Genomic DNA, 72,089 nt, shown 5'->3' with positions numbered 1-72,089 from the left:
ACAATCCTCAATTCAGGAAATTTACAAATCTTTATTATAAACACTTACAGCTACAATAAAAATGGTTGCAAATCTCCATAATTATTTTGATATAAATTGCTGCAAGAAACAATTATGAATGAATAAATGAACTCGTTTTTATCGTATATGGGTGATACCACAGAAATATGCTTAGTTTCGTTCATTTTTGTTACTTTATTACCGCCTTAAATTTCTTCGAATGTTTATTACAATTACAAAAGGAAATCTGCACTCTGATAATAAGTTTTATATTCATCTGTTAAAAACAATAAAACAATAGTAAATGCTTAATTAGGTCTGAAAATATGTCTTTTCTCTTACATAAATATAAATTCATATTTCATTTATTAGCCCAACTTCTGTATTGTTGTTAATGCAAATTGCATTTGTTTTTGTTGTCCCTATAAAATATTTCCTCTTAGTCCACAGTAGCGAAAAATTAATGTCAAAAGATTAGAATAGAATGAATTCATTCTCTTTTAGCTCAAAGAAACAATCAAAATCTTTTGTACAGTATAACTTAACTTGGAATTCTATGAATAACTCCACCAACCATAAAATAACCATAAAGTTTTATTAACATAAGAAAAGCTACACTAAAATTGTGCATATTGAAATTCATTGGATTGCCAACAAGAAGGTTAAGATAGTAGTTTTTATTACTATTTAATATCTCTACATTTTTGTTTCTTTATGCTTTGTTATCTGGAATCGAAACGTAAGACAATTATTAGAGACTTTCAATGATGAATTCAGAAATGGAACTACTTTGGAAATATATTGCCAGGAATAAAATTGAAATTTCATTTGTGGCTGCAACTTTAAAGCATCAAAAGGGAAGCAAAATATTTCATTAATTTCCCTGATCTAAAGCAAATGAAGTATGTCAGGTAATTTTCAACACTGGAAAGAATTCGATGATTGATTTATTGCTATTCCGTTGCTATGCAGTAAATCAGTTTTCGAGAGTTAAATGAAACGCATGTTGCAATTAGGAATGGAATATATTACATATCTATGTTTTCGAATTTTCGCTAAGGTAGAAAATTCTCCCTTTGAAGTTTTCCCCATCGTGCATTTGATGTGTCTTTCCGTTTGCTAATGGAATCTCAATAAATGCATATCGTGCAAGTTCCTTTGAAAATGGAAAATATATTTTACATATGTTCGAATGTAGAGTGAAATTCTGTTTCTATTCAAGTAAATTTCGGCTCGAATGAATTCTTTGGAGATGAAGAAAAATATGAAAATGCATTTTCCTATCATGGAAACAATTTATTGTAGCAACTGTTTTCAGTATTTAGAATTTGTTGTAAAAGTATTACATTTTAAAAATTTTATTATATATAATAAATTTTAATTTTATTAAAATTTAAGTTGAGATATCAAAACTTTTTTTTTGCATAATGACTTATACTTTCATTATAACAAACACTTTTTTTAATATAGCCCATAAAATAATACGATTGGTTGATATATTGTATCATAACTTGTTTAACGATATCAAAAGACGGTTTTGTTTATCAATTAAGAATAAATTTGAGCAGTTATAAAAGCTTAAATCCCGGGACAATAAAATCAATTAGAAATAAAAACCTTTACAATAGCATGTATTACCAAAATAAAAGCAAAAAAATCATTTTATTGTTTAGGAAAAAATTAACTCAAGACCCACATTGATATTTAGTACAGTAATATATTCATAAAACAATTTTATTTGATACGAGATACGTAAATTGTACAAGCATTTTCTTTATTTTATAAATATTTACAAACTTCATCATCATATCGGATAAAAAGATGATATTCCAATTTCGAGAAATTCCTTTCTATAAAATTTGGAAGAGGATTCTCCATTATTTCAACATTCAACATATAAAATACTTTTTTCTAATGGGTAACATTGATTTATTATTATTTAAATGAAAAATCTACTTGACGCAACATGCAAAAAAAGTATCATTATGATAAATCTTCATCAATTTCAAGAAAGTTACTTCATGATTTTATCAAATGAAAACCCTAACGTTTAATAAATAGCAATATATAGAAAATATATCTATATATTTTATATAAAAGAAAACAAGTTTAATTTATGAAATTTATGCTAGATCTTTTATATAAAAGATCTAGAATAAATTTACTAAATTCCATGACTATAGCATTTATCATTACTATCAACAAAGGAACTAGGAACAAAGTAAAGGAATCTAGGAATAACAGATACTAATACTGAATGTTTAGGAACTTTCTCCATGTTGTAACTCATTTGTGGTTTGTAACATATGACCAATTTGTAATTATAGATTAAGATTACTATAAAACTGAAAAGGTATCAAATTGTTCGGCTTTAGATTCAAAATTAAACTTAAAGTTATTAGCGTCAAATAACTCTCAAAAGTTTGAAAAAGATAAGAAAAAAACAATTTTTTTCTGAAATCATTACAAGTACTTCTTCTATGCCAAGTCATATTCTTGTTAATGATGATAATAGCGCTCCTTATAAATTGAAATGGATGTGAGCGAAAAGATAATATATAAAACGATTTATTTATTTATTTTCATTTTCTTCCAAACCGTAAAATAACTTTAGTCGAGTGAAACCCAAAATTTTATCAACTGTGTACTATGAGTAAATTCACCTTAAAATTGAATAAAATATTAAAGAAAAATGAAGCCTTCGATCTTAATAAAATTCTTAAAGCTTATTTTATTGTTCATTGTTAAGAATTTACACTAATGTGAAAATGAAGACAGTAGATGAGATAAACAAAACTGATAGTTGGGTTAGAATTGTTGATGGTATCAGAAGACTCTTCAAAACACCTAGCAAGATAAATAATTCCTCATCTAATTGCAAAGATTTCTTAAATTACGCCATATTATCGAAACTCTACAATATACAGCAACGAATACATAAACTTTTACTAAAAGGTTAAAGCCATATTCTTTTATTAAATAAAATTTTACTAAAAAATTTAAGACATATTCTTTTATTAAATAAAAATTTAATAAAATATTTAAGCCATATTCTTTTATTAAATAAAATTTTAATAAAATATTTAAGACATATTCTTTTATTAAATAAAAATTTAATAAAATGTTTAAGACATATTCTTTTATTAAATAAAATTTTACTAAAAGATTTAAGCCATATTCTTTTATTAGATAAAATTTTAATAAAATATTTAAGACATTTTTTTATTAAATAAAATTTTACTAAAAGATTTAAGACATATTCTTTTATTAAATAAAATTTTAATAAAAGGTTTAAGACATATTCTTTTATTAAATAAAATTTTAATAAAATATTTAAGAAATAATTCCTCATTTTATTGAGAAAATTTTTTAAACAGATTGAATGGTCGAAGATCTACAATATACAGTTAAGAGTATAAAAACTTTTAATAAAATAAATAAGAATTTACTGCATCATACTTCTTAGTTTGAATAGAAAGAGGAAGTTATTTCTAAATATCTAATTCAGCAAGCTTCCTGTTTTATCAAGAGAACTGGGAAGTTCTGAAAGGAATAGAATTTTGAAATTCAGCTTGTTTTTATTCAACCGGAAATCGAAAGGTTTACCATTTTCATCAAAATGGAACGAAAACTAGTAACTAGACCAAACTGCACAAAACAGCATTGTGAGAAAATCTTTTTGTTACAAACAGATACAAAAATATCTTAGACAGTATAGAAAAATAATCAATTTGCCAGAAAAAGGAAAAGTAACCTTTTTTTCAATAATTTCTTTTGAAGACACTATATCTAAAAATAAATAATTCATTTGCTCTATCTACAACTAAAAAGATCAAAGATTAGAGATTAAAGATCAATCATACCTGTAGGATATGATTTGAAATTCTATGGATATGATTGATCGGTATCATACTCATTTTATGAAAGGAAACTGCATAATGCAATTCCGAATAACAATACAGCTTTGAACTTAAAGCTGACCCCGACAATCAAAATAACAAAAACTAAAAAAAAGAAAGAAACGAAATAAAAAAAAACCAGTCAAAAGGTTTTTTTTTTTTTACTACATAATGTAATTTCGAATAAAAATACATATTTCAACTTAAAGCTGACTCCGACAGTCAAAGGACCGCGGTGGCCCAATACAACTGAATACAATTAGTTTAAAAACAAAACTGAACTGAATACAATTAGTTTAAAAACAAAATGAATATGCTAATTCATTGAAATACTTTTCATCAAGCAAGTATTCTTAATTAATTGATAAATCAAAAAAAGAAGAAGAAGAAGAATTAGATAAATTTCCTTCTATACTGAAGTCATAGCTTTATAAAAGGTAAAAGGCCGGCACGATGTCAGGGCATCCTATAAAAATGGAACAAGCTTTTATTTCTCAATATTGCAGTTAGAGGTATATCATTTGCAATATTTGGTCAAATAAGCACCCAATTGTATGAAAATATTTTTACTGCAATAGAGACAGGTAATAAAAAAGAAACATTGTGATTGAGTTCATCATATATGACTTAAAAACATTTTGAATTTATTGGCAATCATCTATAGTGCGGGTACAGCCGAAGACAATTCATCCTTAAGTTCATATATAATGAAAATCAAAACAAACTGAATACATTTGTCATCAATCAGTTTACTGGTGTACAAAATGAAATCAATCAGAGAATTTCTGAAAATGCTACATTACACATTTATAGAAAATTAAGAATAATGATGAACTTTTTTTTTCGAAGTATGCATTTTGTCCTTCTCAAAAGTGATAATTTTGAAGATTAATATTTCCATCTCGATTTAAGCAACATTCATTAGTCCAATTTCCATTTCCCAAAAAAAAAAAATATTTACGGTAGAGTATACTTGAAAAATTTAAGGTGTTGATCATGTAGATGTCCATGCAGCTGTTGTAGCAGTCCATAAACTCTGATGATGATGAAGTGCCCGCGTTACCACGGAAAGGGGGTGCAGTGGCTTCTGAGGGTAAAGATCCCCGCCCACCCGAGGGCAGAAGTCTGACTTCTGGCTCATTTGAAGATGACACACACACATTTGCTTGCACAACCCCTTTTTGCAGGGGAGCACATTCACACACCTCACAGAAAGAACACAGATGAAGAACAACCATGCCCGAACCCGGATTCGACCCCGAGAAGCCCAGATCACGTGGAAGATGCGCTACCACTATACCCCTCCGGCAGTCCACAAACTCTACAAATATTGCATAGATGCCACTTATTAACGCTCAAAGGCAGCTGTTGTAACGCTATTTACACTCTCGGGTTTGGAATATTGAGTTCTGAACTGACTATTGGTACATCAGGATGAGAGTAACTCTTAAAATAGACCAAAATAAAAATTTCTGCATCACACGTATAATGTCTCATCCTCAGCTTCTTTCCGGAAAAGTAAGAACTATGTGTTTGTAATCGCTAAACCGTTTAGCAATTATAGTTCCCGCAAGAATGTTGGCAATTTTGAAAACAATGTTTATATTCTTCTATAATCAGATCGGCTTAACGATAGATTGTATAAATCGTCAGCTTATCCAAACATTTTTTGTAACTGAAAAATATTATTAGCTTAGAAACCACACGAAACGAGTAAGAAAATAAGTTTATTTTCTTACCCACCAGTATAGCACCTTTTCGAAATATTTCAATTGTTCAGTTAATGATGTTTCTTTTCCCTTTTTTTATAGTCGAAGTTGCATTATTGACCAATCAATGTAAACAAAGTGAAATCGTAATAAGTAAATTTCTGTAATATCATGATATTCAGATGACGTACTAAAAGACAAATCATTGACATTTTTTTCTATATTGAATAAATTGGCATTTATGAAATAAATATTTTTATCTAATTTAGTCCTTCTAAATTTAGAAATAAATATATATTTGAAAAAATTTTAGACATAAATATGGAATTTTGTTTGTACATAGATGAATATGAGATAAACATTTTATTATCTAGCAACTTTCCATCATGGGTATGAAAATGTAATTTTTAAAACTTTTACTATGAATCTTTTCCTATAACTGCCCACTTTCTTTAATGAAATTTCGTAATTGGTAGTATATTTTAAGGTGCAATATTTAGGGAAGTCAATGTTTATACCAGATTTTTGTCTCAACTTGTAAATATGAATAAGGTATAAAATATATGGTGTAAATATTAACTGTCCTCAAATTGTTTCAGCTTTTGATTAATTCTCAGAATTGCAAATTTCCCAGAGACTCTATAAATCTGAAGGTTTTAGTGATTACATTTGAACTGAATCAGCTTGGAGGAAATATATTTGAAATGAAAATTAATACTAATCAGCTATAGATATACAGAAAAAAATCTTATTTTCTCTTTAATATAAAGATTCTGCTTCGAATAGTTTGTAGTTGACTCAGATTTTCTTAATTCTGGGCAATAAATGTTTTACGAATAATTGATAATTAGGTAAAATGCTACAATATTCCCCAAGGTTTAATATTTCATTTTTATAAGATGCCACACACTATAAATCCTTACATAACCATATCTTTCATACGTTTTAAATATTTTAGATGTTTAAGCCTAATTATTTATAGGTTTATTTGATTTATCGATTTGTTGCATTTAATTTTATTCCTGGATTTTTCTACAATCTCATAAAAGATTGCAAAATTAATTTCTCGTCTTCAGATTTTCAGTATCCTAGAATAAATTAATTAATATTTTTTTAGAAAGTCGATCTATGATCTCAAAAATGTTATTTTATTTCTAAATTATTTTAACTCATAACAAGACTTCAAAACAATGCATTAATCTAATAAGTAAGTTAACTGGAATTCTAATGTTTCAAATTGAGGTACTGAATTATTTTAGTTTTAAAAAGTAGTTAGTCGAAAACTACCATTTAATATAATTGCATTTAGACATGTAATTTTAGTGTTTTTATTAATTAGCTATAAGTAATATTATTTTCACCAAACAGAATACGACACTTTCTGATTAAACTGCAAATTCGTTGATTGCTATTTATAAGATTAATAATCTTTTGAATTCTCTAGACTAAATTAAAGCAATATCTTTAGATATGCTGGTAGCTTAAAACCTTATTACCCTAAACATCAGCATTTCGCTTCCGTTAATTGTACTGATTAGATTTGATTTCCACATACTTTCGTCTATTTCTTTTTAACTGCTTTCTTCATTCAGGTGAGTTAGTGCTTAAGAATAATTTATTTGGTAATTAGATCGATATGGATTGATTAATACAGATAATTGAATCTACATGGATTAATTAAGTCCTTTAATTTAATGTACTTTTCTAGTACTGTACTTATGGAATTTCATTAAGGTATTTTTAAAAGGTCGAGAATGATTATTAGCAATTTAACTACTATCAGAAGAAAAATAAAACTTGGCTCTTTATTTGATGGGATATTAGATCCATTAGCCATCGTTCCATTGATTTCATTTAATCTTAGGTTAAAAAAGTTAAACATTAAAATGTTATCGAGGAATATTTTCTGCTGTTTAATTAAACATGCATTACTTTTATCTATTTATGACTACACATTTACACATTTTTTCCTTATATATATATAGTAAATATTTCATATTAAATTTAAGACCTGGACATTTCTTTTTAATCAGTTCTATCTAATATAAATAAATATACATGAAATTAGATACTTTTCGAAAATTTAAAACCCAGACGCATGTCTATTAGCAATTGTAATTAAAATTATTTATCTTTCATATTTTAACTTTTTTTCAAGAGAGATGCCGAGTAAGTTAAATTCAAAATTAACTTATATAATTTAGAATTGGAAAAAGTTGTTCGCAGCGATATTGTAGAACTTTATATAGTTTCATTTTTCTTTTGTATCTAATTATGCAAAAAGTGGATTTTCAAATTTCAGAATATTTTAATTAGTTTTCTGGCAATCAGAAATACCATTTGAAAAAAATTGCCAATTAATTTATTTATTTTATTTTTTACCAATGCGTATTTATCTGCAAATGTGTATTTTGTCAATGTGTATTTTTTTAGATAAAGAATGTTTGCAATCCTATCATAGATTATATTTTTTGTAGATATTTAAGATTGTTTGCAAGTGTTTGTTTTTAACTTTTTATGTCAGATTTTAAATACGGCTATATTGTACTGAATGTGTAATATAGAGGATTTAAAATATTTTCTATAAACTTATTTTAAGAAAAAAATTTATAATTATACAAAATAATATAAGTAAAATAAATATGTTTTTTTAAAGCTAACCGTTGTCGCAATTTTTAAAAATCATCCGGTTCAAATTCCATCAAAATAAGACAAACAGATTACCATTAAAATATTTGAACATGAAAATATCAGACAAGAAATTGATTCTTACGAAAATACTTATATTTTTGGACAATATTCTTCCTATTCATTACTGACTTCACAAAATATATGAAAAATAAGAATTGCTTTTAGATATGGTTTTGCTGCATTAGAAAAAATCGATGATGAATTTTTGAAATACATTATTATCAAACTTACATTTTCCATGTCTACTTTATATATTATTTTATTATTGACTTCATTTATACTGCTTTGAATAAAAGTTTTAAGTTCGGTTCCAATCATTTAAAGTTTTTTTCAATCCGTGTGTTTTTTACTTAAAACTTTAAAATCTCAGAACTGAATTTTCATTCTATTATATACCATGAAAAATAATTCACACATTAAATCTACTCCAAAAATTTACGAACAGCATTAGTTGTTGTATTTGTTATAAGAAGGAATTATTTTTCTATCATAATTATATAGCACAGCTAAGTAAAATTTATATTTTATATCATTTTATCAAATAACAGTCGTTCAAATATAACTCAAACAATAATTCAAAATTATAAAGTACTTATTAATTTCTTCAGAAATTTTAAAATGTGGACATTTATTTTGCTTTTGATTTTAAATATCTAATCAATTCTAAAACGATTCATTTTACTTAATACTACACGTAAAATTTTTATTCTAACTGTAGTGTAACATGCAAGTAAACAAATAGCAAAGCATTTGAAAGCTTACAATATCATTAAAAAACAAATAATGGCCTAAAACTAATTTTTCAAGTCATAAAATGTTTTGCATCAAATATAAAAAGAGAAAATATCTCATTGTCTTAATGATAAATCTAATTAAATTCATTTATGAGGTTTCGAAATGTCCTTAATCTGTTTTTGAGATGTTCCACATTATGAAGTAGATTATTTCTAGTCAAGTATTTCTGGAAGATTACCAACACAGTAAAGATTATTTCCAACGCCGAAACATAAATACATTGCCTTACAAAAAAAAAAAAATTATGACAAAAAAAATCAGTAATGAACATGAAATGTACTATATGTTTTCAATACTATGCCCCCCATTTATGGACAACAAAGGCGCTTTCAGTACACCATTACTTATTTTTCTCATATTCAATATTTTTCTTTTCTATTCACCATAAATAAGGCTTCATATCTTCATTTCCTTTTCATATATAGACGTTCAAAATTCATTGAGGCAACCTCAAGTTGGGCTTCGTCTCCATAGCAACTAAGTACTCCAACAAACCCTCTTCCCACTGGCATCCGGTCAGGGACCACAAATGACTCCGCAGAAGAAAAAAGTCTTCTTTTCTTTTCTGGCCCTTTTCCTTTAAAAAAAATAAGGTTGGAGGTCAAGCGAGGCTCTTCATCAAGTTAAAAAGCTTTTCTAAGAATCCGCTGAAACAGAAGTTCCTTCTGGCGGACGTTTCAAACATTAAACTCTCTCGTCTGTCTGATATCTTCCAAGCGTATGTAATGTGTCATCCAGATGGAGGACGAACCATTACGTTTGGCTTCCACATAGTCAATTTCGGTTTAAAGTTAGAAAATGAAATCTGGACTAGAAATATAAAGCTTTAGAATTTTTAGGAATTGAAGAAAAAGAGAATAAATCACAAAAAAATATTGGAAACAAAAGTATTCACAATATTTCTTTTTGTTTGGGGAATTACTCATTAAACTTTTATGAGGAAATATTTGGGTTGTTTTAAAATACTTTTATTTGACTTGATTTATTCTATATTTATAAAGTAAAGTTTTATTAGCGGTTTTGTACTCATTACTTTATTTTCGATTTTGAATACTTGTGTATCTTCAATAAAAATTCACTATTTTAGTATTTAGTAAACTTATTTATAAGTCCATAGATAATTAATATAATTAACATTTGATTCCATGACAGTAGCGGCACCTCATAAAGTATTTTTGAAAAAAATGCTTTATTCTGCTCTACGCTAAGAATGATTTGTTAGGCAAAAACGCGTTATCGTATTCCGATTTTTCTGTTATTTAGTTTTTTCTTTCCAATATATTTAGACTCCCGTAATTAATTTAGGCGAATTTTGGTTATTTAGAAGCAAAGACAATGATTTTTTTCAAATAATTTATTATCCTAAATTGCTCGTTTCATTAGATGCAACTGTAAGTAGGTGATTTATTACGATAGGTTCTATTTTTATTTTATGTCATGTACTAATCCCAAATCTTACCTTGTTTAATCAAAAATTTGATATTACAGTAGTTTCTGGGAAATTCATTATTAATTAAAATTTTAATGAAGTTTATTGATGCTTCAATATAAGAATTTATATATATATATATATATATATACTGAAGAAATCATAATCATTTACTCAAAATAAGTTTTCTTCATATATATGATGGATCAATATTTAAAAAAAAATAATTAATTTTATTTATAAATTGATTGTTTTTACATGCTTAGTAATGATAATATTCAATATCACATAAAATTATCATATTGATATTAATATTATATTAAAATGAATTTTATAATATAATGAGGTATTTAATATTAATAGCATTGAACTGAATAAAGAAAGAGTTCAAATGCAAATCATAAACTTTTTTGTGAAGCATATATCAATCGAAGATTTTTAATTATGGATTGTATACATTTGTATGCATCAAAATTTTTATTTACAGTATTTTAAATTTTATAGTTTACATAAAATTCATGTGGTTTTTCTTTAATATGTTGATTAGCGGCAGTATCTAATGTTCCAAAAATTATATTTCCTTACAATGTTGGAAAGGAGTAGACATGACAGAAAATATTATATTAATGTTTTTTAAACTTAAAACCTGCATTTTAAGTGTGTCAATTATTTAATCCTAAACAAATAATTAAAATAAATCTGTGATTTGTATATCAGTTAAAAATTTAATTAACATGTATTTAGCTGTAAAGTAATTTATATACTAATATATAATTATAATTAGTTTAAATGTTGTTATAAATCTTTTATGTAATGGTAACATTTGAACATGTTCTGCAAAATTAACCCGTTAACGGGTTGATAGATATAAATAATTATGCAAGTGATAGACAGAAACGCAATAGAATTTAGAATATTTTATTTTAGCATGCAAGAGGAATTTTTCAATAATATGATAATATACCACTTTCGTAACTGTTTTTAATTTTTTAAACGCTTGATTTCAAATAAATGGCATTAAACATTTTTAATATTTAAGCTCAGAATCGTTCCAAACAAGCATTTTTATCATTTCGAACATTTGAGCTGTTTATAAAAAAATTATTTTTCCCAAATTATACAATTTTAAGCACTTTTCAATTTACAGCATAAGGTTTAATGATTCGAACGCCTGTAAAATACTTTAAGCGTTCTGAACCACTAAGGTAAAAAGAAAAATGAATAACTATTTTTTTTTTAAATTAAGGAAAATATTTCCTGCTATTGTGCATGTTAATCGATTAATCCTGTAAATCCCTGATATATGAAAATGTTGATTTATTTCTGCATATTTCAAAAACAATATTTTCATATCAACTCTTACAATATATGTTGCAATTTTTGAATCAAAGTTTTAAATTTTGTGAATTTAAGTTATAAATTCTTTAACATATTTACTAATACATCCTTTGAAATAAAGTTCAACATTTTGAATAACCCATATCAAATTATTTTTTTTTATTTCTTATATTTAACTATCTATTATTAAATACGTCTTTTTATTTGTTTTCTTAGAATAAATATGTCCTCTAGTTTAGGAATTCCTACTTCAATTTATCTAAAAACTTTCTATAATTTATCTATTTTCTATAATTTATCTAAAAACTATCTTAAAATTTTCACTTAGCGTATTAGCGATGTTGTGTTAGAAATTCTTCATAAAATGTTTAATGTTTCTTTCTTTTGATAAAAACATTATTTTAACATTAACATTTCCTTTAAGCTTTCAGGTTAACTTTTCGTAAAGATGTTATTTTCCTAAATATTTTGAAACATTTAATATTAACTTTTCCTTACATATTTCAAACATTTTATTGGTGAATTATCCTTGCGATTGCAAATAGAACCGAATGTTTAAATACAGTTCTCCCTACACAAATACTAGGGCTTCTTCAACAAAGCCCCATCTAAATGTTAATATACCCTTGTACTTCTTCCTCAATCACTCCCATTCGTTAGGAGAATCCATTGTAAAGGAAAAACCAATCGAACAGAATAAAAGATGCAATATCAATTTATCAGTCCCTATTGTTGTACTTATCCAGCTTCCTCAGTATAGCCAGGACGGTTAACACGACAGGCATTTCCTCTCACGGCGCTCTTCTTCTAAGAATTCGATTAACAGCGAACAAAAACCAAAGAAAGGAATAAATCTTTTCTGGGCAATAAAAGAATCAGCATCTGTTACGAACCCAACAATGCAATCAGCGTCGAAAAAAAACAAATATCTTGCCAATCGGTTATCTTAGAAGCTGGAGACCTAATCGCGCTTCCTCGTCATTCAGAACAACATCCTATTTTCGCGGAAGATGTTCTAGAATCGGAAGTTGATATCCCCATGCTTCCCGTGTTCATGCTTAATGCATGCAGCAGCAGCAGCAGCTTTGCTGTGGAAGGGACTAAATGATCTAATGCTATCGTTAGACGCTTCCATCACGCCAACTGGTTATTTAGATGAAACATGAAAGGACTCGTAAGTTGAATTTAATTTCTGAAACTCAGATAAAGGGTTTTTGTAGAGTAGATTTCTAGAAGCGTGTTGATAAGAAGTATGATTAGATGTGAGTTCTTGAATACGTTAGTACATGAGGTGAATTTTTCTGCATTCTCTTTTAACTACCATGCAGCTGAGGAATAAAGAAATTAACCATCCTCCTATATGCTATTGATATCTTTTGCATTGCCTTTTAACTATACTAAATTTTCTTTTCAACAGGTGGTTAGATAATTTTCTCTAAATATTAAAATTAAAATATTTAATTTCCAACTCCTAACGTTTTTTTAAATTGTTTAGTTAATGATTTATTTAATAAATTATTTATTTAATTAACTAATTATGCCATAATTTAAAACTGGTTTTAAAAGTTGGAAATTTGTCTGCAAATGAAAAGTACACGGCTAATTTCTTCAAAACATTGAATTTTTTTAAATGAATTTTTATAATAACTTTTGAAAAATTAAATACTTGCATTTTGAGAAGGAAAGATTTTGGAAATGTGTTATGTTTTTTTAAAGTTTTATTTTTATCAATTGTTTAGAATTGTTAATGAATTTCAATAAATAAATATTGAGAACTTTCAATAGGTGGTTAGATAATTTTCTCTAAATATTAAAATTAAAATATTTAATTTCGAACTCCTAACATTTTATTAAATTCTTTAGTTAATGATTTATTTAATAAATTGTTTATTTAATTAACTAATTATTCTATAATTTAAAACTGGTTTTAAAAGCTTGAAATTCGCATGCAAATGAAAAGTACAGGACTAATTTCTTCAAAATATTGAATTTGAGAAAATTTTTGAAATGAATTTTTATAATAACTTTTGAAAAATTAAATAATTGCATTCTGAGAAGCAAAGAGTTTGGAAATGCGTTAGGTCTTTTAAAGTTTTATTTTTATAAATTGTTTAGAATTGTTAATGAATTTCAATAAATAAATATAGAGAACTTCCAAGAAATAACTCGCTATTATAATTCATTAAATAATAGTTCGGGATAATATTAAAACATATTGTTTGCTTGAAAAACGAAATAAAAATTGTATTCTAATATTATAAGCTAAAAATTATTTTGATTATTGACAGTGGCAAAATATGAATTTGACGCTATTTGTGTTAATTACTGTGCCTTCGGAACAAAATTTAACTGAAAGTTTGAATGCAAAAAATAATAAAACATTGGTATCTGAATTTTGATAAGAAAAAAAAATTAATTTAAATAAATATTTATTCCAAGATGATAGCAGTTTATAGCATTAGGCCTTCAAAAATAATTGTTTTCCTTAAATCACTTATCAAACAATTTTACTTATAAGGATTAAACCGTCTGTATGTCTTTAAGGCGAAAGTCAATTTCAAACTGATGATCAATATTTTACCATTTCTATTTCGAATTAAGAAAATTTTCTTTTAAATGATTTTTTAATGAAAATAAACTATCTATTTGAAGAGTATGCTGACATTTTCCGTTACTGAAGATCTAACTGAAGAAGAATTTCCAGTCATTCTAGAAAAATGGTACTTAAAAAGCTATGTAATTTCTTCGTCATGATGAAATCTCTACTATTAAATGATGAAATTCATTACAGCTTTATTTTTAAAAATAATAATAATAACCAATTCAAAACTTAAATTCGAACTCGCCAGTTTGAATTAGCTCGAATACAAAATTCCAAGAATTATAAATTATTGACAAATGAAACTTTCTCACAATATCCCCTGTTAAATGAAGGTTACATGTTGTAAACATTAATTTGCGCTGAAGAAATCGATGGTAATTATTCCCCGCCTTCATTAAACTCTATTTAAAGGAAATATAAACTGTGATTTTTTTTCAAATACATTTTCTAATTTTAGTTTGAATTCAATTAATAAAATTGGATTCAATTTTCAATTTTTATTTGTTTAAAAATTGCAGAATATAAACAAAAAAAATGATGAAATTCTAAAATACAAGAATTATAAATAAGGAAAATTGAAAGAAAATAACTACTGTTGTGCAAAACTTCATACCATTCTGACACAGTAATTTTGAAGAATATGAATTCAAAAACGCACAGCTTGTCGGACAGTCATTTAATGTATATATTGTTGAATAACTAAGATGAAAATATCATTAAAATGAAATAGAAAATAAATCAGAAATTTGTATATTATTTTAAGTTTAATTTAGCTAGTAATACAACAAATTTTAAAGAATAAAAAAAGTAATGAAAAAATGCAGAGAAACACCAAAGAATATAATCAGCAAACAAGTTAGATTTATCTGACTTTCGAAGGTAATTGTTATTATTCATAATATATATATATATTATGAATCCTTGTTATATATATATATATAACAAGGATTTTAAATACCATGATTGTGGTATATTTGAGGATATTCTTAATTTATAAAATAACAGTAAAAAAAACGATACAAAAATAGTGATAAAAATGTTTTCTATAAGTTAGTTCAACGATATAGAGTCGATTCAATTCTAAAAATATATTTGAGCAAAACTTTGAATGGACAAAGCATAAATATAAAATTGCAAATGCAATAATTTCCAGGGGCAAAATTTTAATATATTGTTAGTTTTAAAAATAAAATGGAAATTAAAAAATTACTAAGCGATCTAAATATATTTTCGATTCTGTCAACTGAAATGTAGCAAATGTTTAACAGTTAATAATTTTCTTCGGGAAAAGTTGATCAATGGAAATTATATCAAAAATGATGTTTCAAAAATGTTTTTTTTTTATTTTCTATTATTCTATTATTTAATTTTTTAGGATAGCCAGATATTTTTCAATCTAAGCAACATATAAAGAAACTTATAATAAAATATTTCTGTACTTCAAAAATAGTTTTGTTTTACGGAATGAATATAAAAATTGGTTTTTTGTTTACGGAAACAAATTTATAAAGAAATGAACATAAAAATATATTCTTCTATATTATCATACAGTTTTTCTAGCTAAGCAAAGGCAAAGTAAAGTTTAAATAATGAAAAAAATAAACAAAAATAAAAAATCTGAAAATTTCATCTAGTGATATTGGAGAATTCCTTTTCAGGCCACAGAAAGTTCGCCGTAATAATTGCGAATTTCTTCGCTAATTTTATAGATAACTTCATAAGCCTTTTCCACAATGTTTTCATTAGCGTACATTCTCCCCTAATTTTGTTTTTGTAATTTCTGCCTTCTTCAGCTGGATGCACTGTAATTCGTCTCACTAAGTTCAGCATTATCCCTTTACTATAGGTACACGTTACTTCCTTGGTTATATGAGATACCGTTTTGAATTTAAAGGGCTCCAAAGGACTTTACCAATCACCCTATATTCATTACACATATTTTGTTAACAATTTCATACTTTTTTTTATTGATTTTGTTATGATTCGCATTTAAATGAATTATACAGAAGACTAATTAAATTTATTTATTACATAATTATTGAGAGAATTAATATGATTTTTAGCAACAATAAAATATCCTGAAAACAGCAAATTTGGTGTTTTAATTTTTCATTAGCTTTAATGATCAAATTAAATAGTATTTGTCATTCCCAGATGGTACTAAATGTTGCCAATTTACGATATTGTATTCTTGTGTTGTGATTATTGTTAATAATTTTCAATGTAAAGATAGAATTTTGTTTTAAAGTATCTATGCTTGAACATAACTGCAGCGATCAGCATTTTAAAACAATTTTATCCATTTAAAATCATGAAATCATAAGATTATTAATCTTTTCATTCTGCAAACAATTCTGATTCAGATAACAATTCATTTACTATAAATTATTTGAATGGCTTTCACTGAGATTCTACGCTTGTCTTAAAAATTAAAAAAATATATATCAAACGATAACTAATATGTAGCTAGAAAACAAATTAAAATAATTCCAAAATTGTTTATTAAATGCTATTATTGACCTGAAATATTTCCTGCAGACAGATGAAAAGGTCACTTTAGCTTTATGCATTTCAACTCAGAAGATTCTATGGCTTTCACTGGAATGTTAACCAAACATCAATCTTCCGGAATGATTACAGCATTTCGAAAATCTGAGCTGACCGTCTAGACACTTTTATAGATTCTCACAATGACGCCGTAAGTTAAATAGGACCATATAATGGATATCAAACACGGCTGCTTCCCTACATTAGAAGTTTTCTGATAACATATCTTTTACATCTGCTATAAATGAACGGTAAAAATAATCTTTCCATTCTTATTAGGGAAACATTTATTTCTGTTTCAAATGTGTTTAAATGTTTAGTTAAAAGTCATAGTATTTATTTGAGAACTGATGGATTTTTTAAGGTTAGGTTTGGCTTGGTATTATGGTACAAGGACCAAATTTTGTTCTCCTGCGCCACACTTTTGATAAACATGATTTCCGTGTTAAAATTAAAGGCATTCTTAAAAATATACAATTAAATTTGATATAAACTTTGAATATCTTTTATAAAAGCAAAAATATTTGAACGAGGATATTCACCTAAAATGCCATTAAAGTTCAAAACAGTTGGGCCGAAATTTACTTAACCGTTTACTATGCTTACCTGTTTAAACACAATTGCATTTATACAAAGAATGCAGATCAGAAAGATCAGAATGCAAAAGATGTTTTGGGGTTAAATAAGTGTGACCTATTTAACCCCGTGAATTAACCATAATGAAATTTTTCTTTTTGGTTAGAGTTTTAATTTTGAAGCTTTTGACAGATAGAAGCATTTGAAATAGTTTATTCGTAGATATATTTTCCTACATAGATTGCCAAAATTTATTATTTAAATTATTTTTATTGGATCGAGCAATGGAACAAAATTCTTTCATTCAAATTTTTGCTGCCTGGATTTTTATCAAACCTTGTATGAAATAATACTTTAAATCTCTATTTAATTGCTTTCAGTTTATTATTTATTCTCTTTTCTTGAATTTAACAAACATAGTAAATTCCAGTTCCTGGGGAATCAATCAAATACTAGAAGAGTAATTGATTTCCCTGGAATATTTTTAATAACCATAAATAAAATTTCATATAAATAATAGGGAAATGTGAAATTTAAAATTGCTTAATTTAAAAAGAAGGAGCAGTTTTCTAAGAGATAAATGAATTGGCAAAAATAAAATTTTATTTCTGTCGAATATCACTATGCAATTATTCTACTCAAATTATTTTCTTCACGTTTTCAAAATTTACTTTTTACTAGCAGATGAATTATTTTTTTTCTTTATTTAAAGCGCTGTTCTGTAAAATCCTAAGAAATAAACTGAAGATTTTAATTAGTTTTTGAAAGTAGAATAAATAATGTTTATCAAAAGAATGGATATCTAAATAAAATGAAAAATATATGATATGCTGATATCATATATTTTCCATTAAGATGCTGATAGCATGAATTCTTCTTTTTCCAATATATCTTCTATTTTTCCCTTTATCGAAATAAATTATAATTTATCTTTAAAACTTATTTATGTTTTTAATTTTCACAGAAGGTTATGTATTTTCTTCTTATGTAATTCATCATCGCTTTATTATTATTTTTTTTTCAAAATACAATCTTTCGCACTCATCCTTTACTATTTTATTTTCATGTCCATATTTTTAACGAAAAGGAAATTTTGTTGTTTCAAAACATTAATAAAAGCATGTTATTAAAAAATACTTTTAATTGTTGCTATTTTTTTTCTTCGGCATATTTCATAATTCACTGTTTCAAATATTACAGAATAAATTCTTAATATTTATAGCAGTAAAACGTGAAATTTATCTCAGTTGCCTCTAATCAAAAATTTAAAAAAAATGTCTAAAAGTTCATACTGTTGATCATCATTAAGCTTAAGATCAATCGATTAATTGATAAAATATTTTTAAAAAACATCGCATCGTTGTACTTTTATCATAGACGCGCTTATCCACAAATTTGCAAAACCGAAATTTACATTTGAAATGGAAACAAGATGTCTTCATTTACAGAAATTTGAAATTAAGTTAAAAAGGCTTAAGAAATTTTATATTTTAAATGCATGTACTAAAATTGCCTATGACCTATTTCCACACAATCATTGAAATTTTATAATTTAAAGGGTATTTATTTGAACTAACTTCATTTTGTTAAATTCAAATCAAAATCAGAAATTATTTTCAAAATAAAATATTTAAGAACTGATTGGAGTTTATTTATAACCCATAGAAATTAAAATCCCTATAAATTCTTAATAAATATATTGATGGAAAAACAATCCGAACACCAAAAAAAATTAGTACAGAGTAATGAAATTTCGGCGATACATTTGTCTAAGAAAAATTAAATAATTAAAGTTCCGCAATCACAGGTTAATGCTAGCGTCAGAAGTGGCGTTTCACATGAATTGCTGGTACAATAATAACTGTTGTAACAGCTAGAATTTGAAATGCAAACATGCAATGCACATTCATTCTGTTGTGCAGGTGCTTACAGCAGTTTGTAGGAAGGAGTACCATGCCAGTTGGACTTGATCGGTCAGCACAGAAACGTTCAATATTGGTTGTAAATGCCGCTGGAGTTGTCGTCAAATGATATCCCATATGTGCTCAATAGGAGAAAGATCTGATGATCGAGCAGTCCAAGGCAACATCTCGACACTCTGTAGACGTGCCTCATACCTCGTGTAGATGCCCTCATACTGCTGTTGTGTTACAACAGCAGTATGAGGGCATAATAGGTTAAACCAACATTTCAATATAATAGGTTAAACCAACAGAATGATGTACAAATTTGCATTCAGGATGAGTGGGAAAACTGCGAGAGTATCCCTGCTATCATAAGAATTTGCTCCTCAAACCATAACACCAAGCGTATGTAGAGTCTATACCGCAAACAGGTAGGATGCAGGCCCTCATTTGGCTTCCTTCTAACCAATGCACACCCTTCAATGGCAACAAAGCAGAACTGGCTTTCATCAGAAAACACAACAAATCGCCAATCTATCCTCCAATGAGCTCTAGCTTGATACCACTCAAGCCGCAAATGGTGGTGTCAGTGGAATATGAGATATAGGGTGTCTAGCTCAGAGTTATTCCTGAAGGAATATATTGTAACAGTTCAATCTGTAACTCTGGCGCCAACTGCAACCTGAATTTCTACTGCAAATACGCTGAACACTTCTATTTTTACTCTCAATAGTGTCAAACGGCCATTCGGAACCTAGTCTTCTTGAGGCAGTACCCTCCTTTGACCATTGCTGCTAACGGCCATGTATAGTGCATACAATCCTGCCACGTCTTACAGCTGTATCGCTGAAAGAAAGTCCGTCTTCTTATAGCCCTGCATCACAACCTTGTACAAACTCAGTCAGTTGAAACATTCTGATAATGGCTTCCTCGTCTCCTTAAAGACATTCTTAAATAACATCGTCACTACATCATATCTCAAGAATAAATAACGTTCACGAATTTTACAGCACATATTTAAAGTAAACTTGATGTTCGCATAAAAGTAAATCTAATTTTCCCTATTTGCATGTTCATAAGGGCGTTGGAAGCGCCACATTTATACGTCTAATGCGAAATTTAAATAGACTTCATCTTTTAGATGCATAAACACGCCTACAAATTTCCTTTATTTATCACAGCTTCTTCCTTGCGCTTGAATTTTTTTTTTCTTTCAGGCTACATGTTTTAATCAGAATTAACATTATTCCCGTTTTTATTGAACAACAGGAAAAGTAAATTTAAAATAATTAAAAGTCTGTTACTATCATAATCTGTATCCTCAATTCTCTATGTGCTCAGTTCTCAATAAAAGTCTTACAAATACAATTCTCAAGATTTCGACAATTAATAGCTTTCCAAATTTTATTGCGTGTATTAATTATAAATGACTAATTAGAGCTTTCATACCTACTTTTAAAAGCGATTTTTACACATCCCTCTAAGGATATAATTTATTCTCTATTTTATTCATCTCTGAACTCGTTTACTTGGAAAGTTTTAAAAGCATTATTTGCAATTTATACTTGATAATTTTACTGTCCTGAATGTTTCAGATTAAAATATTTCCAATTAAGAGCTCTTATTAATTTTCATGAATTAACGTAGCATAATATATTCGAATAATGAATATCATATACATGATATATAATCTAAAAATTATATACAATTTCCAACTATCACAGAATTTTATTTTTGTGTAGAATTTTAAATTGAATTTCTAATCGTGTCTCATTTTTAAATAAAAGATTTAAAAATTCAATTTTGCCATGCAATATTTATTTCAGTTTCAATGTAAATAATTCAATTCAATTCTGAGTATTATAAAAAAATCCTTAAAAATTAATACCACCAATATAAATTAATGTTTCCTATATTGAAAAATGTACTTTATTTATTGCACTGAAGGAGTAAATCAAACATACATTTTATTCAATATATTATTTCGTGTAAGCTGACATGACTCCCCCCCCCTCCAAAAAAAATGTTCCGTTTATTATAAATATAATTTTTCTGGATTATGTCAATCCAATTCGGAAACAATATATATATATATATTTAGAAGGGTAAATTTAATGTTCTTGATGCCCTACAAAAGCCCTTTTCGTTTTAAAAGGGTGTCTAGACGTTGTTCCTCACTCTGCATATATTTATGTATGTTTCTACATCAGAGAAGAAAATTAACTTTCAATATTGTTACTTTCCGGTTCAATGGGAAATGTCATTTTTGTTTCTATCAAATTTTAGCTTTATATATCATTAAAATATTTTTTAAAGAATTGATACAAAATTTACAATATTTCCTTTTCATACATTTTTATAAGTCTTAATCAATAGGAAGAAATCGATTCTAAAACCCATCTTTTCTCTGGAAAAGAATGTGAATAAAAATGATTTAGTATCATTTTAAATAATAATTAGACAGTATTTAAATTCTTTAATTTTATAAAGAATTTAAATTTCTAGGAATATAAAAAAGAATAAATTAAATATTTAAAAGTTTTTGTTTAAAAGCACAATTATTCAAGTTCCGATAAATGTTTTGTTAAAATAAATTTTAAAATGTCTTTTAAAAACGCTCTTATTTAAGTTATAATATTTAGACTGCTTGAATAAAAGCAATTATTACCAGTAGTTAAAAATCACAGAAATGTATTTCCCTAGAAAACATCTTTGAATAAACGTTATTATAATAGTTTATTATTTATTCTTCATAAAAGGAATTTTTTTCTGATTTTTAAAAAAATCAAAAATGAATTAAAACATTTTCAAGATACATATAAATATAAATTAATTCATGGTAAGAAATTATCGTCGTCCTTCGTTAGATTATCACATGTTATTTTTAAAACTTTAAACAAAGTCACATATTCGATTAATTTGATTTTTTATTAATATTGACATTTCAAGAGTTTTTCATCTGCAAGATTATTAAGAATTATTCTAAGAGCATATGTTACATTGATTTTTCATTATATTTTTAATTAAATACTGGCCTTAAGAATATATATATAATTTTTAATTTTTGTGTACTTTATTTTTTATATAAAAAAAAATCTTATTAAAGTCTCTTTTCTCTACATCATTTTTGATTTGTGCCTAAAAATATTGTTACAAACCTCTAATGTTGCTTCCCAGCACGGTTATTTCAACCACTGGAAAGACCGTTTTACGATCGGCTCTGTTCGGTGCTGATCGGATGCCGAGTCAGTGATCTCAGAACTTGGCGACAAAATTAATATTACTGGAAATTTCTAGAATTTTAGCGATTCAAGCAATTGGAATCGAGAAACAATTGATTGATACAGAATCTTCTCGACCGGCCTCCGTGAAATATAAAATGCAAGCAGTCTTAAACTGCAGTCAGTAGTAATCATGTAAAGATTGCAGTTCAAATCAAGATCTGTGTGCCTAATCGTGTTGTTTGTTGTGTATACAACATCGAGTCGTGTGTGGAGTAACCAGTCATGTAGTAGGGAATCGGCAGTTGGATACAGCTAAAGCGAGGAGACAGTGGAGAATTGCAGACGTCTGCAGAGATTTTAGATTGAAACTATGTACATTCCCTCCTTCTGTTCAATTCTGCCTGGTCTCTTTGTGTGCTGTGGTTGTTTTTACTACCGATTACTACTTATGACTACTGTTTGTTGTAGTGTGCTACTGTGTGTTTCCTGGTTCGCCTCGGATGTTTATTTGTCGACTTCTTGTTAATAAAAGTCGTCGTCTGCCACTAAAGGACTGTTTATTTCATCGACCGATAAATCGGAAAAGCACCTTGAAGGAAGTATATCCTTAACAAATTACAAAAAATAATTTTAGTGAGGAATCATCATAAAATTATCGGGACATTTTCTTTTCGTTAAGAAAATATGTATCAACTATCTAATTAGAATCTCCTTTTTTTATACTATCTTGTATTAATCTTTTTTGCTCTCTACTCTTTTTATGATCTTTTTAATGTTATCTTTTTTAGGTACTTTAAAAAAAAACAAAATAAGTGATAAAATAACTTGAATTTAGAATTATTCTAGAAATAGTTAACGTTATTAAATAGACGGAGCAGAGATAGAGAAAAAAAAAATATTAACTATTCCTTGCGGAATTAATCCGCTTTTTTTTTCACTGCATTTCCAAATATAAAACATATTTCTCAAGATATCTTTGTATTTGATTTCAGATACCAATTTAATATTGATCATCCAGTATTTGATAAAACTAGTTTTATCAAAATTAAACTTTTTTTTTCTTTCAAATATCTGATTTTGCGAACTAAGATTGATTTTTTGTTCTTTTATTCAAAGATGAATCTTGAAACTTATTTTTATTTTACAGACGATGCCAATCTTCTGATTGTGAGTCTCTTTAAAATACATCAACAAGACTTTATTCTACTAAATAGATTTAACATTTCCTTAAGAAATAAAACTACGATCTAATTTTAATTCCGCAGTATTTGAAGTTTCTGCTTCATATTTTTAATTTTTTTATATTCTAATTCTTGTTAGGAAATATTTTTTTAATTTCATAAAAATAAAAAAATGATTCATTTGCATGTTTAAAACTGAAAAAGAATTACTGGAATTTTTTATTTTCTTTTTATAATTCTTGAAAGTTATTATCCTAATAAATATTCCTGGATTTGCAAAAATTATTCGAAATTCATTATTTATCCATAATATTTGCTCCGTAAATTTTGGTTTATAAGTATTAAAGAAAAATTGACATTCTCTACTCATCTAATTTGTTTTAAGTACGGTAATTCCTTAAGCCATTTAAGCAAGTTATTAGCTACTAATACGTAAAAATTGGGATTTACGTAATTAAGGACTCTTTAAGTACTTATTTAATTAGAAAAGTTTGCAATGTTCTATTCACCTAAAGATAAAAATAGTTAATTGTAGGATTTTGTATTCTAATTAGGAAGATAAAATATTATTCTAACAGTTTTTGAAATATTTTTCTATATTTACAGTCTTACAAACTTTATTATTTTCTGTTTGTAATTCATCATTATCTTAATAGTATTCACCATTTCATAAAAATGTTTTGCTTCACAAGATCTCTTAGTTGATTAATAAGATCTTTTAGTTAAACATTCTCAAAAATATTTAAAAAATAATATACAATTTAGGCATATTATTACTGGTGAAATAATATGCATGAAATATAATTAGCACATAGTAATTATTAAGCAAGTTATTAAAAAAATATTTTGTAAATAATTCATTCTTAATTATAAATATATAATTTTTTATTTAATTAATTTTATTCAATTAAAAAACAAATTATTATTTCATATATATTATGGAAATTTAGTCTTATTTCGAATATTTTTAGAATTTTCTCCTAAGATAAAAATGTTATTTCAATCAAATAATTGAAACAGGAAGTTTTAATCGCACGATTACATCCTTCAGTAAGTAAGTAAAATGTGAAATACTTTTATTAACATATTGATTAAAAATTAGACAAACCTAAAATATTTGCTTTAAAAAAAATTGGAATTTTATTCATACAATATCATTTCACATTTACTTTCCTGTATTTTTCTTTCTTTTTTTACATTCTCTTTCGCTGTTCTTCTCAGAATACAATTAAATGATAGATTGACTAATTCAATTGCCATAGTTTCGTCTATTATCTATGTATTTAAAATAAATATCCAAACCCAACCACAGCCACTTGACTGATTTTTCGCAGTTTTAAAACATAAGAAGGTCGATGGCAATAAAAAGTCTATTTTCGAGAAAAATTTCTTTTTACTATACTTTACTATACTTTACTATACTTTCACTATGGAAAGAAAAAAACTCATTTCCGATCACAATACAAATAAAATTATTAATAACCCAATTTCATCAATTTTTATTTCACATGTAAGCTCATGATCCCTATATACATTATCATAATTTTTATTTCCACAGCCTTCATTACTAAGAGACATCGTAATATAAATCTTAAACTCAACACAAAACTGATGTTGCTCATTAATTTTCCCAATTTGCAAACGCAGATAATCAATCAGAATACTCTATCGTAATTATGCAGTCATGATTTAAAATTCTTTTGTTTTTATAAAATATATTTCATCAAAATTAGTCGGCATAACTATATAAATGTTATTAATATGGTTACCGTTGTCAGTTACTATTAATTGGTTTAATTTATAAATCATTCAAATACGATAAACTTCATTTTATCAAATTTAAAGAAAATATTATTTTAAATTATACTTTCGTATTAGAATAATCTAATTGATTAGCTATCTTTCACTATGTTAAAAGTAATAGAGTAAATGCCTCGTTGTTGAGGCTAGGGACTATGTTTAAAATTCATTTTGCAATATATCGCGAAATGGAGAGAATCTTTGATGACTTATACATCAGCCCTGAGCATTCTTTGGAAACCAATGTTACGGTTATGGCTTACAGGACTGTGGTAAGGTTTTGTTCCATACAATTAAGAAAAAGTTTGCATTGCAGCAAACTGAGAAAACGTTACAGCTTTAGAGTTGGATAACATGAAAAAAATGAATTTAAGTTCAACAGCTTCGATTATAAATCGAAATCTTCGAAAATAAAATTGAAAAAACTATGAAAAATGAAGATGTTGAAGAATTAGTCATAAAGAAATCTAACCGGAATGAACGAAATACAAGTATAAAACATTTTTGTTTCCGAATTACAGCAGCATAGTGAAGATTTTGAATCGCAGAAGCATAGTTGTGGAACTATTTCAGAACTCTGTTCTTTTTCCTGGCACGTTTCCAAGGAAATAGAAATAAATTCAGGTGCAAATACACGAAATAGTGCCATGATAAAAAAAAAAATCGCTTCGCAAAATAAGTTAAATCCGCCAGAAATATTGAAGGATTTACTAACCATCACGTGGGCGAGGTAAACAACTTTGGCAACTTACATTGGTTAAAGTGGTTGTGAAATAAACGTTTTGGAAATCCCTCAGGCATCTTAAGAAAATTTTAAATAATTTATTCTAAGCTAGTGTCAATCATTTTCACTTTCAAATATCTTAGAAGTATATGTATTTTTTGCTTTTTAGCATTTACACATAGGACTGACTAATGCCGGAAAATTTAATTTTAATAAGTCATTATTTCTCCTTTAATAACTGATGAAAAATTAAGGGTAGAAGTTTATGCATTTTAAAATAATTTAAATTTACTTTTAGTAATGAATACATTTATAATTTCTTATATAATAACATTAATGTATAACTGAATGACAAGCAAATAAAGCGAGCTAGGATCAGGTAGGGATCGCAAATGAATCACAACATCATTCTTAGGTTTTCATTAGCAGTGGTAGAAGGGATGTAACTTCTCTAGTATATATTTAAATCTTGTTTATTTTTATTATTTTCTTCTTTTATAATCTTTAAAATATTTTATGTTTCGCTGTAACAAATGTTACGCAATCTTTAAAACGATTTTTTATCAAATTCATCACAAGATGGCGTTCATCGTGCAGAATTAAAAAGTTAAATGAATCAGTTTACTGACAATTAATTTCCAAAAATGCGTCGTTATGAACACAAAAGTGTGCAGGATTTTATAATTTTAATGTTTTGGGAAATGAATTAAAAATCCACTTAGAAATTCTAACATAACAAATATAAAAATTTACAATATAAATAAAAAATCAACTAAAAAAAAGTTATAAAATTATTTTTTACACATTATATCCTGATTTAAGAGTTTATTTTTTCTATCTTCTCTTCTTTTATGATTGCTGAGAAACTTATATGGGAAGTCATAATTTTTTTAAAGGGTGAATTTTTAAATTTATGTCCAAGCATTTTTCTGTAGGGTAACTCATTTAATTTTTGTAATTGTATGTAGGAAATATATATTCATTTCAGTAGTTGGTAACCTTAGCTTTTTTGCAATAAAACAGTTATAACAAGAGAACCTATGTTGTCTATTAGATTATTATTATATACTCCAAAGTATAATGCACAGCAATATACTAATAAGCTTCTAATGCTAGCAGTCCGGGGTGTAATGCATTTATGTTCCAAAATGCGTAATCTCTCGAGTAACCTCCTCACTCACATACCAGTTTAAGAGTCATTCTATTAAACGTTGTAATATGAAAATCACAAATATTCTTCAATACATGCTTCAATTAAACATGTGTTAATTTCTAGTAGAAAATTAGGAACATTCATGTATCAACCTACGCTATTTGCATAATATATTTATACAAATGCAAATCAAGATTATTTGCTTACAAAATTTAGATATTAATGATAAAAATATTACTACAAACCATAGAAAAATAACATTTAAATGGTTACCAGCTTTTATAAAGATAAATTACTGAGAATTTACTCCAATTTTTAGTTAATCAATAAGTAGAAGTTTTTGATATAAAATAAGTATTTGGAATAGATTTTAATGTATCAATATATAAATATCTTTTCATTAATTATATATTCAAAGAAAAAAATCACTTCAACCTTGTCCCACACGCTTAAAGAAAATCCCATGCACACAATTAATTATTTAATTTATATTTGCATGCTCTTTATTGCTTGAATATAAAAAAAAATTAAATATATCTAGCTTTGATTTGTGTCAGTAATTGAAACTTAAAGAACTGTTCACGTCAGTTGAAAATATAGTATTGAGATCAAACTGTCATTTTGAATCAGCAATTATCTTTCAATAAATTAATTATATAAAATCTAAAACAATTTATCAAAATTTTCATCTGATATAGTATGCCATTTTATTCGATGGAAGAGGTGAAAATTATGAAAATAAAATTATCTACTGATAAATGGTCGGATATAAAATTAATTTGGTATAATTTTACTGCATTTGTACTGAAATCAATAGCGAAAGTTTGATTGAATCGAAGAGAAAGAAACATGTCTTGAAAGCCCATTCCTTTGATGACATGTTAATGTCATCAAAAACTTAAAGCAAGAGATAAATTCCTCGAGATACTTCTTAAAATTAAAATTATAACACAATGTTTAACAAAAATATGACATATAAGAAAATACTAAAATTGATTTAAGAACACAGGTACAACAAGAAAATCTTTATATTAAATAGAAAAATTCGAACAATAAAAAGAAAGAAACGTAAATGAAAGGGGAGAAAATTCAAAAAAACAGTGCAGAGTTATATCCGTCCAGATGTAAAATAAGAAAAAATTACTACGCTGTGTTTGGTTAGGACTCGACATTTTGATTAATAAAAAAATGATGAGAAGAGGATAGTTGTTGGAACAGCCGTATCTGTCACTAACAATAAACCTCTTGAGGGAAGTGAAGATTTCTGAGTACATTTGGACTGGAACTCACATACTTACCGAAGGGTGAATGTCCCTTTTTGTTAAAAAAAATATTGGAATGTTTCTGAGAGATACTACACATTACTCAGAGAATTCACTTAAAATATCATGCGGCTAATTTTATGTTTTTATAGGACTTAAATTTGAAGTAACATTCAAAGCAATTGAGAGAGAATTACTTTTAAAGAAGCATGCAAATTAGTTTATTATAATAGAAAGAAAAATAAAGGAATCGAAAAAGATTAGAACAAAGTAGAGAAATAAAGTATTTTTTAATAAAAAACTTTTTACATCGAATTAAGTAATGTCAATTATGTCATTGATCTCTATGTTGTAAGTGATTTATAAGTCTTCGATATATTTCATTCATAGAATGTTGTGTAAATACTTTTAAATGAGTATGAACACTGTCTTATGTACTATAAAAATAAATAAAGGTATCAACTGAACTTTTTATAGGTTTAATCCTTTGAGATTCGTTATATAAAAAAATTGCCTTTAAATAAGCTCGGACGAAGCTTTATACCCAGGGAATAAAATATTTTGCATTTAAATAATTTTTTCCTGTCTTTAGTTCTTTTATTAACGGATTTTATTTTTTTATTAAAGATAGGATGGCGAGTGTCTCTCTATAATTCTGAAGACTTGAGTATTTCTAGATATTTCTATCGCACAGTCTAATATAGACGTCATTTTTTATTTCTCATTTACACCGGAAGCATAAAATTCTTTACTTAGCCAATTTTTTTTTCAAATATTCAAAAAGTATTCATATCTGCTTGTAAAAAATTTTCTTCAGTAAGACTTCAAATCTACAAAATTTACAATATTTTGATATATATTATTTTCTTTGAAAGATTCAGATAACGCAGGTCACTAATGCAAGATTTTTCTCTCCATGAAATTTTACCTTGCCATTCGATTTCTTAGAAGGAAATAAACAAGAATTTGTTGTCAACACCTGTTTTCCCTTTATGCAGTTCCGACAAAGAAACCAGATGCTGAAGACCGCTAGTAAACAACAAGTTCATCGAAAAGCATTACTACAAAAAGCCCATTATTTGAAAAATATATCATACAGAAAAGCTGCGAGAATATTCCCTTGAATATATTCGATAACCCAAATGTTCTATACATAATAGGAAGTAGTTTGGGAAGCACGAGGTCAGTTTTCAAAAGCAAAAGGAAAAGTCATATTGAAAAGAGCATTCACAGTGCATTTTCTTGAAGGAAAAAAAAAGAATGAACGCTAATAGCTTGGTTTTACATGAACTATCATATTACGAAAAAAAGGAAAGGAAAAAAACAGGAATATATTTATTTTAGCAATTTGGCTGAAATTAAATACAGATATGGATTTTTTAAAAGCATATCTGTATCTTTAAAGACTTATTTTTCTTCAGAAGTAAATAATTATTTTTATTTTAATATCCAATGAAATATAAATATTTATTTTCTTAGCAAATGCAATAATTATAAAATACTAATGAATGACAATTAATATAAAATCAATTAATTACGAAAAATAAAGTAATAATATTTAATTTAATTGTAATATTAAGTTAATTATAAGAAGACTGACTAACAAATATTTGAAGAGTGATAGTATATATTTTTTCGACTTTCTTCTGTTTTATTAATCGAAAAAGAAATTACATTTTGATCATTAAATTTGTTTTGAATATATTTTTGAATCTTAAAAATTACTTGCGCATCAAGTATTTGTTCAAAAAAAATAGTTTCCGCTCAACACATAAGAAAAGAATTTCATCATCTGAAAAAGCATAAATTTAAAATTATTATCAAGAAATACTTTCAATTAATTTTCAATGGCACTGTAAATTATTTAAAACAGGAAAAAAAAACATTCCAATATCTATTAAAAGAATTTTCAGGCAAAATAACAAAAAAAGTACATTTAAAAAATCGTTGAAATGGTGAAATAGATATTATCTGATTGCTATTCAAATGGTTTTTCAGAAGCAATCTGATTGCTTCTCAATGGTATGAAAAACTTATTCATTGCATAGTTCCAGAAAAAAATAATTTTACTGCATATTGTGCAAATAATCTATATTCTACCATAATTCTTCAATTTTAATATTTTTTAAATGTTCTCTATTTAATTTTCCCTAGTCATATTAACATCAATTTTAAAATTACTTGGCCCTGGGTGTAATTTTAAAATTGATGAATTGGATGCCAAACGTAAAAAATACAGACTTCTTTTAAAGCTTTCATACCACACCAGCGGAAGCCGATTAACCTTCGGTATTTTAGACGCAGCTCACCCCTATGTATTGTAGAGCATTCATAGAATCGAGCCCTATCCTTTGGACCAAAACCGAGAAACTATCATAACGCTCCATGATATTTCGTAAATAAAATTAAATGAATTCACATAAATGTTAACGAGTTATATCAATCATATTAAAATTTATTTAAAGTTTCTTCATTTCAGAAATAATTATTCGGAAATATTGCTAAGAATCATGATTCTTCCATATAAATGATCCAAGCGTATTCTAGTTATTGCAGCAGTAGACTAAAGTTTTCTAGAACTACTTTTAATTATGACTTTCAATAATCATCGTGAAAGACTCATTCTCTTATTACTTCTCGAAGAAACTTCTGGGAATGTTTCCAGAACATGTTTCCCAACTACTTCACATTCATCCATATATTTGTCAAGCATATATCGTGGAATAATTATTATTAGAAAGAATGATGCTTTCAAAGAAGCTTTTAAGACTTTTCTTCCACATCACTGGCGAAATGTGAAGCACTTGTGTAATAATTTATATTATGCAATATCTTCCTTTCTAATTAAATTTTCATACATAAATGCGCTCCTTAGTATGATTATTTCTTATTGTTTCTAATTAATAACGCATTACTATGATTTTTATTTAGTAAGATATAATGGGTATTTTTCTCTTCAGGGTAAACGGTATTGATCAACGTAATTCAGTTATGCCAAAAATCAATCAATGCAAGGCTCTTTATCGAAATCATTATAAATAATTGAAAAATATTAAATCTCATTAAAATATAATATTGAAAAACTGTTATTTCCTCCTAACTTGCTATGAAAAAAACTGAATATGGAGATTTTAAATATAAAGGTTTATTTTATTTCTATATTAACTAATCATATTTCTACCTGATCTATATTATATTTGAAGTCCAAGACACTTAAAAATAAAAATATTGGAATAAAATATTAATGGTGTGATTTGAATTTTTTATACAAACTATAATATAAATATTTTTTGTATGCATATGTGTGCATACATCGACATCCACTTCGATGACCTACTAAATGGAGATAGCTGAGTTTGAGATTACAATTTATGCATAACATAAGCAGGAGTAAAAACTCCTTAAGTACCTTTAAAATATACGTCTGTTTCGAATAAAAAATATTAAGGAATGCAATTTCTATAACTAGTTTACAATGTTTTTGATGAGTTATAACAATGGAATAAATAGAAATATGCATGTAATTTAACAAATAGTTGTTCAAAATTCTTCCAATGTTCTGAATCACCCTCCCCCCTCCAAAAAAATCAATTTGCTTTTAGATTTCTGAAATGTTCTCCAAATATATCGCACTATAATAAATACATTTAATGCTTCAGATCATAATTTTTGGTAAGAAAATGCTGGAATATGGCATCATCTTATAAAATGATGTCGTCTGACAATTTCTATTGAAATTTATTTCTTCTGAAATATCAGAATTAATGTAAAAATTAGACAGTATCAAAATCAGTATTGAACTTATTAAATCATGTTAAATTTGTCGAAATTACATTGAATTTATCAAAATTAATGCATAATGTGTATTAATTTTGATAAATTCAATGTAATTTTAAATTATAATTAAAAAAGTAACGTAAAATTATATCATAAGTAAAAAAGACTATTCTTAATCAAATGTAAATATTGAATATATACAGACAAATTCAAACTATAATAATAAAAAAATCGATATGTGGATTATTTCTTAAGACATCAATAAAAATCGGCAATGATGTCCAATTTTATTTTAACGTAAGATTTTAAACATTTTATTTGTTTGAATATGAATATCAAATAGACCTAGAATGAAGAAATTTAATATTCCAGAAAAAGGTTTCATGTAGTTGTGAAATGTAATGTCAGAAATTGACGTTGCCTTTAGATATTTGGTAGTTGGCACATATTTCAATCTGAAAATGTCCCTTTAAGCAAATTTTAATTTTAAAAGCTTTAAGAAGAAGTTATTTCCTTCCAAATAGTATTCTTTTTTAATATGTACCCTTAAGCAGGAACAGAATAATGCGTCGGAGTTTCTTGGTTTTCTCCCAACAATGTCTGTCTTTCATTTATGTTTGATCCCTACTGTATATTTACTATAATAACATTCTGATAATACTTTTTCATCATAGTGATGAAGTTATTCTGTTGCTTAGGGATAAGAGACATTCTTTTGTCAAACTATTTCCTCTTATGGCAAAGTAAATAATCTGTAATTACACAAAGAATGTAAAGAAAAGTATTTAAAATTAAATGAATAATACAAAAGGTTTGAAAGGTTTCTTGTGGAAATAAATTTGGAATGTGCAAACATCTAATAAAACAGTATTATAGATTAATTTAATTTATTTAAATCAGTATTATTGATTAGTTCAGTTTCAATAGAGCAGGAAAAAATGTCTGTAATTCCATTTTCGTGTTTTGAGCATAAAAACGAATCTACATATCTGTACAACAAAATAATGCAAATAGTTATTTAAAATGAAATAAATAATTTAGAATGTACTTAAATGACGAAATTTAATTGTCGAATTATACTCTTGTACAATAAATGATAGTACGGTAATATTAATCAAATAGTTACAAATATAAAAATCAAAATTACTCAAAAAATACATTTTTAAAAATGATTTTTGCCACTCGGTTTAATGATTTGTTTTAATATATGGAATAATAATGTTTAATATATTAATGTTAATATTAATGTTTATAATAATGTTTTATATATGTTTTAATAAATGATTTGTTATAATAATTAATTTCAAAATATTTAAATAAATTTTGTGACAGTAATTTCTTTTTCATGAAATTCAGAATGCCTAAACTAGAAAAGAAAAAAAGTAAAATATATGCATCAATTTGGCCTGTATTTGTTTCTTCAATAAGTGATTAAAGTAAAACATGGAAGTCAAACTAAAGCTGGAATGCATAAATACATACATTTATTTAACTTGTCTTATTTCACCTTCGTAAAAATGGAATGTTGTAATTTTGTACAGTAGTTTGTAATTTTGTACACTTCTGCACTTTCGATGAAAATGCATTATTTGTATACTTTCAGAATTTCACTAAGAATTTGTAACTTCATTAAAAATTAAATTAAAAAAATAATGAAAAATTTTAATTTGTTTTTTTTCAAAAGTACATTAACAAATGCATGTTTTTACGAATTGTTTTTAAATAAACTAAATAGTATAATGTATCAAAATTTTAATCTGTCATCATTTTGTTTTAGTAATAAATCATGTATCATTTTCTTGTATCGGAAATTAAATTCCATTACTATAAATTTAACCTAAGATCCATTTTTATCGCCTTATTCTAGTCTTTACCAAATAATAAACAGAAAAACGTTTATCTTTCTAAGATGCTATCACTTTAACTACGTGAATTTTGATGCCATTGAAACTGCATTAATTGAAAATGAAATTGTACAAAAGCACGCATTCCGAGACAATGTGTTTGAAAAGATTTGTTTCCTTTCAGGACGTCAAACATTCCATAGTTACCCACCAACCTTTGTGGAAAATGCATTCAATTAAGACAATTAAATACTTACAGGAGACTAAAGGACAGCTAAATGGAGCAAGCGAGTAACGTTACTGGTTACTGAAAGGCTAATTACGTTCCATTTGTGTTGTTGTAATTTGGGCGGTTGCAACCTCTAAGGAAAAATGGCCCAGGTCAATTTCTGAAATGAATTTTGGGCAACTTTGATTGCTGTTAAGTAAGCATTCGTTTCCAAAAGGATTTTTATTAAAATTCTACATATTTTCCCGTCCGCGACTTAGGATTAATAGCAAATTTTGATTTGAATGGAAACTTAAATTGGCGAGGATTCGGTACTTTTTGCTGAATTGCATTTGGTTCTTTCTGTGGAATGACAATGGTCTTTCGAATTAATTAATATTCATACAGAAAAGTATTTCAAATTTTAATTTAAAATTAAAATAAAGAAATTGAAATAAATTGTAAAAGTTGAACTCTTTACTACTTAATTTAAAACCATATTTTTATTAAATTCGGAAATAATTGGGCAAAACAAATTTGTTATAGATTATTAATAAAAATTGTATGCCATGACTTAGAATAAATAATCTATAATATAAGTTCCTGAAAATAAACAAAATGCAGCTAGAATTACTGAAGTAATCAATTTAAAAATAATCTCACAACATAGACATATTACAGGTAAAGATTATAATACGGAATTCTATAGCCCACCTTGGCATTTTTAGTAAATATACGACTAATATTTGCACATTATTTATATATACAAGATTAATTAAAAAAACTTTTAAATTTGAAAAAAATTTTCATAACGTTTATACGAAATATTGAGAAAGTTTTATAATGGACAAAAAATTGGAATTTTAACGTGTTTCCATATTTTAAGCCTCTTTGAATACGAAAAACACATTTTTGGCATTATTTCTGTCAAACTGTAAACTCAAAGCTGACTCAAACACACTTTAACTTAGACAAATGATTTGATGTATTTTGAATGAAATCCATTCAGAGGAAATCCGTCTATCTGACTATTCGAGTACACTTGAATTCCATATCTATAAATCATAAAGAGCTAGAAAAATAAAATTTAATATACAGATTTAGAATTCTAAATGCAGATTCTTGTCAAATTTTGAATTGAATCCTTGAAAGAACTTATTCGCTATAGGTCTGTTCTTTCGGACGCATATAAATGCAGCAATGCAATGCATATCAATGTAATGATATAAAACAATGAATTCGATGAATAATCTTCTGTTTGACACCAAAACTAATTTTGTGTTTAAATTTTAATTTCAGTAGATTGTAAAAAGTATAAGCAAAATTCGTATTCGCACGAAAGATCTAGTAAAAGTATTAGCATCATGCTAAGATCTATATTTCATAACTATTGTTCTCCAGTGCCATGTAAGGCCTCGCAGCCTAGTCCAAGTTGACAGTTTAAAACAAGGTGTTATGGCCCTTTTTTTGGAATATGTGAAAGAAGGAGACTGATCTCCTCTCTATTTCAAGGAGATCAGTTTTACTGGTTATCTTTTCTAAATGACATATGAATTTTTGTAGAATGCAGTCTTTTATATAATACCCATATCATGACCTGCTTTTCATACTTTGCCTAAATAGAAAAGGAGATATATAAATATATATATTTGTGCGTCTTCTTTAACACACACATATGAGAGTATTAAAGGAAAAAATTCTGGATAAATTATAAAATACTGGATATTAAGTGGGAAAGGGAAATAGCAGAAAATTTTCAGAATATTGTACAAATAATATAAAAGTCGTATTACACTTTATCAAAATGAAGACTTTTTTTTATTTTTATTTTCGGAAAAGCTATTAGCATTTAAATGAACGATACTTGCGCTTTACATAACAAGGCTTCTCCAAGGAATCGGGCATTTTAATTCTTCTGTATAACTTTATTAGAAAATGGAATTGATCTCATTCATATGTTAAGTATGAAATTATGTGTAGTATTATGTATGAAAACGTTCAAACTATTAACAGAATTCAAAAGTTTTAAAACTAATGGATAGAAAAGTCAATAACATTAGAATTTCATCAAGAAGCCCATTTGGTTCATAAAAGCATGCAAGATTCTCAATTATCAGTTTATAAAAGAACAAATATGCTCTATATGTCTACTCTTTTCAATAAATTGCATTATAAAACTTTCAGACAAATAATAATTTCAAAAGTAAATATATTCACTGAAGAACACACTCTTGAATTAATATCAATTTTTTTCTGAGCATTTTAATTAGCAAATATTCTTTGAGACTGCATTTTGAAGGTAGAATAGATATCTGGTTTTGTAAAGGCATTAATTATAAATCTTTAGCTCAAAGCTATTTGTGCGAAATAATACGAATAAGTTTTTTATGTGAGAAAAACACATGATAAAAATCTAAAATTATTAAAATTTATTTTAAACACATATTATTCTGTATATTTTATCTTTATGAAACTATATAAATTCATTGGAGTATATAAAACATTAATATTAAATTATTGAATCTTCGAACTCGAACAGCATAAAATCTTTTAGACTTGCAAATTATTTTTAGAAAAACATGCAGATTTTTAAATTAGAAGCTCAACGAAACGTAATTTTAATAGTTAATGGTATTGACTTTATATTTACTTTTCTGAATTGGAAAATGTTTGATAAAAATATCTTCAAATATATGGCCATTAAAAAAAGAATAAGCCATCAGCGAGTGATAATGTAACAGAGAAAAAGAATTCCCATTTGTTGAACAATGTTTCAATTAATGCATTAATAATAATTATTACATTAATTATAATTATATAAGGTTAATAATATTATATGTGTTATGTACAAATTTCAGCAAGAGAAATGAAATTCTTTTCAGCTTTTAACAGAACTAACATTATATTTATTTTTTAAAAGAATACAATGAAATCTATTTTAGTAAATTAAGAAGAAATAATTAAAAAGAAAGCGCACAGATTTACGAACTCTTTGTGGCAGCAAAAATGGACATGGTTCAAGAACTATCAGTGAAACAATACTGTTCCAAATGTTTCTGTGTAACTAGAATAAACAAAAACGGTTTTGTTAATAATCAGGCCAGTGACTCACGGTGGCCCATGTTGACAGTAGAGCTGCCTGATATTTATTTTGTGGCTAACAGCAAACATCACTCCAAGAGCAAATATTCCTTAAGAGAAAAAAAATATTTAGAAGAAAAAAAGTTCTCATAATAGAAGAGTAATCGGAGATTAAATATGATAGTAAAATCAGGTTATTTAATCGAAACAATAATGAAAATTGCTAGTTTTCGAAAATTAATTTGGCATTCTTGTTGCAAAGATAATACATGATAAGCGTAATTTTAAAATATAATTTCTTCTAACGTATCTAATTTAAATGAAACAGAAAAAACGAGTACTTTGGTTACGGTAATTATTTTAATATTACATTAAGAAATAGAAATGTTTTTATTGTTATCATTTTAAACGTTATTTATTTATAATTTATTTATTATTGTTATTATTATTATTATTTCTTTTTTTAAAACAGCCGTCTGAAAAAAGATAAATATAGACTCATTTTAAGATTCTTTTTTTGTTGTTCTAATAATTTTGTTGTTCTTTTAAATAATTTAGATTAAAGTGCACTGTAAATTATACATGGGATAAATTAATGCTTTCATCATCATCCAATCAAAATTTGCTTTGTAAATATTTAAAAAATGACATGATAGAAATAGGATTTTTCTTCTTACCTTTACATACAATTCCACACTTTTTTTTTAAATAAGGGTTTTGAAAAAATCGGTAGCAGTTTTTTTTCCTCCTATGCACTGCAATTCAAAATATTCACAATTCTTATTGCAATAACATGGAACTTTTTTTTCTTTCCTCCACAGAACAGTCTCGAAATTAGAATCTCTAGGATTTCCTAAAATAATAATATGAAACTGCGTTAAATGTTGCAATTCAATAAAGAAAATAATTATTGGTTAATTCTTGATGATAAATCACTCCATTTTTGGATTAAATGTACTCCATTTTTGGATTAAATGTACTCCATTTTTGGATTGCATAGATTCCATCCAAACTGAGGACTTAGCGATTCATTTTAGTTCATTTTAAGTATATATTATATTTATTGAGTCTAAATACAAGGTTTATTGTTTTTGTTTTCAGTTTTTCAAATTATTTTACCCTGAACTTTGGATTAAAAAAAGTTAACACGATTATTGTGATAAGGAGGGGGAAAAACAGCTGCCAAAATGAAACAATGCCAGTACAAAGAATTAACAATTCCATATTCAAGAAAATAAAACCATTTTTTAAATTAAAATATATATCCTAAATTAAAATTTATATAGGTTAAATATATTATGATTAATATATATATTTAAGTAATTTTGATATTACTCTAATGTCCTATTTAGAAAATAATTGAATTTATATATTTTAATGAAGTAAGTATCGCTAATAAATAAAATTATTTAATTTTAATATTCTGAAATATTTTCATAATTAAATTTTGATGTCTTAAAATAATTGCCTGGTTTTAAATATAAAAATAATTAATAATTACAATAATATTAATGAAAAAAGGACATTGAAGCTGTTTTAGAAAAAAACTATGTAATAATTATCATTTTGGATACTGTACTTATGCTTCTTAGAAAGTTCTAAATTTTTATGAACAGTCATAGATTGCAAACAGATGATATTTTAAAGCTTTTCGAAATTCCAGAAATGTTTGAGAAAGACACACACACTAGTATATTATATATGCTTTTTATATGCACTTGAAAGCAATTTTTCCATTTCCCCCCATTTCTTTAACCCTTATCAATTGCACAGCCGTATATAATTGATTTTCCTGGCAAGATGAATGAATCTTAGACGTCATATTGAACAGATGAAGCATGGTCTCTTCGAATATGCAGCAATTACTTTCTAGAGCCATTTCGATTGAATCACGGCTATTTGTCCAATCTTTGAAATAAATTATACAAATGAAAGATTTGTAGAATCGACAGCAACCTTTAGATATGCTTTGTAGGACATATTGTGATTTCAGTATTCTTCCATTATACTTGAAATAGATTATGAAAGTCTGAGCATAGAGTTATTTTATAAATACAAATATTTGAAATATGAATAAGACAACAAAATGGCTTAAATCAAACGAAATAATTCTGAATACCAGGCATTTCCAGGGATTTACAACAAATATCTTTTGCTAGCGCAAGTGGTTAAGTCAACCATTTTCCTATAGTAAAAATGTGAAATTAAGGTTCTAATATGTACAAAAGTTGAATTCGAAATACAAAAGTCTTGAACCACGATTTTGTGGCAAAAGCATTTCGATATGCGAGGCACATCTTTCCAATGCAAGTAGTTAAATCAATTTCATTTTACTTACAATTATTTTCTAAATCCATAAGCTTTTATCTGATGTTACAAATTTTGAGAAGTTTTGTTTTTCTTTTTTTTATATATATCCGAATAGTATTAATAAGGAAGTAAAAACAAACAGAAGAATATTTTTCCCCCAAGAAACAGTTTACTATTGTCAGGAACGCTAACTTCAACTTAAGAACGCAGTAAAAATCATGAAACAGATTAGGTAGAATAGATACTATTATTTAAATAATAAAAGAAAAATACACAATGATCATAAAATTTACTAAACGAGTAATTCCGCATGCGTGTTTAAAGAGAGGAGGCAATTTTCTGTTAATATTTCTTTGAAACATCATTGGACATTGAATGAAATCCATTGTCTCGATCATTGAAAAACCATTAAATTAATCACTTTTAAATGTAAAAATATAATGATGATTTCATTATTTAAAACCTCATAAATAAATGCGCCTTTCACGCATGCAGTTTTATTAGATTAAAGGAATTTATCTTGTCTAAAATGAAAAATACATTGTTCAAAATGAAAAATGCATTGTGCAAAATATTACAAAAATATTAAATTCCCTGAAATTTAAGTATATCTCAGGGACTATGATGAATAAAATTGGATTTAATATAAAAATGCAGGTAAAGAAAACTTGAAAAACTTTTATTTAAAGAATCAAGAAATTTTTGATAAAAGATTATTGGCTATTGTAAGTATCAAATCCATTTAAAAATTAAAATCAGAAGATATTAAAAATTGTTAAATTTTTTCTTTATTATTAAAATAATATATTTTACATTAAATATTTTTCATGAAAAAATCGCTCTTTTATTCATATAACCATCAAGCTGTAAAACGTCATCTAAGTAAAGCAAATAATGAGGCATCAAATCTTACATTAAAGTCTAAAAAAAATGAAATTTTTTTTTCAATTCAGTGTTTCTAATTAATATTCCTAATATATCAGTAGAAATAATACAAGGGTATTTGAGAGTTTATATTATAAAGTGCAATTGCCAATATTATATCTTTTAGGGCCGATTGCTTCTAACTAATCCCTCATTATAAAAGTGAAATCTACTTTTGGTTAGATTATTGCAAGCAAGCCGCATGGGTAATCACCATTACAAGAGTCTCAAGACTTTTCAGGATTTTATAAACTTTTTTTCAGTTCAAATTACTTAGTATTTTTGAAAACTGATTCGAAAGAAATCTAGAATTAAATAATGAGTTAAATTTTTTACAGCCTGATTTTTGTTAAATTAACCTTTTAAATTAAATTTATTTTTACATATTTAATAGAAAGGAATCAAAATTCTGAATAGATAGATTATATAAAGAATGAAACAATAAGAAAGTCGGACGACACTTCAAAAAATTATAAAGATAAGGATTTCCAAAAATTTTTAAGTCATGTTATTTTTCTTTTCCCAAGTTCGCATATTAAGTTGTTCCAAATTTGAAAATTAGATAAATGGGGGGCTGGATGAGTAAATTTGCTCCTCTGGGTCAAAATCTTAAGCAGCAAATTTACTGAAATCAGGAGGCCTAATTATAATGGTTTTCAAATGGGCACCTCTCCAAATAATGCTACCTTGAGTATGGGATTTCTGAAATTAGAATATTTATCTTACAAACAGAATGAATATATTAGGCTTTTAAACTTCAAATAATAGTTAAGAAGAATAGTTAACAAACAGAAAGTTTGAAGTTGAAGAATTTTATGCAGAAACCTAATTCGTATTTGTTGAGAAACTTTCCAAATATATGCAAATAGCCTTTTTTTTTTTTTTTTTTGAGATGAACACCAAATAGCCTTTTTTTTTAATGTTTATAGTAATACAAAGCACGAAAAACCTTTATAAATTTCTTGTAAATGTAATAAAGTGTATTATTCTTCCTCAAAAATCTCATATCTCGTTTACATAACTGCCTGGAAAATATAGTGGGTTTTTTTTTCTTTTATTGTAAATTTTCTATCCTTTGGTTCTTTAATTACTAAAATAAGAATATCCTAAAAAATTCACAACAAATCTCACAAATGACAATATTTCACACTTTTCATGGCAATTATTTATTCTCTGTGTTGAATTGCATCTAAGATTAAATAAACTAAGACGAATTACATTTCTGAATATTCTGAAAGAGGACACGGTTTAAGCCAATATTAAGAATGCCCTTATCTCTCCGTTGCTCCTTTTAAAAATGTCCTGGGCTTATGTTAAAGGTTGAAAGCTTAACTAAATAGGAATGTTTACCACTTCGGTCCGTTTTCTCTAAGACTTTTACTATCAAAAGGAAGGTGAATGAATAACGACGGATAGTGGCATTAGGAATTTCGAAAAGATACGACTCGGGGTATTTAGTGATGCGAATTAATTGCCGGAATTATCAATCAAAGGGATAAATCAAAACGTTATTTCTCCCTTCGCAATTAATGAGTATTTACTGGCAATGAATGGAATTGTAGATGAAAGAGCAGGCAAATAGGTACCTTTGTTATATTCATTTGGAAAATATAAATTTGTCATTTAAATTAAATAAATGTTTAAATATTGTGACCTATTTTTCAGACTCTATAGCTACCTTTTTCTCCATTCTCATTTAATGTTTCTATAGAAAACATATTCATTTTGAAAAAGGTTTCATTATGCCAAAAAAGAACCTTCTGTCAAGAAAAATCATATAGTATCAAATAATAACGAATCACTTCGAAATTAATGCTATACAAGCTGAATTAAATTCTAGTAGCGAAAGATAATTTATGAATAGGTATGTGAAGTCTGAACTGATTCTAGTTGCTTTTTTGCAGTGATTTGTTCTTTCGCACATAAATGTTTTAAAAATTTAAACCCTCATTAAATTTTTGCTAAATTTAAAAAGATACATAGTCAATGTATAAAAAATTTATTCGTGATCCATTAGTGTATTACCAATTCCATTTAGGAAAACTGAATTAAATCATTCACTTGGCAGTTTTATATAGGTAAATCAGAGCATTCAAAAACTTAATATTATGATTGTTTTAATGTTGTCCCAAATTTTCTAAATTTACTTTTAAAACATGTAGTTACATCTTATTATATTTAAGATAAAACTAAGGTAAACTGAAAACTTTGAACTGAATCTTGAATATATATATGCTACCATTTCATGGGTTTTGTTATAGTATTGTAAATAAAATTTCTATTAAGTAAAATTTTAGGAGTTCCTACTAAAAATATGCTCTTATTTTTAGTTACTAATTTAATAAAACTATAGCATTGAAATTTATCCAGTGATTTTCTGTGACATGAATTACATTTTATGTTTATGTTTAATTTGAGAGGCTGTCCCAAAATGCATAATATTTTTCGACCTATTAATTCTTTTCAATCAATTAATTGATTCGAAACAAAATTTATGATTGAGAACATAAAATAAATTTGTCAACAAATTGCTTTATCTCCACTAATAAAAAAAGCAAATATATGTTATCCCGTACTTTTGCCTTTTGGCCCACTACAGGTTACACCATACCCAGAATTACAAACTGGCGCAGATAAAAGTAGTTGGTCTCAAATATAAGTTAATAAGAACTTCCACAAATGCACAAATTCCAGATGAGCACAAAACCTCGTGTTTCCATGTTTGATCAGAACAGAATAGACGATCACAGCTTTCAAACATCAACTATAGATGAAAGTAGTTGTTTTAGCCCTATGTTAGAAATTATATCATTGAAAAATTCATGGCCAGCGATTAAAGTTCAAAGTGTAATAATATCCAACTGAAATTCATCACCAGCTAACAGGTGTACTAACAGGAAAACAGGGGAAGTTGTCTTGTAAGGACTTTGAACCAGGCAGAGTAGATATACAAAATGAGCAAAGATTAAGGTGACCAAACCTTATTCACAGATAACAGCGTATGCTATTCGAAGGTCGGAATCGAATCGATCGTCACATTCATACGAGGACTGTAAAAAACTCAACATCTTCATTGGGGTACTTCTCTGAACTCCAGGTATACTGAAAATTGTGCACAAAAAATATGCCTATCGGAAGGATTAGGATTACTGATTAGGAAACAATGACTTTTCTAATAGGACAATAAAGCTACGTAAATTTGTCTGTCTCATCAAAATTTAATGCAATATTAATTGGAAAGTTTTTTTCCCAACATCGTATTGTTTCAAGGGACGAAGCAATGGATGGATGGATACATTATGGATGCATATGAATGCATTCTTTGACACCTGAGACGAAAGAAGCATTTCAGAACGACGTCAAAGTTCATAAATTCTTCTTTAATTTGCTCTGATGCCTGGAGCCTGATTTCTTCTATGCCAGTTAAGATAGATTGGTTTACCCTTGGCACAAATTTTTCTGACCTCTTCGGGATCAGATTATTTATCTTGGAGAACAAGTTTCTTCAATTTTTCTCACATTCTCTTGATAGTTGAGAGAATGTGTCTCACAGAGTTTATATATAACAAACTTTTTAAATGGAAAACTGCTGATAAACTATTATATCTTTCGCTGAATCATTTGAAAAGGTTTTATTTTCGTTCCCCATTTCAAAAGGATTCAGCATCTAAAAATATGATGCAGGCATACGTTAAAGCATAAAGCTTTTTAAAAGAAGCTATTTAAAAAAACTATAGTTACAAACATTGAAATAACATTCATAAATATATTTTATAACTTTGAACTATTCAGTATGAAATTAATTAAAAAATATATATTTTATGGATTAAATTCGTTGTATTCTCAATATTTAAGAATATTTTCAACTGCAAGCTGTCTCATTGAATCAATTAAATATTACTTTATAAAACTCGAACTAAAATGAAATTGACTAAAAAATGATACAATAATGCATTTCGTTTATGTTTTTTTTTTAAATGAAGTATTCCTCTTTATGTAAATGGACAAGTAAAATCTGCCTTATCGATGAAAATCAGATTAAATCTTAAAAAGGATTTAGGATTAAAAGAGGATATGAATATATTATTTATTATAAAGTTTCCTAATTATTCAAGAATACGACGATTGTTTTCTCAATTAGAATTTATACTGTAAGCCACCATAATGGATTTTTAATGAACATTTTATGACATTCAAATATTAAATATGAATTATATTAAAATTTATTTTCAGAAAATTCAACATTTTAATGTTTTAAATGTAGATTCAATAAATCAGATTTCCCCTGAATAAAATTATATGACTCCTACAAGTATTATGAAACAATTCCAAAAGAGCTCAAAAATTTCTCAAACTGTTTGTAACAAGAATCGATAAACTCTTCACCATCTTTGAAAGCGTTTTATTGGCGTGTAAAACTTTACTTTATGACTACATTATTAAGCTTCTATCTCAGCTTTATGCGTTAGCTACTGGGCTTTGACCATCGGAGAAAAGAGAGGAAGTAGGACTTTACTATCGGAAAATATTTCATTACACGAAATTGTATACAATATTTCATTACATACAATTTCGTGTTGCTGTACTAAAACAATTTTTATTAATATTTTTGATAAGATTGACGTTAAGCAAAATGGAATTAATCATGTCCAGAACAAGACAATACACTTAAAAATACGTTAAACTACAGTTTATAGTTTTACTTGCATACTTGCATTAGCTCTCTGGTACTTGTTAAATCTTCTACCTCTACAGCTGGTATCTATTTCATTCATGATTCTTCACTGCATAAATTGTAAACTATTTCGTGAAAGGAACCCAGCACAGTTATTTTTATTTCTACTGCGCGCTCACACTAAAAGCGTTTTGGGTCGGTGATAAATCGTCGCTTTTGCTCCAAACAAAGATGGAGAATGCAATTTAAATGTATATATTCACGAACATAAAAATTTCATCAGTTACTTTAAAAGCTGCATTTTCGATGTTTCAAGAGGTACTGAGTTCTTTGTTTTGCTACCGTCTAGAAAGGTATGATAATATTGCTTAGCGAAATGTATACTAACACTCGGAATTTAAATGGTAAGTACAGGGATTTCCTGTAAGTTAAAGACATTTTCGCTCTTATTTTTTGCTTTTTAGAGTGAGAAAAGAGTGAAATAAATAAATTTATCGAATACAAGAAACAGAGTTTTATTTGTTTTGTTATTTATGAACTTTAAAATGATTCCATGTAAACTGAAGTATTTCGGAACTGTATTTTTAGCTTCTCAGTGTTTAAAATCATAGTGAAAGAGAATTAAAACTTTTTCATTTCTTTACAAAGCATTATCTCATTTTTAAAGTAAACTAACTTACATTTTACAGTAAATAGTTAAAGTGTTTTGTTTTTTTTGATAATATATCCAAATAATACATAATTTGGGAATTAAATATTTGGAAATATAATCCCTTTCACAAAAATTTCAATTTTGGATTAAAAACTCGTCATAACATTAAAAAATTGGTCATTTTTTTCCAGAATTTTACTATAATTTCTATATTGAATACAAATTTTGTTTGTATTATTATTGAGGAAAGGGAACATTTGAAAATGAGTAAATATGCAAATAAAATCATTTGTTCGTTTAACTTTTATATCACAAGAATTCGTTTTTATTATTCACTTAATAATTATACATCAAAATTTGGTATGCAATATTGTTTTACTATTTTGAGCCGTTTGATTTTCGATATTAACCAGTACCTTACAGTTAACACAAAATAAAGGTACAGGATTTCAAATTAATGCGATTGAAACTAAAGGAAAATATTTTATCGGTAAGATTAAAAATATTAATGAATTGGCTTTTTTAAATATATATTACAAAAATATAAAGTTTAAATAGTTCTGACTTTTTAATTTTTAAGATAAATTTTTTTAAATACTTTCAGCAATTAATTTACTACTGGAAAATGTTTAATTACATTAAAGAAAAGGCAAATTTCTTTTTTGAAAAATTTGCTTTTTGATATAATAATTTTTTCTTTTTTTTTTCAGACTTTAATTATTTCTAAAAAACTCGAAATCCAATTATAAATAAATCTTATTCTTAAGCTTTTGAATTTTTATAATAATTTTTTTTTATAATAAACACTATTTACTCCAAAATGAAGCACACATTCAAATGCAGCTTGATATGTTCATGCTGTATAATTACTCTCAAGTACAGGGTATATATTTTCCATTAACTCGTCTCAAATTGAATCTACATGTAGCAAATGAATATTTCAAAATATCGATCAAAAATTCAATAAATGCATTGAATCTATAATGTACTTGGAAAGTCTTGTCCTTTTATTCATGTATATCTGGAGGTATTTGGATTTTGAATTTTGTGGATTATGCAGATTTTCCATTTTCATAAATTTATGTAGGTGAAATTTCAATTCGCCTCGTGATGTTTCCATAGATACAGTACAGTATTCGTATTTTACCAATGCGCTTATGTTTCCTGATTGAGAATAGTACACATATATATTCAGCAAGAGTGTTCAAATCCAGTATATATCATCTTTACTTTGTCTGTAAAATTCCAGTTTATTGCTGTTCAACAGAAAATCAGCAAAAACAGCAAAAAAGTTTCAATTTTCTATTAAAAACAGATGAAGTAGTTACGTAATTTTCATATGCTTTGAGAGTTTAAGAAAATGGAGAATGTTCACAATGAAAGACTCGTTATAAATATCAAAATTCGAGGTGTTATTTTATCTGAATAGAATATATTTTTACAAATATATAAGTATGCATAATAATCCTGCATTGAGGAATATCTTTTGATATAATCAAACGCACCAATCGAAGAATATATGTCAAATGCAACTTTTAATAAAAAAATATTAGTATATTTAAACTTTATTCGTAAATTGATCAATATTTAAGGTCCTAATTCAGCAATTCATATCAGAATTATCGATTGATTATCATTGTTTCTTCCAGCTCAGCTTGAAGATTTACTATAAAATAAATAAATATCTCCAGAAATTCTGGTAAAATCCTTTCAAAATTTTACAAAAATATTTTAATTAGCTCTCTCGCACCATATCATCTAGAAATAAAACAAACGGATGAATCATTTTAATGGACCGTTTGCAGTTTTCAAATACTCTATCATCAGAGTAACTAAATTTGCCTTGAAGCTTTATGTTTATAATACTGGGCACATTTGATGATATTTTCAACAATTTAACGAAACTAAAATACTGTTTATTATACAGCAGAATATCGTCATTAATTTGCATCGAGTAAAAATATGATCTCAATTGAATCGAAAAGCAATAGTTAATTCAGTAATGCGTCTTTAAATGAGTTTCCTAAGCACTGAAATTCTGAAATAAGTAAAAGAAGTTTGAGATCCGAGATAGTCTTGGAGTTGAAAATGTACGACTGTGCAATTACGGTGTTGTTAATGCAAAGTAAACTTAATGCTTCAAGTTATTCCTTTTTTTCCGAGCACTTTTCTTAATTATTTCCAGTTGTAAGATGATGTTCAATTGGTGGAAAGTATTGTATTAGTACCAGTCATTTGCATCAAATATATCAAACACTGAAATAATGTTTATTGCACAGCAGGATGTAGTCAATATTTTGAAAATAATGACTACATTCCGTAAATCTTTACTACATGGGAAAGCAAACATTAACTCAACAATATATTTTTAAACAAGTTTCATAAGTGATAAAATATCGAAATAAATAAAGAAAGTTTGCTATTCGTTATAATCTTAGAATTCAAAATATACGACGATATGATTATGGTACGTATGGTCTTAATGTTACAAACATTTAGATTACAATGTACCATGAAATTACTTTTTTCTAAATTATTTTGAACTACAGCGATCTTTATTTAATGCAAATGATTGGATTAGCATTATCCATAGACATTTTTTTCTTGTTTTGTTTTCGCATTAACGTATATTAGGGATTTATAAAATTGTTAAAATTCATTGAAGAAATATAAAACTGTCCATCAATTTTATATCGCTATTCTAAGGAGAAATAAAATATATACTTAAAAATGAAAACTAACTGGAACTAAAAGTAGAAGACTTTTCGATAAATGATTGAAGTTTGAAAATGAAATGATAGATGAAATTAGAAGTTTGCTGTTAATGAGATTTTAGATGAAGATCCAAGGACTCCTATTTATCATGACAACACAGGAAAAAAAAACAGTTTTAATTTCATGTTTTTCAGGTATAATTAGATAATTCTTTAAGCCAAAAACCTGCAGAGGAAGGTTAGAATAAATTGAAATTATTCTCATTTAAGTTGAAATTAGATTTACTCTATTCGAAAATATCTGGTTTAATATTTTCAGCATATTTCGTAGGAAATCTGCTTCATACTGATTTGTCTCATAACATTTGAAGGAGAGCACATAAAATAGTTTTACATGTATTTATTTTTTCCATATTATAATCAGATTCCTCAATCAGATTTTATAAATCGTGTAGTAGTGATAATAATCCATAAATATTTACTATGTAGTCACTGTATATCCTTCATTTTTTATATAATAGAATTTTTTAAATTTATCTATGAAAAAAGGGTTACCATTGTTCAGGAAAACTAAAGGTCTGAATCCAATTCTTTTATTTTTTAATGGGCTTTATATTGTTTAATTTCTTATAAAATAATAAGAATTTGTATATGCTTGTAAATTAAAACATAATGTGTTAAAAAATAGTAAAAAAAGTATGTTTCTTTATATATTATTATTAGCAGTATTATTTTAAGCAAATAAATGCATATTATTATTTTGAGCAAATGTTTATAAAGTTTTATTTCTTTGCGAGTACATTCAAATTCATTTGACGAACGAAAACAGAATTTACTTTTTCTTTATGAATCATCACTAAAACATTTTTATATAAAGAAATCTAGTCAATTTCTTTAATTTGCTTTATATAAGGTTTTCTCTCAGATAAATAAATACATACAAATTGAGAAAAGCATTATAAACATAGCATGTAATTAAACAAAGAAAGAAAACTATTTCCTAAAGTTTCCTTTGATTTCATTTCTTTGCAAAGAAGACATAACAAAATGCTTTTAAAAATTATTTGACATACCTGACATTTAAAAATTATGTAGACTAGAAAGAATGCAGTTCTAAAAAATACATGCACACACAGAATATTTTGCATATACCAGCAATTATAAAGGCTCTTTTGAGTTCCAACTTGCACGGAAATTTTGCTTTTGAAAAGTAATTTGTTTTTGCTCGTTACTAAATAATAAGAATTGCATTTTTAATTACAAATAGTGAATATTTCAAAAAATAATTTAAATTTGAAGTGAATTTCTTATTTAGCACTATAATTTAACAATATTAATTTCACTCCCAACAAACATGATTATAATAATTTAAAGTTTCATTCTTTCTTATTTGGCTTGCATAGGCTGCATATTTAATGAACCTAAAGAGGTAATATTTTGCGTAGCAATATCTTCTGTTCCAATTAAAGAAAATGAATCACTCTGAAATTGGCCATTTTTAAATGTTTGATGAAAATTCAAAATCCGAATGATCAACTCAAAAATAGGCATTTAATTTGAATTTATTTTCAAACATTTGGTCAATTCTCTATAAATATGGAAAATCTTAACTGTCTTAATCAAGAAAAAATGCTGTTCAAAGAGAAAAAAACGTGATAATGAGTAGAAGTTATAAAATTTCCATCAATTATTGTAATGAAAAATTTTGTTTTAAATGAGAGAATTCTCCTTTTTTACAAGGTATAAATGAAATGAAACAATTATTCGTTTTTTAAATTTATAATTATTTTTAAAATTTATATCAAAATTTAAAAATATTTCCAACACTCTAACTGAAATAATATTCTTTTTTTTTTAAATTTATGATTATTTTTAAAATTTATATTAAAAATTTTAAAAATTTTCTAACACTCCAACAAGATGAATATTGCCATATTACATCCACAAAATATCATTCTAAAGTTATAAAAATTCTTAGTTTAATGTATCTGTCAATCAGCCTTTACTTTTGACAATTTAGATTTTAGTCTTTAAACCTGGCATTTTCTGTTGCAAATAAACATTTATATGCTATAAATACGAAGGACTTTAAAGTTTTATTCATATTATTAACAATGTTTACCAAATTTCTGAATGTATCATCATTTTATGTATTTGCTAATAAATGATCTTCATGGATTTTTTATTTATAAATCCCTTACAATTTTTGCAACCAAATAAAACTTTTTATGTATATATCAGTATATAGAAAAGTAAAAATAAAGGATCACGCTTGCAAACACTTTTTCATTAAAAGAAGAATATGAGAGCCATAAAAATATTTTTGCACTCTTTATATAAAGCATATTTCGAAATAGGCGCCATTCACTGATGCTTAAACACGGTAAAAGAATTGCAAATAAGACCATAAACTGCGTCATTTATTTCTAACGACCAGTTGTCAGTAGCCAGACTGGGGGAATTGATATTTTTTTTTCTTTTTCTTTTTTAGATTCTACTCATTTTGGTAACAGCTATGTTAGCTGAGGAGGACAGCCTGTGGTCTCCAGGATTGGATGATGACCGCAATTACGCGGAAAACAGATACCTGAGAGATCCGAGGGATTTTGCCCGTGCCTTCAATGACGGAAATGATGCAGACATTTATTCTGACACTCGAGTGAAAAAGAGATAAACCAACTTACACAAAAGTAAATAAAAAATAAAATGATCTCAGAAAATATTTTTCAAATGGCTGGAAATTTCAGTGATGTATTTGACAGCATGTTTATTAACACTTTGGTTTTGAGATTGAAAAAAAATCATTTTATTTTATATTTTTGCAAATAAATCAAAATAAACATATGTAAATTGTATCAGATGATATGAGCATTAAAAAAATAGATATTTGTTTGAAAGAAGATATTCATGCATTTTTTAAAATTATTTTGTTGATTTATTACTTTAACAACACTTTTCGAAGACCATATTTTTTATTTAACACAGATGGTGCGCGTAACATAACATTATTAAAACCTTCATCAAAGCTACGCAAATATGTATTTAAATTAACAGTGACTAGTCTTATTTTCACCAACCCAATAAAAAGTTAGAAACACCTTCGGTGGAAATGAATCCCAAAGCTCCAATCTTACGTTTATGAGCTGAAGAATTTCTCTTAAAACCTTAATGAAATGAGTAAATATTATATATCACTAATAATATGTATTCCGATTATTTGATATTCAAATGCACTCTTTTTCTTGCCCTATGTCTTTAGACATTTTCCAGTTTTCTTGCATAATATCAAAATCAATTCATTCAAACCGGATTAGTATATGCTTTAATGATTTTCGGATGCTAAGACAAAAATAAATTATTGATAGTCAACTGCAGGGATAAAATGGATGTTTCCCTAGAGCCAATTCAAGATTATTATTATTATTATTATTATTATTATTATTATATATATATATACACACTAGTAGCCAGTTTAATTCAGTTTTAACAAAAAGTTATTTGTTATCAGAAATGAAAAATAAATAAGGATCGGTTATATTCAAATAAATGCATTTAATTAAAAATGATACAGCTTAAACAAAAATAAGCATAATATGAAACTGCCATGATGGCAATCAATTTAAAAGGAATTAAATTAAAAGTGCAAAATATTAATAAGCAAGAAATGATTATAATAAGCTGATAAAAATTTATATTATTTGCAACCGCCTCTAAATAAAAATCCATTTTATTTATAGGGATTTTCGCTTGCGGTTGCATGCAGTAGTGCGAAGAGGAGAAGCGTGCGATATTCAACCTCTCATATTTCAAAATTTTATTTCAAACGAATGACTTAATATGAGTGAATTTAAAAGACATTTTAAATTCACTCATATTTATAGTGAATTAAATGCCAAATTTGAAGTGAACTCAAGAATTCGTTCATTACTATACTCAAAAATTTTCCACCAGGACACCATTTTTTTTTTTTTTTCAAAAATTTTGTTAAAAGTCGCAGTATAAAAATTAAATGTCTTAAAATTCAGCAGAATTAATTTTTAAGTATAAAATCAAGGAATTGGACGATAAAATCAAGATATTTTTGATGGAAATAATTCAATTAATATAGATTTTATTTGAATTGATTGATTTTTGGTGATACTAGTAAACACTTCCAATTAAATTTTTCTTCATTTTAGCTAAGACATAATTTTCTTGTTAAATCTTATAAGAAAGTGACTTCCATGTTTATTCATTGTAAACCTTCTAATACATACCAAATAATAACTCTTCTGAAAAATATAGGGGGTCGCGGTGGCCTGGTGGTAAGGTCTCGGCTTCGGAACCGGAGGGCTTCAGGTTCAAGGTCCGATTCCACCGAAGAACCGTCGTGTAAAGGGGTCTGTTGCACGTTAAATTCGTTCTGACCAAACGTCCTCCCGCCGGTGTGACGTGGTGTGGAGAGGGGGGTGCCAGCTCAGGTGTCGTCCTCGTCATCTGACCGATGTTCAAAATTACGAGGTCCGTCCCAAAATAGCCTTAGTGTTGCTTTAAACCGGACGTTAATATAACTGAACTGAACTTCTGAAAAATATTGTTTAAATCTTTACGAATTTAGTAGGTTGGTTGTTGTGTTTTATTGGCACAAGAGCCATTCTTGGCTAAACTGCGCCAGACTTTTGTTGAAATGAACTTAATAGGAAATACAGACCTAGATGTTATGGAATTGATATTTCATTTAAACTTAATTAAAGGCAGTGATTTAAAAATTGCTTACAAGTTATTTGCTTTATTAAAAGGTTTTGCAAAAAGAAACATGCGGCATATAGATATTGTGGCAAAAAGATGGATTAAAAGTAGTAACAATTGCATAATTACGCAAAACAGAACAGCAAAAAAATAATTAATAAATTACGAATAAAAATAATGGGAATTATTTCTGGTTTAGCCATAGATTTATCAACAATAACTATGCCAATAAATTTACGATGCATTCTATAGAAAAAATTACAATTGCTTAGAGAATGATAAAAATAAACAGCAGAACTTAAATTCTTATTCTACATAAAAACTCAATAAAATGTAAGAAACAGTTAGAATTTGTAGATTGTCATTTAAAATAATTTCTACTGCAGGAAAATAATGAAAGATCCACTGTTGAAGATTGAATTATAAAACGGTAAATTAAAACGGCTTATTCATAAATCGATCAATAACAACCATATATTAATTTTAAGAAAACTATATGATACAAATTACAACAGTATAATTTTGATTCAAAAATCGAATATTCTTGATATTATATATCGTAAATTATTCCCATGTTTAAAAGGAGAATTCTTAATAAAATTTAGACAACAATATAAGAATCAAATATACAGACATAATATGTATTATTTGGATTCAATCATCCGAATTAATTTGAGAAGTGATGGGTATTAAGTTCTATATATCAAAAGATTTGCGGTGCATTTCATAATTTAAAAAATAAATATATATTTGTGTTAAAATATACATGCAATGCTCTAAAATAGGTATTAAAAATACACGCAATGCTTTAATTCAAATTATTCCTAAAAATTTAATAAATTTGTAAGAAACAATTAGAATTTTTATTCTATCATTTATAATAATCTCTCCTGGAGGAGAGAAAAGTTCCACCACACTGAAGACTGAATCACAGAATTTATGTTATCTCTTTTAAGACCCTAAAAATAAAATAATATTTTCCTATCTAAAACTTACTTTCACTTACTTGAAAGATAACATTATTTAACTTCACCATCAACTTTGCGATTTTAAAAAATTATTTCAAAGTGATAGACAAATATTGAATAAGAAATATTCAAAGCTCAAAATTATTAAAAATTTACTAAAAAAGCAAAATTTCATGTTCATTAAAAATTAAATGGCAGACGGTAATTTAATTTGTCATTCATGTCGAAAATGATACCTTAATTAATGCTTTATTAGAAAGAGGAGATTACGTTTTTTGTTTAAATACAAATAGGGAAACCTGAAAAATCACCAGTTCTATTTGTAATTTGTTTTAAGAACCTTATATTAAACAAACGTTCGTTCAATTTGTAATTAACTTCTTTGAAAAATCTGTTTAAATAGTACTTTTTTTTCCTGTTGAATGAAATTATTGCTTCAAGAATTGCAGACATGATTATATGGGAATATAAAGCTTTAAAAAAGAGTTTCAAAATTGTTTAGAAAATAGGTTATTTCTAATAGACTATTACATATTTTTTTATGATATTCAAAAGAATAACATGCTTAACAGATGGTTTTAAATCAAATATATATTGAGGCATCTCTTAAATATTCTCAGAAAATGTCTCTGTCTCCCAAACCTACAAAAGGTTAAGTGTCAATGAGATTAAACGTCAGGTATTCAGTGTTTACTTAATGAAAAAGTGCGAGATTTCGTAGAGATTTTATCCGTTTCAGCCGCATTTCATAATTCACTGAATATTATATATATCTATATGGGGAGAGAGAGAGATTCTTAGATATTAGGACTATTATTTTCCCACAGACCCAAAACACTGTGTTGACAAATCCTTTCGCTTTCCGAAACCATGTAATTTCAAAATCTCGCACTGTCTTTTTCTTGCTTTCTGCCTTCCTTTTCTGGGCAAAGCTTGTCATAGATTTTAGTTTGTATTCTTCAAAAAGGATAAAAGTTGGTTTAACTATTTCGTTCAACCATGAAGGAAAAAAAATTGTTAAAATATTCATTCCCTGTTCCTTTAAAGAATATTTTGCACGCACACACATACACACACACACAAATATATATTGTATGTGTCAGTTATTTATTAATTTGTTTATTTAATTTCAATTTTTAAGCATAGAATATGTTTTTTTCAAGCTAGAAAGAGAATTTCCTTTCAACGATAAGTGAAATAGGAAATTTTCTTAAATCATAATAAAAAAAATTTGAAAAATTATATTTTTTTATTTATAAATGAAGTTTTTAAAAGAGAAACATTGAGACACTTTGACGAGCGAATTGTTTAATGGTTGTCAAATATTAAGCGCATGGATAATTTAATCTACATAAATAAGTTTCGAATGACGCCATAGGTACTGACTTAAAATTATTATCTTCGAAAGTAAATTTAGGGAAAAGTAAGCACTCCAAGGCATTTTTTTAAAAGATCACTTCCTTTGAAGGTTGCTATCTTTCCTTCACACCAATCTTAATGAAAAATATATTCAATTAAAGAAATTCAGCAGCATATATGACAGGATTATCAAATAGAAGAAGCAAATAACACAGCCGATTACCTTAGGGCTAAGGTTAATTAGTTTCCATTTGTGCAACATTTGTTTACTTAGTAACTAATATTAAGGTAAAATGAGCCAAAACTTATTCGCAAATGTCTTTACGGATATTTGCGTTTGTGTTTCAATAAATATTTAATGAAATTCATTTTAACCATTTTATTAATAACCCAGCTGTGAAAGTTCTGTATTAATGGGTCATTTTGGGGCAGGTTTCTGTTTCAAACGAGGTGAATAAGATATAAAGCAAATTATCGATAAAGAGGCCCTCGCTTTGCATCCTCAATTTCTCGTTTGTAAAGTAAACTAGCCCCAAACTGGCTTATTAGTATAGAACTTGCACTGCCGGTTCGCCCGGTTTGTAGAGAGAGAGAGAGTCAAAATTCATATTAAATGTTATCAAATTTTATATTTATCACTAATAACAGCGAAATTATACTTCAGTGGACGCAAGCCCGTTAATGTTTTTTTTCACTTTTCTAAATGCAAAATCACGTTTCTAATGATAATGCATCTGAATAAATTTCATTGAACCTTTAATTAATAATTCATATCATTAACCTTGTCCTCAAAATGCATGATCATAAAGGAGAAATCGAAAAAGATAAAATAATTAATATAAATTTGAGAAAGGTAATTATAAGGGATGATTTTGAAAATAATAATTTATTCCAATCATTTAAAACAAACTCAGAAGAATCCTAATCAAATAGGCGCTTGGAAAAATTGTTGTATTAATTATGCCGAGTTCTGCAATGAAAAAGAAATTATTATGATTAATCTAAAACTAGGATAATTTAGTTTCCTAAGAGAAATTTGAGATATTTATACGGATCATATATTTCTATTCATTTCATTTTTAATTAACTTTTCTTTTTAAAAAAATTAATTGATTTCAAATTAAACTCTGTATTCGCAACAGGATGTTCAAAATACGTCCACAACGTTCTTCAATATCCTGAATACAGTAAAATATCGTAATAAAATATTAAGGTTATTATATACATTCTTTTAAAATAAAGGAACAAAGGAATGATAGTTTTAAACCACACTAAATGTATACTATTATTAAAATCCGTTCGATCCTTTCTGTGCTTTATAAAATTTAAAAACTGCAATCTAATAATTACGAAAAGAAAATCTTTAGGGTATGCACCTTTATAAAAATTCCAAAATATTCCGAGAAACGCAATTTTAAAATAAGATATGAGGGTACAAAGTATTACATTTTGTATTAACCAGGCATTTTTCTCTTATGTTTTATTCTTTCAAAATATAAAAAAAGTTGAAAAATTGAAAATTAAAAGAATAAATATATTGATTTCATATGAATGGCTTCATATCCTTGTGATTTTCAAAAAAATTAATTTAAATATGTCATATCGTTAAACATATAAAGTACAATGCTTTTATTATTGAATTTAAAAATATAAAATATTTTAATGTAATAAAAATATTTTCAAAATACTTACATTGTATAAAAGTGAAGTTACTTTCAAAAGTATGAACATCAAAGCAAAATCTTAAAAACGTAAGGCAGTGATAGAAATATTCTAAACTAAGTGCAACTAAACAAGAATTTTTCTATCAATAATATGTACATATATTTGAATTTTTAATCAATGTATATGAATTTTCTCCTTTAATATATTCTTAATGACTTCATTTTGTATAATACTATTTTAAATATCTTAAGTTTTTATGTTTTCATTATGACATCCATGTGTTGATAAAAATTATTGTATTTCTTTTAAAGCTGCAATAGAACCATCTCACGCTAATATTATATATAATATTATAAAAATGTTTATTTTTAATTTTCTCAAATTCTCTCCGATCTAGTGCCCTTTACATGAAAATAAGCCTAACGAGAAATGAATCGATTCTAATAAGTAATAAATATTTAAATATTATATTCTAATTTAGCAACTACGATGTACAAAATTTCAAAACTCTAGAACATAAAGGAATGAGTAAAAATTTGAATGGAAACTTCAGTCTTTGAATATAAATTTCAAAAACCTTGAATAGAATTTTTTTAAAACATAATACTCATTACGCCTTAGTGTTTATCTGTATAAGTTCGATTTAAAAACCACTTTGCAAATTTTCATAAATTCGCTGGAGTTCATTTGTTAACATTTTTAAGGAGAAAATATATTAGTATATAAATTAGGCTATTAAATTATTCACAAAGATAATAATCTTTATTATTAAAAATCCAAAAATGCTTGATTCAGTGAATGCTTTAACAATACAGTAGTGAAATTTCATAGGCTTAAAAATACTTAAAATAATTTTTTGTTTGTTTTCCAAATCTTTTCGAAATGAATTAAAGGAAAATAGAGAAAAAAAGAAGAATATTGTGTGCCTCGGTCAACAAATGAAAATAAATTTATTCTACGCTAATGAAACATTAGAATCTATGTAATACTTCAGTTAAAATACATTACGAATGCAGTTAACAGAATTTTCCTTTAGAATTCAAAAACAAATCATTGTAGTAAAAAAGTATATGTCATATTCTTCGTGAACATAAATCAAACCTAAATTCACGCAAAGAAATCAGAGTACAATAAATCTCTCTTTGCTTAGAAATGAATACTAGACAGATTTTAATAATTTGGGAAAGGAAACAAAATGCATCATGTTGACAGTTGAGCTTGCTTTAATTTATTTTGCATATAACAGGTAGGATTAATCCGAGTACATATATCCTTCAAAAAGAATAATTATCCTGAGCAGTGAAAAAGATAATATTATGAAAGGAATAAATATTTGAAAATTTAAATATAATGGATAATATTTATACATATTGAAGAGAGAATAATTATAATAAAATGGATGAATGAAATAATTAATAAATCTAATAATATTTAATAAATTTCATCTCAAAGAATTTATTTTTGTTTTTTTCTATCTTTAGCTAAATTTTATATTCATCAGTATGTTAATTATAAAATTAAGTTAATTCATTGAAATTAATTTAGGGTCTTAAGTCTTTCGAAAGATAGGCAATCCTTTATCTACTGTAAATGAATTTTAGAACTTACTAATAACTTTTAATCTATAATTGCATTCTCATTTAGTTGAAATCCCCCGATATGAAATAAATTTCAAAATACCATGAGTGAGAAGTTTTGTTATTTTTTTTAATGAAAGTGACTTTATCTCATCATATTAAAAGCTTACAAGGCTTATCGTACCTTATCGCACCTTAAACAAATAACTAAGCAAATTAAACATCTCGGTAAAAAAATTAATATGCCTATGGCTTGAAAATTAAGCAATTTTTAATTTGCTGCGTACATATAAGCAAGTACAGAAAATATAACGAATGTTAATAGATAAAAATATAAATTCTTTTAGATAGTCATTTCTTAGTAATGTCTCACTTTATTCCAATTTAAAAATTCAAAAGTTGAAAGCTTACACAGTGATGTTTAAACAAATGTCGAAGGATTTATGACTACTACTTGTAAGTATTTGTTATCTTCCATTAACCATTTCTCCATCCATACTAGATAAGTTCATGAAATGCCATCGAAAAGGGATTTAAAGCCTTTGAAGGCTTGAAAACATTTGAAAGCTGGTTTGACTGAGTATTCAGATAATTTACTTGATAAACCAAATATGGTTTATCAAGCTAAAATGGAAGCTGAGGGAAACAAATAAGTTGCGCTTTGGATATTACTCTAAACCAATTAAAGAATCAAGAATAAGAAATAAAATCACAAATCAGGTGTAATTTTGTGCACCATCATGTTAATCTTATTAAATTAATGTCACAGAGTAACTAAACAAAGGTGCTCGAGGTCTATAATGAATTTACCAGGCTACGTCATCTAACTCTATATATAATGAACACGGAAAGGTTGGTCAGATAAAATTAACAAATATTTACATTTCTTCATGCAAAAGCACCAAGTCCGATATTCAAAAAGCTTGGATTCATTTTTTCGAGTAGGAATCATGATGAAGATGTAAAATAAGAGTAATTTTTGTTACCGTTGTTTATAAACATGGCAATTCTTGTAATATTCTAATACCATTCCTTGCAAAAAATTTATTTCATCAAATGCGTTTCAGTTAACTTTTTATACCTATCTAGAAGAATTTTTTTTAAATCTTTCTGTAAGAAGTTCTTTATAAACAATTTATTCATTGCTATATATATATAAGACTTAAATGTTCAAAATTTTCTTTAAAAATAATAATGATATAATAAATAAAAGTAGTAAAAATAATGTAAAAAAATAAAAGTTCTGCTATAAAGTGCATTGCGAACATTTTATAATATTTTTTTTTACAGGTAACGAAAAAAAAAACTTTTATATCATTATTAAAGAGAAAAACATGAAAAAAAATCTTTCCTTTTGTTTTACCTTTTAAATATCGAAGGATTTAAATATCTTTTTACTAAGTCTGTATCAGTCTTAGTGTTTCAATAAAAATGAGTTATTGTAATCACATATTTTAGGGGGAAAATTGATTAATTTTAATGAGAAAATTACAGCTTAAAAAGCTTAGAATTGTTTCTTTCCGATTGTTTCTCTAAATTCTTCTAAAAAATCTCTCATTGCTTAATAGACAAAAATTTGCATTTGAAAATACGTCCTTTTCTTTCCTAACTAGAACTTTTATTATTTTCAAATCATTTTGTGAATTTATGTAGTAAACTGATATAAGAGAAACATTCTTTTATTTCTCATGATAATATTATATGTGATTTAGAGAAAGAATATGTCAATATCTTATTGCTTTCCTTGATATTCTTTTGATCGATATTTAGACTACCCAAAGTGAGGCAATAAAAAATCTTTAGCAAAGCAATAATTATTTAATGATCATTTGACACTCTCCACTTGGAACCTTACCCGATCTTTTTGAGTAAAGATCCAGGTTCTTTATAGAAAGCACTTTCACATTTATTTTATCCACAGTTCCATCACATTTATTTTATCCACAGTTCCATCACATTTATTTTATCTAAAATCTCAAACGGAGTTATTCGAGGCAAAATCTGAAGAAAAGAGAAGAAATCAGGCCATTAGCTAAAAAAACAGTTTGAAAAACTATGGGTTTCAGCATGGCTCTACAAAAGTCATAATCATCCTCATTTAGCCCGGAAATAGGCCACCATTAAATTCTTCTTTACCATTATTGAACTCCTGAAACAATCAAAAACTCACTATATCTGCTCCTGGATCTAATAAATTATGTCTTGATTTTTAAGATAAAACTTTTTTTAATAAAATTTTAAATCCCTTTTATAACATTCTTGTTTCTTCAAATATTTGTCATATTTCGTGTTAACATGCCGCTTCTTATGGACTCTTAAAACTTTCTCCAATACGGTTACTTGGATTAAGCATTTCTACAACCTAAGATTACAACGAAAATGTTGTACGACTTAAATTTGAGTAGACGGAAAAGGAAAGAATACTTGATACTCCCGCCTGTCATATATCTGTACTTATCTGTCGTTCTTCTAATTTAACAATATCTACTTTAATTGTTCTCCAAACCTCGTTTAGACTGAATAATGTTTGTCTTTAGATATAACAAGTCATATAGGCCATGTTGTATCTAATTCTGTTATACGGACCTGTTTTATCTAATTCCTGTTGAAGTAATTTTCAGATTAATTACTTCACTGACTGTTTGTTCACATTTTTATTCGCCATGTTGCTGCATTCACTTGCTGCTCAATAATTCACACTTAATTATTAATTTCATAATTAGATGTTAATTCCATCTGACGTAACACATTTAGCGTAATCCATTAGTCAAGGAGTCAAGATAGAGAATTTTTCCGCTTCTTACAGACAACACCATCTTAGAATATTTAGATAGCATATGTAAAAGAAACTGCATTTAGTTCCAAAGTATAAGTTTGTCTTCTTCTATCATATTCAATAATTGGAGTTTAAGAAAATTAGGAAAACCTCCAGCAGTCAATCAAATAAAAACAATTTATTGCTAAAATCTATCTAACAGTTTATTATAACGGGGTTAATAATAACATCAGCAGAAACAAAATAACTTTGTTTCTCCGTTTCAAGTTTCCCAGACTATATCCTGTCATGTCTTAAGCATAAGTTATCTTATGGTAGAAAACAACGGTTTTGACAGCTGGAATTCAGCTTCTGGTTAGAATCGCATTCAAAGCTTGAAATGACTGATAGGAGACGAAATGACATGAAATAAGAGGTTTAAAATTTCAAGTGAATTAATAATTTCATCAAAATATAAAGTGAAATATACAACTCCTCCCCCCCTATAAAAACATTACAATAAGTCGTACATTCTTTTTAAATGAATTCCGTACTCTAACTACAAAAACATACATAAGAAAATAAACCAAGTCTGCTTTTGCCATGTAGAGAGCATAATAAACTCAGAATCACCCCTCTTAGAATGGGAAGAATTGCTTTTTCAGCTAGTTATTTCGATGGTTATAAGCAGAGATTGTCTGCCTTGTCTTTTAAAAATTATGAAACACTTTTTATAAATTATTACTTATGTTTCATTTAATGTACATATATGCTACAGTTCTGATATTCCATCAGAGAGTTTTCAGATTGAACTTACACTACAGAGAAGAAAAAAACGTAAACGTAACAATAATACTTCGATGAACCTTTTTGTAATGTAAACAAACAGTTATTTCTAGAAATTAATATAAAACAAGAAAATTTTGTAGCATTTCATAAAATCCGAAGTAGAGTTAAGCAGCTAGGTAGTTGAATAAAAAAATGTTTAGAGTTTTTTTCCATCACGATTGTGTCGAGCAAAACTTAAAATATCTTACATAAATTAGCATTAAAATTTCCAACTTATGGGTGCTCATTACATAATTTTCATGGAAGTCATTGAACATATAAAGGAATAAATAATTGAAAGGCAATTATATATAAACAATTTGAAACAAAATTTATTCCTAGGAGTATTTTTCTTTTGACTAATGCAATATTTATATAAAAAATAAAAAATTCGAAAATAACAGTTTATATAAATAACGAACATGGAATGATTATATTATATTATATATTAATTTTAAAATTGCCATTTTTATATACCTTATTTCTAAAATTATTCTGCAGTGATTTTTTGTCATTTATTTTAAATCATATCTTATTTTTTGTCTTCTAAAAATAATACATTATATTTATTTCTTTATTTTGGAATGTATTGCTTTTTAGATTATTGTGAATTTTCTAGATTAGTATTGTTCTGAAAAATAAATAAGCTTTAAGCTATTCGAAAACAACACGCAAATGATAAAAAAGCGTTGGTGAATTTCGGCTCTGTTTATTTACAAGAAGTAGCTTTAAATTTGCCCACTGTTATTTGTAAATCAGCTTATCAACAGCAGCTGTGTTTCCATTTCATAGTATAAATTGGAAAGTCGAATGTTTTCCATGAGCTCAAGTATGGTTGTTTTTATTTCTAGAGATACTCTGAATTGTTGTTTTCTGATGAATTCACACTTTTGTTCCAAATAGCAAGGGAGAACACATTTAAAATGTATATATTCGATAAAAACAACTTTCATCAGTTACTTTAAAAACTGAGTATTCGATGCATCGGAGGGTGCTTAATTCTTTCTTTTTTTGTAGGCGGCCGAGGAGCAGAAATATTGCTTTCAGAATTGAAAAACAATAAGAATTTAAATGGAAAGAATTGGAACGAGAAGAAATTGTTTGGCTAACTAGCCTTCACGAAAATAAACAAATTTATTACATGGAACAGTAATTTTCCCTTTATTTTATTACTTATCAGCTTAAAATTGGCTAAATGTGCATTCAACTGCATTGCTATTAAATGTAAAAACGATTTCATGATGTTGGAACAAATCAGGGTAAATTGTAAATTTCAGGGATAATACGCGTATTAAAATAGAACATTAAAATTGTGGAATAAAAAGTAATAATGCATTTATTAACTTTTATTAATTTTTAAAGAAAGCTAAATGATAATGAAAGATTTAATAAATTGATACATTTAAAATCTTTTAAAACATTTTTTTTTCTTCAAAATGAGTATTTGAAGCCGATATAAAGTTGTATATTTCAAACAATACTTACATACATTTTTTACATTCTTTTACATTTTTCTGAAAGATCGATAGTATCATTGCTCATAATTTCAAGGAAGAATATGCTTTTGATCGATATTTCACTACTTAACTATTAATGATTGATTTTGGTTATTTTTTGATATAAGTAACCCAATTCTCAAATTTTTCTTCTCTATTAAATAGAAGTTAAATATGCAAAACAGTCAAATTGAATAATAATAATGTATGGGTAGCAAATTATTTTTAACTCAAATATGAATAATATGTTATTAGACAAATAGTCCCATACGACAGTATTATTAGTTTGCTTTTCTGACACAGATATCTATATCAAGACAGGTAACAAGTCATTGTATATTTGGAGATTAGCGTGATTCTTCAGATTTTACTGCTAGAATCGAAAGAATTCTGTCTACATTAAGTATGCAAGATAAATGTTATTTTAATTCATGATTTTACATCAAAAGGACAATATACAAATGTAAATATTTTTTTTACTACCAACTTTCACAGAATTCAAAGTAATCATATAACTGTCCATATTATTTAATGAAATCTTGTAACTGGAAGTAAACTTATGCATTGAGGAAGTTAAAATACTATTTATTGAAAATTCAAATTTTTTTGATTATTTGCAGATGAATATTTACAGTTAAAAGGGATTAGATTAGCAAGAAAAGAAGCTGAAGAAATATTAAAACTATTTGAGGAAAAGCTTAAAGAGCTTGATTAAATGGGCGACCACACTCTGGTCCTTTGTTTGTCAATGAAAATACGTTTCGAAGCGTCCTTACATAACGGCAGCCGTGTATCAAGCTCTTGAACGCGACGCATTTGTGCGCATCATGACGCACAGTTTTGCTCAGCTGACATTTTTATCATACTGACTCGTACTTCTCACTAAGTGAGATATAACATATTAGAAAGTATAAATTAAAAAAAAATTAAACACTACAGATCAATCCTACATGTGTATGCGTGGGTGCGTGCGTGTGTAAAAGTTGATCTGAAGAAGCAGACGTAGGTTCTTTAAAGAATTTGTCTTTTCATGTTTTCATTAAATTAATCCATTTTTAATTAAATAGAAATTAGAAAACAGGGAAGAACCACCATGTGGAAATATTCTGAGTTTATATATTTTTACGAAGTAATTTGCCCATTCACCATTTGTGGGAAAATGAATACCCACAGACTCAGAAGGTAAAGGGAGTTCGATTGATTAAAAAATGACATTTATAACATAGCTTATGCGAAATTATTACATATAAGAAGATAGATAAATAGATGTAGGCATCGATATAAATGGACATAAAGAACATCATGAACATTCCTTCATGCAAAAAAAGTGTTCCATGCGAAATAAATATATTTGAACATTCAATTTCAGTAAGATATTCCAGCATTTCGGAATGTTTACATTAATAAAGACCAAATAGAAGTGTTTTCCTAGCTGTGCTTTTCTTTTCTCATTTCAGTGCAAATATGGAATATAGAGGCAGCAAATGAATAATTCAGGTTTCAGATATCAAAACCCATTGAACATTTTGAATCCACCCCAAAAGTGTAAACACTCTTCCATATATTCATCTATACTTGGCAGTCGTTTGAGCTTCAATTTTATAGACGTGTGCAGAATTTCCATTTCTATAAATACATATAAGTGAAACTTCGATATGCTTCGTGACGTTTCCATGGTAACAATATTTGACTCAAATTTAGAAAATGTGCTAATGTTTGAATGTCTCACTATTTCCTTTTACAACATATGATGTATGTGAATATCACTAGAATATATTTACGTTGAACCATTGATAGTTTTTTTCCAGTTTATTAATAAATTCGCGATAGAAAATATTTTCCATCGTTCAAATATTCTTTGTGAAATTCAATAAAATAATTCAGCAATATTTCAAAAAAGGCAAGCTTGCATATGCAATAGAAAACATGATAAAATCTTCTTAATGTTGATAGTTTTCTCAGAATGGAAATTTTTTTTTAACAAATACATATGTCTTATATGTATCCCATCTATCAAGAAATAGCAAAATATTACCTTATCAAAAGCAACAAAAAAAAACACAACTGCAAACGTAGAAACCACCAAATGTTCATAATTAGCTGCTCAATAGGAGTTGGATTAAAATCATAATTATATCTTCCATTTCCTTAGTATTAAGATAAAAATGTCCCACTTGAAAGCGTAAATATTCGAGTTTTGCATGAAATTATAAAATGCTGAAGAGATTATTAATATATATATATTTGCTAAAATTTGACTGATTTAAAATATACAATTAAAAAAAATACATTCATAAAAAAATCACTTCCATCATTATTATTATTCTTTCCCACAAAAAATTGCCATTGATGTGCAACTAATATCGTGAAACTTCAATCGCTATGAATTATACACAATATTATAAAGTATAAACAACATTTTATTCTATTTCAATCCTAATTATTAAATTTGAATATTTAATAAAAATGATAACAACAATGCTGTAAATCTGAGCTTTTTAAATATCTTTCATTTTGAAAATTCATCTGTCTGTGAAAAGTGATTCGCAGCGTCAAGCGTGGAAATGTAGGAAAATAAAGCACCAATTCAAACAGTAAGTGTTGAAAAATATAGAGATTTAGTTCAAAACGTTACTTATTTATTATTCTAAGAACTAAATGAGTAACTTCAAATGAAGATAGCATTCTTATTGGATAATTGCTAACATGACAAATATAAACCGACATGCTCCAATATGTTTACAGAATTCTTTGCGCATTGTGTAACTCCTGCTCATAATTTTAAGAATAATTCTATCTGAATGATGGTATGATTTTCCTTTATAGTTTCTTTGGTTATGTACCTATTACATATTCTTACCCAACTTAAATATTTATTATTTTTTGGGGGGGTCTTAAAATTAGGTGTTAAATATCACGATGTTTTCGCATAAAATTAATGGTATTCTCTAGCCTTATTAGAGTATATTTTATCAAAATTCTTTATTGTTGCGATAAGGATTCAATTTGACAGCTTTGATTCAAATATTTTTTTTTTAGATTTTTTAACTTGATTATATATAAAATCAATCTATTAGAAATATATTATACGTAAAATACTGACAGTACACTGTACATTATAGAAAAAATATTTATATATTTTTAAAGCTATTTCAGGGACGTTTAATTAATGTTAAAAATGGAGAGACTATTTTTGGAGGATTTTATTAACTATAAGTCAACATCATGATTATTATGATTGAAGAGGCTATTCGTAAACTGTCAGGGGGTTTTGATTTTTTTTTTCTTCTACTGTTTTGCAGAATCCATCAATCACGAGAATTAGAAAGAACTGTTTTCAACTGACTAAAAAGACAATGAATGTTCCACAGGTGAATTTCAGAGAAATTCCTAAGAATATTCTGAGAAATCAAATATGCTATATATCTACCAGATTCAATTGTTTTATGGAGTGAAGTGCTACATTCGAAGTATGACTTAAAGCTTTGTCTTAAAGAAGTTCCACTAGAAATTTTCCTTTGAAATTCATTGGAATAAAAAAAAAAACGGAATTTCTTCTTTAGGAATCGGACATAAAGCTTTCTCTTGATAGTACGTGGAGTTGATTTTACATTTTGTTTCTACTATTCTAATTTCTAATTTTGCACTTTTATAAAAACTTGCAAAACCCCTTATCCCATGCCCATTACAGAAATTTTCTTTGCATTGGTGGATTGTACACTTTTTTTCTCTTTGTTTTTACAGTAAATAGACTTATTTTTATTGCAATCATTTAATTAAACACATACTTCATCAAGAATCTGTGTAATTTCACTTATTTCCTCATAAATAGTTTTCATACAGGGTTCTACAAACTTTTCTATATTCAGCCACATGCTTCGGCAAAACAAGATGAACACTATGTTTTTAAACATTTAAGTTGTAAATATTGATTTTTTATGTTGATTATTGTTAGTACAGAACTGCATATAGTTGGTAAATAATTTTGCAATCGATTTCTACATAAGAGAATTTTTCTTGTTACCAAAAATTTATAAATGAGAAAATAATTAAAACAAAACCTACCTTTTTAGTATTCATTTGAATTCTTTTTTTTCTTTGGAAAAATAATAGTTGACAGTCTCTCCCTTTTTCAAGTAACAATATTGCTTATATTACACATTGAAATTCTAATAAGTTTTTAAATTATGGAATGAGAATATTTCTCGAACAACATATCTTTCCATCCACAGTTTGCTTAAATGCTACATTTTGAAAGAAGAATATATTTGAAAATAGCAGACGATACTCCTCATTTAAATAATATGCTGTTGCCAGGAATTTTTATTCCAAAAACATAGCTTTTTTTAAAGAAATTCTTCATCGAAATCGTTCTAAAAATGTGTGAATATCCTATATAATCTTAAAAAAACTACCATCAACTTTTCACAGTACTTATATTAAAAAAGAATTGAACAGATTATCCTTAAAATATAATCATCAATAATAAGCAATATAATCAGCAGATATAAGTTGTGTTCTGTTTCTGTTAAATACATCCAAATGCTGAGATTTGGTGCATTTATATAGATTCAAACTACTTTCTATAAATAACAAATGGTACAAAATTCTAGATGACAAATGGTCTGCTGAATCATCATAGAGACATTTAATAATCGATTCATATATCATTATCAGTGCCATTTGTTACATAGTTTCTGCATTATATGAATTGATTTCGTCGTTTCTTATTTATTCAGGATATTAAAAGTTTATTCTTATTCTTTTTTTCGAGATCCCAAAATTTTTTGTTTTGTCTTTATGTGACCTCATACCTTCAGATAATGTATTCAAGGAAAAAATCATAATTAGAAATGATATTCATGAATATAATATAAAAAATATTTCTATAATAATTTCTATTTCTATAAACATGTCTACGTTAAATACTTAAAATCAGCCTCTGAGTTTGGACATATAATTTGGCTTACACTTTTTGGTATCACCGAGGGATTACTATTGTCTTTTGTCATCATTGCAAAATTCGTACTCTATATTTTTTATAAGATTAATATTAGTAATTATTTGTCTAGTTTTTACTGCTAACTACCAGTTAAAAATTTCTCTTTTTGGAAAAAAATTGTTTTGGAAAACTTTTTTGGAAACTTTGGATAAATAGGGTAAACTTATACTTTTGTTTGCAAATTACTGAAACATATTGAAAAAAAAAATGGTCATATATGTATGATAAAGACAAATCTAAAACTTTTTCTCATTTAACTGTCAAAATTCTATTATATTTCATAAAATTATTGTTTTTCAATAAGTATGGAATATTTTATTATAGCATCTAAAAAATATTTAAATATTTTTAATTGTTAGTATTTTATGTTATTGCAAAATAAAAAGCAAAATCAAATTATTTTGAGTTCTTAAAACCTACTTGCTCGTCAAAACATGAAATCACCCATGCTAATTTTTTTCATACAGTGAAACTTGCATAATTTTTAAAAAATAGATTTATTTTCTTTTGTTGTGTAATTTAAATCGAACATTTTGTTTGTTTCAAAGTATCACGGTATTAGTGAAAAATGAAAAAAAAATTATAAAATCTTACTTAGATAATTTGATACGGCTAAAAATTCTATAAAGATAACTTTTTCACACTTTACATGTATTTTATAAAGAAATTGATGAATTTGAATATATAAATATAAATGTTCCAGCACTATTGGGAATATTAAATTAATTTCTTATTCAGTATTTAAAATTTACTGTCGTACAAAAATATAAACACACCTGATTTGTTTTTATTCAATTTCAAATATTCTGATGAATAAAAATATTTTTAAGTAATTTTTTCATGATGGATACATCGAAGTAATATTCAAAAATTTAATAAATTGTTCGGATACTTTTTTATGTGACTTTATTATTAAGAAAATGGGCATCTTTTTAATATTCATTAAGGAATGCAATTTTTCCCACAGAAAAATTATACTACATAGATACCAAAACAAAAGTTCAAAGACAAGATAAAACAAAAGAATTGTAGAAAATTATTTTGCAAAAAAAATTTATTTGCTTCAAAAATAATTTTATAAAATCACAATCCGGATGCTAAAACTACATGGTTTAATCCAGAAGTGAAAGATCTATTTTATTTACTTATTTATATCATTTTACTTTGTTTATTGAAAATTTTGTTTAATATTTATAACTTGTTTTGAATTATATTGAAGAAAGAAAAGTATGTCTTTGATTATGTGTAATGAATATTTCATAAAATAATTTAAATTTAAAAAAGGGAATTCCTTTAACGAATCAAAAATGAATTTCCCTTTAACTTTAGATACATACAAGATATGAATGATAATTTTTTTAAAGTTTCGCCATGTGTTTGGCTTTTGTGAATTTTATTCATTCTGTGAACTAGAAACAAAAAAATGCAGGGTTTTTTTTATTATATTTATTATTATCATTAAAATAAATATATAACAGTTAAATTATGCTCATTTTTTAATTATTGTGTATTTTTGAATAATTATTCAATAATACTTTTCACCTACAAAACGTAAATTATCTATAAAATATTTAGTATTGAAAATATATTGTTTGATTTTATAAGGATGATATGTCATTTATTTGGAAGAGTTGAAAGGGAAAAGAAGTGCTATTTAAAACCATAAATAGAAAGCACAGAAAGTAAAAAATGCTAACTTTACTTCCAAGTCACTTGTTACATTTCTTATAATATAACTAGTAGTATCATCTACAAATTCAACTACTTAGAGTGTGTTTGATATTTACATCTGTTCACAAGTTAAAAATATCAGTACCCTAAAGTATTATGCTGCCCAAATATTTCTTATACTTGGATTGTATTTTCATGAATTTGAATGAAAAAATTAAAATACAAATTGGTATTTATTGCCTGCTTCATTTCTTCGAATATTCCTTAACCTGGAATTAAATTTTCATATTCCGGAATGATTTTATGTCACTTTCTAAAGAGTTATTTTTTAATCCTAAAATATAAAATACCCTTATATTAATCAAATATAATTAAAAATCATTAATATCCATTTTAATAAATAACCGAGATATTTCTTATTGTTTAGAACTAAGGGTATTTATGCATCATCTTTAAAAAAACATTTATTTCTATCCTGAAAAAGAAATATTCAAAGTTCATGTATTTATCATTGACTAACTTTTTGTCAATAAATTAAAATCTAATCATGGATAAAAAAAATTGTTATAAAATATTTGTAATCGCATGATTTATTTGAAAAGAAATAATCGAAAGCATTCAAGTGATTATCCACTTCATAAAACTTCACACTGGAGTGAGTGAAACACTTTTTTAATAAAAATTAAGTACCAACATATAAAAAACATATCTAAAACTAAGATAATCAAATGTGTCAGTAGCTGAATATTGACAAATAGATGCCCCATATACATTCAATTTGTTGAAAGATATCTTTTTGTAACAAATTAACGATTTCCAAGATATTGTCATCACCCATTTCGTAATTATAGTTACTATGAATACTGTAGTAAATAATTATGTTATGTTGTGACTTATGGCACGTTACAAGCCCGCTGGCAGTTATCTGCCAGCGATTTATACCGAATGAGCGTCTCTTACAGCAGAGCCAACTAGGGCCAAGAGTACGATTTAGTACTCGCGCGTCACAACCCTTTTTTTT

General features: G+C 26.5%; 1 long non-coding RNA gene across 2 annotated transcripts; it reads left to right on the top strand.

Moving 5' to 3' along the window:
• The first annotated feature begins 12,872 nt into the window (after positions 1 to 12,872).
• Positions 12,873 to 52,898, top strand: LOC129971980 (uncharacterized). 2 transcript variants are annotated; one of them, XR_008784828.1, is made up of 3 exons: positions 12,880 to 13,035; positions 51,511 to 51,709; positions 52,757 to 52,898. It is a non-coding gene; the product is annotated as an uncharacterized LOC129971980 (long non-coding RNA). The 2 variants fall into 2 exon arrangements; XR_008784827.1 differs by lacking the exon at positions 52,757 to 52,898 and having other exon boundaries at positions 12,873 to 13,035; positions 51,511 to 51,921.
• Positions 52,899 to 72,089: the final 19,191 nt, after the last annotated feature.

Source organism: Argiope bruennichi, chromosome 1, assembly GCF_947563725.1.
Source record: "Argiope bruennichi chromosome 1, qqArgBrue1.1, whole genome shotgun sequence".
In the NCBI taxonomy this organism is placed as follows: domain Eukaryota; kingdom Metazoa; phylum Arthropoda; class Arachnida; order Araneae; family Araneidae; genus Argiope; species Argiope bruennichi.
Note: the sequence above shows the minus strand (reverse complement) of the source record. Positions and strands in the feature narration are given on the sequence as shown.